The sequence below is a fragment of the Microtus oregoni genome, unplaced genomic scaffold, assembly GCF_018167655.1.
Source record: "Microtus oregoni isolate MIOR12 unplaced genomic scaffold, Mior012 000011F_ref0000422, whole genome shotgun sequence".
NCBI classification, from domain to species: Eukaryota; Metazoa; Chordata; class Mammalia; order Rodentia; family Cricetidae; genus Microtus; species Microtus oregoni.
In genome coordinates this window covers 41,089,632-41,161,720 of record NW_024543070.1, presented here as the reverse complement: position 1 = coordinate 41,161,720, position 72,089 = coordinate 41,089,632, and the positions used below count along the sequence as shown (strand labels likewise).

The window sequence follows — 72,089 nt, the reverse complement described above, 5'->3', positions numbered from 1 at the left end:
AACAAATACTATGTGCCAATCATGTGCTATGATTCCAAGGGAAATCACACTAATAATAATAGTAATAGAGTGAATACTTGTGAGCTATAATTTATAGACAATTTACATTGGTCTATACAAATATTCTTATATATTGATACAAATTCAAATTATATTTATTATATTGAATATGTTCCTATTTCTGTTTACAATATTTGTACACATATGCAGAGTTATTTTTGCCATATTGTATGCCACTACTTAAGACATTTTGTATATACAATTTTAGGATATATTTACACTATACATCTCTACCTCTAATCAAGATACTTATACATTGTTTACATTGTAAGGTCATTGTCCTCATTTGTTGTGCAGTTGTTTAAAGATTGTCTAATATTCTAATATGAAGCCTTTGTGTTTAAGCTATATAGATATTAAGAATTATAGGTCAATAGCCACTCATGTTTGTCATACTTATAGTTAGACTAATCAGGTTCTTTAGATACATAGAGATTGTATTCCACATGAATAGGTAATCTTCAACCACTTCAAAGAACTGTAGAATATGGCATTTAAGTAACTTAGGGTTCTGTTGATGTGAGACACAATTACTCCTGACAGCACTGATCTATTCCCGAGAAAATGTTGAGCACTGAAGACACTCCACTTGGAACTTGTTTTCTTCTTGGTAAAACTGGCCTTTGAGCAAGGAAATTCCCATGCATGAACTACTGACAAAATGCACACTGTCTGGACAGGACAAGCAGGATATAAGAAAAAAAACTGCCAAAACTTGCCAAGACAGGGTAAGGTGATTATGAACATTTTCCTGCCTCTAAAAATGGTCTGCAGTTACTCTAGGTCTTAGCTAAGGTTGGTTGCTCCAACATTGCAAATGAGACTTTGTGTGACTGCCCAGGGAGCCAGTTGTCTCTGTCGTCTACTGCACATTTTGGAAGTTGCTTGATTGCACTTCCTATTTACTCAAGTAATATTATATCCCTTCTCATATCTTTGATGGGATTGAAGACTAGATAGTCATAGTTACTTTCCTCTCATGACTTAGCCAAGCTGTTTCTAATATAAGACTTAGACTCCTTAGGAAAGGATAACTATTAAAACATTTAACATATATTTCTTGCTTGATATTGTTTATGCTGGTTGTAATTCTTAAAGGCCCTTTAGATGAATTTAGAACAGGTCTTTTTATGGTCTTTGTTGCCATTCCTCTCAGATAACAAAAGTGCAAAAACTCCACACACAAAGTCAATCAACTTCACCAATTTAAATACTCTGTCCCATGTAATAGGCAAAAAAAAGAAATACCTGAATTTCACTTTGTGTTGCTATAGCCTCCTCTCTCTAGCACTGAACTGCCTTGTGCCTGAAGCTGGACATGAGAGCCAGAAGTGTGACCAGCACCTTCCCTAGCACCACTTTCTTCTCACCCTACCACTTGCTGTGGTTCTTCCCCTTCCCTAAGGCCAAAAGAGAGAGGAGATGGTGGCTCTGTTCCTAAAGACCAGAGAAGACTATGCCTCATAGGAAACAGAACCTCCCCATAGGTGCTCTCTCCTCCTGGAACGAACTTAAGACACTTTCTTTTCTTCATGGACCATGTCTCTTTGGTGACCTCTCCTCCATCATGACATCATAACATCATAACAGGTCCATTGGAGAGGCCAGTGCTTTTCCTATGGATGGTTGTTTACAGCCTCCACACCCCATCCTCTGCCTCTAAGCCTCAGCTCTCCTTCCTATGAAATAATCTTGCCTGTGTCAGAAAGCTCTTTGAGGTCTGACTTAGTTACTATTCTATTGCTGTGAAGAGACACCATGACCAAGGAAATCCATGAAAGAAGGCCTTTAATTGGGGGCATGCTTACAGTTCCAGAGGGCGAGTCCATGACCATCATGGAGAGGAGCATGACAATAGGCAGGCAGGCGTGGCACTGAGAAGTAGCTGAGAATTTACATCATATCTGCAAGATGAAGGCAGAGAAACAGACAGACAGACAGATAGACTAGGCCTGACATGGCCTTTTGAAGCCTCAAAGTCCATGCCCAGTGATACCCTTCCTCCAACAAGGCCACAAATCCTTCCCAAATAGTTCCACCAACTGAGAACCAAACATTCAAATATATGAGCCTATGCGAGCTGTTATCATCCATTACAATTCCTAGGCTTTCTCCTTCTTGTATGTGCTGCACCTGGTTCACAGAACACACATACATAGTTCTCAGTGCTTTGGTGTCCTCACATGGCCTGTATCCACTGTGGTTCAGTCCTCCAACATCAGTCTCATGGTGATTCTGACTGAGAGCACAAAGTCCCAGGGTACCTGTCCCCTTATTCCAGAGCATTGTACCAGGCTGCTCTCAACAGTTGTCCCTTGGAAATGGAGAAATAGCTTAGCAGTTGAGAGCACTGGATGCTCTTCCAGAGGACTCAAGTTAAATTCCAAGCACCCACATGACAGCTCATACCTGTTGTAGCTCCAATTCCAGGGCTTCTAAAACCCTCACACAGACATACATGGAGGCAAAATGCCAATGAACATAAAGTAAAAATTATATATATAACTGGGAATAGTCCCAAAGCAAATCAAAAGACAGATAAAAAGACAATGTTCTTCCCTGCAAACCAATATTAAGTTTTTTAAATTTTGTTTTTAAGTCCATGTATATGGTGGCTGGAGAAATGGTTCATCAATTAAGAGCACTTGCTGTTCTTGCAAGAGAACCAGAGTTTAGTTTCCAGCACCCATATGGCAGCTCACAACTATCTGTAACTGCAGTTGCAGTGGTTCTGATGTCTTCTTTTACCCTTCATGGGCACTAGACATGCCTGTAGCAGGAAAAACACTCATGCACACAATATAAAACTAAGCATTTTTTTAATCCTTGTGCAGCTGAGTATGGTGGGGGCTGAGTATGGTGGGGGCTGAGTATGGTGATGGCTGAGTATGGTGATGGCTGGGTATGGTGGGGGCTGAATATGGTGATGGCTGAGTATGGTGGGGACTGAGTATGGTGGGGGCTGAGTATGGTGATGGCTGAGTATGGTGGGGACTGAGTATGGTGGGGGCTGAGTATGGTGGGGGCTGAGTATGGTGGGGACTGAGTATGGTGGGGGCTGAGTATGGTGGGGGCTGAGTATGGTGGGGGCTGAGTATGGTGATGGCTGAGTATGGTGGGGGCTGAGTATGGTGGGGACTGAGTATGGTGGGGGCTGAGTATGGTGGGGACTGAGTATGGTAGGGACTGAGTATGGTGGGGGCTGAGTATGGTGATGGCTGAGTATGGTGACGGCTGAGTATGGTGACAGCTGAGTATGGTGACACATACTTGTAGTCCAAACTCAGGAGGCTGAGACTGGTAGACAAGTTTTCGGCCAGTCTGAGCTACATCGCAAAGACCCTGTCTCAACTCATACCCCTCAAAATATGCATGAACTCAAGCCCATTCTATCAACAGCCTTCAAGCTGGAGCTTCCCTCGCTGGGCTTTGTCCCTGATTGGTCAGGTGACTACTTGACCCCAACAGAGAGAAAAATGGAAGCGTTCTGACCTAGAGACCGTATCTGAATGTTCACACTTTTCCCCACTTGCTCCCCTCTGAACTTATTCATCTCGCTTCCCTGCTTGGCATTGCTGAGCCAGCCCATCTGAACCATTTGGTAAGTCCTCTCCCAGAGCCAAAGGTTCAGTGTCTGTCCGTCCAAATTCAGCCATCATCTTGCAAGCTCCATGCTCCTACACTAGAGTGATGATCCCTCGTCACAAGTTCCTCGGGGCTCTGCTAATAAGCAACAAACATCTTTCTCTGGAAAAACAGTGGGCTTCACCAAAGACTCTCAAAATATTTATGCACAATTCCTACTTAATCTCAAGGAGAAAAAAATCCATCTGCAATGAAAGGGTACAGTTCCTTATCCAAGCAGTCACCACTAGAGTAATCTGCTGTGTTTACTTACTTGTTTTATTGAGACAGGATCTCAGCAGTTCAGGCTGGCCAGGAACTTACTGAGGATGACCTTGAGCCTTGACCCTCTTGCCTGGTCTCCCACGTGCTAGGACCGCAGACATGCACACCTCACTTCCACTAGCAGAACAAGCTGATGTTACATTCTTTCTGAGGTGTCGTGACACAAACACAAAGCATCATTTATTACATACTCTTGCCATAACATTTAATTCATACTTTATCAAACCTTAAATTACAATAAGTACAAAAAGTATAGGAATCTGGCTAAACACACACACACACACACACACACACACACACACACACACACCACAAAATAACCATGAACTGGGCAGTGGTGGTGCACACCTTTAATTCCAGCACTCAGGAGGCAGAGATAAGTGAATCTCTTTGATTTTTGAGGCCAGCATGGTCTACAAAGCAAGTTTCAGGACAGCTAAGAATGTTATACAGAGAAAGTCTGTCTCAAAAAGCCAAATGAACAAACAATCATGGAAAAAGACACTAAAATAATCTCAAATGCACATGTCCCAAAAGACAATGAGGCTAAATAAAGGGGACATAATAACCAAAATAATACATGAAACTTCATGGCTTTTCATTTGAAAAAGTAAAAGTCATAGGAAAAACAAGAAATAAGTTATGAATTAGGTGTTAAGTAGGATGACATTAGATTTACATGATAAAGTGTTTATGTACTTAAATATATCACATACATTACCACATATGTGTAAGCATGTATGCAAAGTAAACATATTCATGTGAAATAAGTAAAGTGTTCTGTGTTAAGATATGATAATGGAGGCTGGAGAGATGGTTCAGTGTTTAAGAACTGGCAGCTCTTTCAGAGGTCCTGGGTTCAGTTCCCAGCACCCACATAGTGGCTTAGAACCATCTGTAACCTTAGTTCCGAGGGATTCAATACCCTCTTCTTGCCTCTGGAAGATCATGCATGTGCATGCCACACAGACATATATTTAGGCAAAACATTCATACACATAAAATAAGAATTTAAAGTGTGGGCATTGACATGAATGAAAAAGAAACACTTTGTTCCAATTGGTCTTTTCTATGTATCCTCAGATTTTTATAGACCCTCCCTTCCTCCTCTCAAACCTAACTTGTGAAGGATAAACCTTTTCTTCTTTTTTTTAAAAATATTTATTTATTTATTATGTATACAATATTCTGTCTGTGTATATGCCTGCAGGCCAGAAGAGGGCACCAGACCTCATTACAGATGGTTGTGAGCCACCATGTGGTTGCTGGGAATTGAACTCAGGACCTTTGGAAGAGCAGGCAATGCTCTTAACCTCTGAGCCATCTCTCCAGCCCCAAACCTTTTCTTCTTTATATCAAAATGTTATCATTGGACCGATCTTTAAGTGAAGGCATTGTGAATGCATTAATCCTCAAACTTGTAACTTTCTGAAGTGTTGAGTTGGCTGTTGTGATAAAAGTGTTCAGAAATAATATGAAAATAATAGTATTTGGATTTAAGCCTGACCTACATGCCTGGGAATTTGTAATAACCAAAACTTCAGATCCTGATTATATCCTGGTGCCTGGGAAACTTTGTTCTCACTCCTGTGGAGGTACCCAGGCATTCCTCTCACTGATTAAAATGAGAAACTTTGTTCTCACTCCTGTGGAGGTACCCAGGTATTCCTCTCACTGATTAAAATGAAGAAGAATGGTCATTTTTGGCTAGCTCCAGAATATTCTTATTTGAAAATGAAATATTAGTCTCATGGCTAAGAAAATGTAATTTGTATTAATGTGTCACTGGCATACAATGTTTAAATTATTAATCATAAATAATTGTCCATGAAGACCATGGTAATGGCAATTTTAAGAATATTATCTCATTTAGTATTACTTTTGAAAATCTAGTAAAATGTTTTAGCTTATTTGAGATAATAAATTAAAGCCCCAAGGGTCCAAGTTACCCCCAAGTCACACAGTTTATAACCAGAGTCGTTGCCATCACCTGACTTGGGTATGTTGTCGTTTCTGCCATGAATCGATGTGGAAATCGATGAATGAGAGGCAAAAGTGTAAAAGATAATGTGTATATTTTTAAAAACCTGGTCTAACTGGGAAACAAATGGAAAGTTAGTGTGTAATGCTGCATTCACAGTAGCCAGGAAAATATAGCTGTCCATCAGCAGATGAGCAGATAATAAAAATGTGGTACATCTACACAATAGAATTTTATTCAGATGTTTACAATGAAACTTCTCAGGTAAGTGAGTCAGGAAGTTAGGAAGGGGCTAAGGAGGGGTTGGACTCAAGGGAGATGGTTTAAATGACTAAAGGGGAATAATAGAATAAGAAATGTTAGGAGGGATCAGAGATGGAAGAACAGAGTAGAGGAAGGAATATAGGGAAGAATCGCACTGACGACCTTTTGAAGAGGTTACATGGAAGCCTACCAGTGCTGGAGCTTCCTAAAATATAAATGCACACAGTTATAAAAAGTTCAAATGAAGTGACCCTATAATGGGGCAACAGTGTCCCTACTAGAAACCACGGACTAAGAAAAAGCCCAGTGGCAGAAATGGGATACCTATTTTAGATTTGTACCTTAGACTCCAGAAATTTCTATGTAAACAAATAATTTGCTTAGAAAAACGTTGAGCATACATCTCAATATATTCATTCAAGGAAAACTTTCACAAAAGCAATCTCTATGCTCACATGAGCTTGGGGAAACTATAGGTCGTCCTTCTCTGGAAGAGACTTACAAATGAAACTTGGTTCATTTGAATGATCCAAGAAGTCCTCTGGAGTTTGCCAGGTGGCTGAAGAGAGAACAGCACTGTTGTTCCTGCAGCGCCTATTAATACCCCATGAATCCACTTCTGTAAACATTTCACCGCAATGCCGGTCTGAGCATCCGGAGCATTTGTCTGCCAGGGCATTGTATGAGGTACGGTTGAAGATATTGAATTATAAGATATGATCTATTCCCACAGTTGATTATATTAAAGTTGAGCCAGAACATATAAATAAAAAGAAAAATAATAATTCCAGGCACCAAGACACAGCTACCAATGAGTAGTCCACACAAAGTCCTACACGGGTGCATAGGAAGCCATGTTGTTACAAGCTCAGTGTTTGCAGAAGAATCTAGGAAGATGTAAGATGTGAATTAATCCTTGGAGGGAGTACAAAGTACAGATGACATATTTTATCATTTAAAACATGGTTTCCAGTAAAATGTGTTTCTATGTTGTTCCCTGTCCCTCAGTAATAAACCACATTACACTTTACAAAATCGACAATCATAAAAGGAACTGTTCATCAAAGAGTAGTAAAGGAAGAAAAGTGAAGTGAAAATTAAAACAAGAACAGAAGGAGCTGTAGAAGGAAGAGTTAAGCCAAGGACGCTGAAGTGGCCGCTGTTTGAGAGACACTGGCTCTACAGCCATAGACACCAGACGTAAATTTGTCACCATAAAGAAAAAAAGTGGGGCTGGGGAAATGGCTCACTTGCTGAGTGCTAGCCTTTCAGGAATGCAGCCCTTCCTCAGTTCCCAGAACCATATAAGCCTGGAACATCTACAAGCTCAGCATCCAGGAACTGGAGGCAAGAAAATCAGTTCAAGGTCAACTCTTCCTTATATAACGAATTCAAGGCCACCCTGAGCTATGTAAAACCCTGTCTCAAAACATAAAATAAGAACACAACTATAAGGGAAAAAATGAGGATGGTTCACAGAAAATGATATGAGCAAACTATATCAAATTATAGGAATTCCCAGAGATTGATAAAAATGGTAACGCTGACTCAAACTTGAACAGGGATATGATAATTTTCAAAGCATATGAAAAAAATACTCCATATTATAAGGGATACAATAAAACGTCAATAACAAATAGCCACAATGTCAAAAATGTTATTCAATTTTTGCCATCAACTTTTTTAGTTTATACACAAAATAATAGCTTCAGTATAATATACATGTATAATTTTATACTTTGTTCATATCCATATCCCATAATATTATTCTCCCTCCCCCCTCTGCTCATCTCCTTTCTCTCCCACCAAAATATTTATGTGTGTGTTATCTAGATTAAAATATTAAAGTATGTTGTAGTTGTCTGATTCTAGCTTCTTTCATGTAACATGATGACAGCCAGTCCAACATCCTGGGTCTTTTGCTATCTGCCTCTATCATTCACCTCTCTGTCTCAAGAATCTTTCACCCTTGAGTGTCACACAAGAATATCAACAGATTTAGACGGTCAGTGTGACGGACCATGACCCACAGCAAGCTTTAGCCTTCACTACTGATGCTGAAGTCTGTCAACTTTGGGTGAGATTCAGTTCACATGTTCCTCATGAATCAAGAACAATTTTGTTTCCTGATCATATATCAGAGTTCTCTGAAACTGAACCAAAGTTGTGGTTATGTTTGTTTCCTTTTTTTTTTTTCTTTTTCTTTCTTGATGTTGAGATGCAGTATTTCCTCAACCTTGACTTCCATCACTGATATTATTTCTTCAGTTTGCTCTAATCTACTGGATGTTTTCCACTTTGTCTTTTTGTCTAATTTATGAGTTTTTCATTTTCAACATGTGGTGTAGGAGGTCCTTCTGTTTGTGTGTTGCTTACATTGGTTAATTAATAAAGAAACTGCTTTGGCCTGATAGGGCAGAACTTAGGTAGGCGGAGAAGACAGAACTGAATTCTGGGAGGAGGAAGAAAGCAGAGTCAGAGAGAGAGCCGCCTTAGAGATGCCAGGTCAGACATGCTGAATCTTTCCCAGTAAGCCACAACCTCTTGATGACATACAGATTATTAGAAATGGGTTAAATCAAGATGTGAGAGTTAGCCAATAAGAGCCTAGAGATAATGGGCCAGGCAATGATTTAATTAATATAATTTCTGTGTGGTTATTTCAACTGTAAGCTAGCCAGGCAGCCAGGACAAACAAGCCACCCCTTACCCTGCAACAAACATGTGGTGATTTGAACAAGAATGGCCCCCATAGGCTTATATATTTGAATGCCTAGTCATTGGGAACTGGAACTACCTGAGAAGGATTAGGGGGTGTGGCCTTTTTGGGGGAAGTGTCAAAAGTCTGAGCCAAGCTCTGTGTCATTCCCTTCCTGCTGCCTGTGGATCTGTATGTAAAACTCTCAACTACTTCTCCAACACCATGTCTGTCTGCATGCAACCATTCCCCTCCATGATAATGGACTCAACTCTGAAACTCTAAGTCAGCCCCAATTAAATCCTTCCTTTTATAAGAGGTGCCATGATCATGGTGTCTCTTCACGACAATAGAACAGTAGCCAAGACACAATATTTCTATTGTTTTCATTAAAAATTTCAATCTCCTTGCTGACTTTCTTCTCTAGGTACTAAATTGATTTTTCTTACTTCATTCATACATTTGTTTGCATCTTCTTTGAGGACATTTATTTTTGTTTGTTTTCTTGTTTTTTTGTTTTGTTTTGTTTTGTTTGTGTGTTATTTTGAGACAGGGTTTCTCTGTATAGCCCTGGCTGTCTTGAAACTTCTCTGTAGACCAGAATGGCCTTGAACTCTCAGAGATCTACCTGCCTCTACCTTCCAAGTGCTGGGATTAAAGATGTATGTTACCACCACACCCAGCTATCATATTTTCAAGTAAACTTTTAAATTATTCTTCTTACAGTTTACCTACTTCAGTCTCTTTGGATTCAGCGTTTGAGGAATTATATTTTGGAGAAGTCATGTTACCTTGCCTTTTTTGTGTTTTTGTGTTACAGTTTGTGCATTTGTTAGTTTTAAATATCTTTCAGTTTTATCCAGGCATCTGCTCTTGAAAGTTCAGTCCCTAGTACCACTGGGAAAGGAGAAAACAGAGACTTGCGGATGGCTCGCTGGGTAAAGGCACTTGCTACCAAGCCTAATGACCTGAGTTTAAGCTCCAGGACCCAGGTGCCAAAAAGGAAAGAATCCAGAAAGAATTGAGTTGTCCTCTGCTCTGCACACAGGCCGCTCAAGGGCTGCACCTGCAAGTGTAAAGCAACCTGTTGGATCTTCAGTGTTCCCAGTCCCAGTGGCAGACGGGTGACTCCGCAGAGCCTCGCTGCTGGTCACAGGCTCAGGGCTGGAACTCTGCAGTTATCCTCAGTGCCCTCAGGCACCAACAGTCATAATTCATTTCCTGCTCTAGTCCTCAGGCCACTAAAGTTTTTCTGTGTGTTAGTGTCTGGTCCTTCCCTCTTTATGACTGCTTTATGTGACGATCTTTCACACTGGTGTTTGGCAAGTTATCTCATGGCTCCTCGATTCTTTCCTCTCAATTCTCCACCCTCGGAGTAGCTCAATCCTAAACAATTGTTCCTTCTCAAGACAGCACCCTGCCAAAACCCTCTGAGATCTATGGACGAGCAGAACAGATCTCTCAGCTGCTGGCTGGTTGTACCAGAGGGGTCACTGTCTCACCAGTGAGAACTGCAAGGCTACCCTGTGGGAAGTCGTGGAACCGTCTGACCGCCTGTTGGAGGGGGTTTCTGTTTCCCCTCTTAGAGCAGCGATTGGCACAGTCAGGGCCTTGTGCTGCTGCGTGCACTGTGTTCCCTTTGTTTCTCTTCCCTTTGCAGCTGCTTGGCCACCACTTTTGTGACTTCCAGTGCTCTCTTACTTGTTCTTTTGAAGTGAAGTCCTTGTTATTTTGGCTTGTCTCTTTCACTGAGTCACATAGAAGGAGCTTCCAGTCTGACATTTTATTCCGGATGTCTCAAACTATTATTAAAAAGGAACAAAACACTTTGATCTTCAATGTTTCTAATGCCTGAAACTATAATAACCTAAGTATTAGTTTTTATTTCAAAATTTTCCAAAATTTTAACAAAATGAATGAAGTCACAAATGATCATAGTTTTCTTCATTAATTATTAAGAAGCCCTTGTATAGTTTCAAATTATTGCCTTCTTACAGTCTCATACTATGTTCCCAAACAAGGACTATCCATATGAATTTAGATTTGGGCATTTAAGAAAGCAGATTTTAGATAGAAGTTTGCAAGTTCTCGCTTTATGGGCAATAATCCCGAAGACAATGTAGAGAATGGGTATCAGTAAAGACAAGGTCTGCAGAGCTCCTGTGTGGGAGCTACAAAGAAGTAGACAGAGCCTGCTGAGGAATGGTGCCTGACGTAGAAAGGTATCTTGTAGCGCCCGGGTCTACCCTTGTCCCTGGGGTTCATCTTGAGGACAGTTTCGGGTCAGCTAAATAAAGCATTCCTGTGCTCCCCCTGCCCCGCCTGGTGATTAGCTGTAGGGCATTTTTGACTCCATCTTTGGCATGGTAATTTCCCACCTGCCTGGGAGGAAATCCTTGTGCAGCAGCTAGGTAGATAAGGATTTCCCCAAGGTTGAATAAACGGCTGGCTTACGGCTGATCTCCTTCAAATGACCCAGGTCTCTTTGTGTGTTCTTTCAATCTCCAGGCCCTTGCCCGACTCGTGTAAGGTACAGTGGCGCGTGAAATGTACCAAAGGTGTAACACAGTATCTGAGAAAGTAGTGGCCCACAGCTGGGGAGAGAGAAAAGTAAGTTGAGACATACACTCCGCCAGCAAGACAGACCTGAAACTGACCGTTCTGTTCAGCAAGAGATGGGCACTGGGAACCGTGAGAAAATCTATTTTAGTAGAAATATTTGTGAGAGATTCTGATTAGACCAATTTGAAGGGAACCAGTAGGAGAGGTGGGCCATAATGACTATAGACAGACTTTGAGGGACATCCATCGATAGTGCACAGACGGAACGCGGTGAGAGTCTCTTTCATCTTCAGCAGATGACACAATCACAGCGTATTTGTACTCTGGCGGAATAACACAGCCGACAGAGCTGTATCAGAGATGCTGATCTCAGAAGACGCAACAATTATTAAAACAATTTCCTTGACAGAAGATAGTACCATGTGCTCACAGAGTTCATCTCAGATAAAAGCAGGACCTTAACAAAATTGGCAGGCACTTGCCTCCTATGTAAAATGAGATAGGACTACGGTAGAGTTCTAATGTGCACTCAGACCAGAAGCACCAGCATTACAGAAAATGTCATTAAAATCGGCGGGGGTGAGGTGGACGCTAAAGGCGGAGCAGGGAGGTGGGAGTAGATGAGGGTGGGACAGGGCACCAAAACTAAGGACGTATGAAAAATCTTTTGGAAATCCACTACTTTATAGGCTAATTAAAATATATGATTTTATAAAGATTTTGATTTTACGTGTATGAGTGTTTTGCCTGTGTGTATGTCTGTGTACCACATGCTTGCTTGGTGCTTGCAGAGGCCAGAAAAGAGTGTCTGGTCTCCTGAAACTGGAGTTATCTGTGGCTGTGAGTCACCATATGGAAGAACAGCCATCTTAACTGTAGAGCCATCTCTACAGCCCCTAACATATATGTGTATATATTAAATTGTAATTATATCAACATATGTATATATACTTAGATTAATATGTGTGCATATATTATATTAATATATGTGTATATATTAAAAGTCCATTTAAACATATCTGTTTGCATTTAAATTTATGTGTGTGTATATAAATATATATGTAGTTTAGAATACAGTCTATGTGAGTTATATACTGATATTTTGAGGCAGAGGCTCTCTACATAGCCATGGTTATCCTGGAATTCACCATGTTGACTAGCCTGGCTTCAAATTCACAGATCCCCTTGCCTCTGGATCCCAAATTCTGAGATTAAAATTGTGTTCCAGGGCTGGAGAGATGGCTCAGTGGTTAAGAGCATTGCCTGCTCTTCCAAAGGTCCTGAGTTCAATTCCCAGCAACCACATGGTGGCTCACAACCATCTGTAATGAGGTCTGGTGCCCTCTTCTGGCCTGCAGGCATACACGCAGACAGAATATGTATACATAATAAATAAATTTAAAAAAATAAATAAATAAAATAAAATAAAATTGTGTTCCACCACATCTACTACTAATATATATGAATGAAATTTTAATGGTAATACTTAGCATGGGAGGACGATGTTTTCATAGTGGCGAGCTTGGCGTACCTCCTTAAAAGATATTGATTAGGGATGGGGGTCCCCAAACAACCAAGATATTGTCATTGCTCTTGGTTTCCTGCCTTTGCTAGATGAGATTCCATTGTAAATACACAACACACTTCGGTCTTTGGACAGAGAAATTAAGCTAGAAATGACCTAACTGGTTCCTTGCACAGTGCTGGAGGATGCTGGGGAAGACAGCATCAAGGGACTTTCCATTGTGCAGTACCTATCATTAGGCAAGATGGTTCTCCCGGTGCAACAGTGGCATGACAGTTGTGTGGGTAACCAACAACTCTCTGGTTGGATCTGAGGCCTGCGCCACAGTAAGGGACTTATGCCTGGTCCAGAAAACCTGGGCAACAGGGCTGGGAGAGGGGCAGGCCCTGAGGCTTTGAGACCAACTGCTTGTTTTGCTGAATGAATATGTTATCAAATTATCTTCTAAATATTTGTTTGTATCCAGAGATTAGTGCCTTTCTCAGCCTTGAATAGAGAGGTTCCTTTTTACAGTATGCAGTAGTCAATGCAAAGACTCAGAACTGGTCAAAGTGCTAAGAATAAGTGGTTTTGGAGTTTTCAAACCTAAATGGGAGATTTATAACCACCCTATCCCCTTCCATGGCTCAAGTAACATTGTGGATGATAGGACAGAAAGAATATGAAAGCCAGGATGGGGGAGAGTTGTGAAGTGCTGTCTTCTGGATGATGTGACCATTGTACCCGTGCCCTCACAACAGCTATGGCCAGCTGCAAAAGATCAAGCCAGCCAACATTCTAGCATGGATGAGCAGGGTGTGTGACTCCACGCCTGGCTGAAAAGGTATGGACAACTGAGGCTGCTGGGAACAGGAGATTAGATGCACGCCCACACTGCCATCACTAATTGGACTGAGTATGTTTTTAAAACAGACATGAGGGTGAGAGGGAGAGGGCTTGGAGAAGCAGTACTTGGAGGGGTAATTTGCACTGGATATGATCAAGATTCATTGTAGATAGATAGAATATATATATATATATATCCATAGATTTAAAACATTCTTTTAAAAAATCATTAAAATACAAGTTCTCAGGCCCCATCCAAAACTACTGCCTTCCACATTTTGGAAGCAAAGCCGGGAGAGCTGCTCTGACCAGGGACACTGGCACGCTTTAGTGGGGAGAACAGCTCACATCTCCTCGGCCATGGCATCTGTCAGTCTATGCTTTCAGTAATCTGTCCTTTGAGCTTTCTGTTGTCTTCATAATGTGGCAGTACTGTGTCCACATAAACTGTTTCCTTGCTTCTGTCAGCTAAACAAAAGCCAAATATTTGTATTCTGCTTCCAAACAATGCCATTTATATATCTTTAAAAAGACTCAGAACCATTTCCAAACTAAAGTGTATTCGTGGTGGCACATTGAGGCTCAGCTGAGACAGCAAGCGTGTCTTCTGCCTGCCAGGTTTTGTAATATCAGGTACACATTTTCCTGAAAAAGATCCTTGGTGCTCAAAATGCACGGATCTCAGGTTCTGGGGTTTGTTCTGTCTTGTTTTGTTTTGCTTAGAGTCTGTTACCCCTCAAGAGCAGCGCAGACAGGGAAGACAGGTGACATTAACTCCATCCCACAGTGTCATTCTTTGTGGACTTGGGTCTCTCCAGCCACACACTTGGAGGAAACTTCATACAAACAGAGGAAGCTAGAGTCTTTCTGGGAGAACTTGCTAGCTGACTTACAGTGCTGAACACTGATGCCTGCTAAAGATAAAACCTGGGAAAAGAGCCCCGGGTCCCGCTCTCATTGTTGTTCCTGGGTCCAGTGTATGTCTGAACGGTGTACACATTTCCCGGGGTGGGGGCACCACCAGCACAGAGCTGTCTGTGGCAGGACTGTTTACAGTAGCAAGCGAGGACTGCTTTTGCCAAAACATGGTGTTTCTTATTTTAAAGATGAGAACAATTCCCTTTCTTCCCAACTCCATTGTTACTTGGTTTACTAGATTTTTCAGGCGGAAAAAGCAGTAAATTACTGAAGAAAAACATGTATACCTCACCAGGGTGTGCTGGTGTGAATTCAGATGAGGTCTCACGTACCAATCAGATGTGACAATACAGATCTCTGCTTTATAAAAAATTGGTATGAAGAAGTCAAAACAAAAATAATTAGATGCTTTCCCATTTATATCCATGCCTAGTTCTAGAATTCCCGAGTTAAGAGCATTATTCTAAGTGTCCATCTGGATGGCTCCAGGAAGCCAGTTGATTAGCAGTCAGGAAGGCCTCCGCCAGTCTATAGCACAGCTGGCAAGCCTTCCTTCCACGATGGCCCAACACTCTTCCATGAGTTACTATTACATTTTCCAACCAGTGTCTAAGAGTGATGATGCATTGGGAGAGAAAAGGGTTAGTTTTCTGCTCAATCACAAAAGAAGTAAGATTTACCTTAAAGAGAATTGATTTTCAAACCACAACTACAGAATGGCAGTATCAAAAAGAAGTGTGTGTGTGTGTGTGTGTGTGTGTGTGTGTGTGTGTGTGTTCAAGGCCTTGCCCATTCTAGGCAGGTGCTCTACAGGACTATTTCTCCAGTACTTTAGCACATCCACACGAGAAGCCTCCCAACCCCATCTATAGCAATCTGGAGCACTTCTAGTGCCTGAATCAGATTACCATTCAATTTAGACATGAACACTACCCTGGGCCTCTTCCTAAAGTCTGACTTCACTTTGGGACCCTGAATACAGACAAACTAGGGAGGGCTGTTGGATCTTCGTCCTTCTTCCCAATGTGACCACATTGAGTAAATCTCCTTTTTCTGCTTTCCATTATTGTCTCTTTTAATTGGTTTCCTGAAGACAAGTGTTCAGGCCTGATTTGGGGCACATGTTGTGACTCCCAGGTCTGATAATAGACAGGTTCCTCACTGTTTGGCCAAACTGTAAAGAAATGAGTTTTCTTTTATTAAAAAAAAAGTTAGAACAATAAACTTACATATTTATTCTCATATTCTACAATAGAATTAAAAACATAGGAAAAGAACCTTTGCTCTGTGAAACATGCTGTTAGATTAAAGGACAAGCCACCAAAATGTGGCTGAAAATCTCACATCAGTGGCCATTAAAGGGTCTATGCCCAGTACAAAGAGCTCCCAGGACTTAGCAGAACACACATGACTGAGACCACTAAGGAAACACACATTAAACCTACGAGGAGTATCACTACACACTGATTAAGATCACTAAAATTAAAAGCAAATGGGGTAAGCAAGATGGATCGGTGGGAAAAGCACTTGCCACATGAACCTGGCAACCTGAGTTTGAGACCTGGAGCCTACATGAAAACTGGCTGCAGAAAGTTGTCTGGTGACACACATGCCATTGGCACAGGAGCCAAACACATCTGTATGTGCACACACTAGTGATGATGATGATGATGATGATGATGATGATGATGATGATGAATTTTAAACATAAGAAAACCAAATACTGGATGGAATAACTAGAACTCTCATACACTGTGGAGAAAATTCAAAATGATGCAGCTGGTCTAGAAAATGATTGAACAGTTCCTGGTGGAATTAAACATGCAATTGTCATGTGTCCAAGAAATATCAGTATATGTATTTATTCTCCACAAATAAAAACTAAAACCTGCATAAATATTTTAGTAACTGTCTTTATAATAAACACACCTAGAAAAAACTCAAACTTATCATGGTAAGAAAATGAACAAAGATACACCCGTTCACTGGACACGGTTCAGAAACAGGAAGGAAGCTACGGCTGACACTAGGCTAGCCTGGACAGCCTAGGCGAGGAGAATGACTTCGGTGAGAATTCCAGACTCTGGAAAGTCTAAGACCAACTTACTGTCAAACGCAGTTCCTGGCTGAGAGCAGCCTTACTGCTGTCCTCACAGGCGGGGAGAGCTCCGCTCTCTTCTCCCGTTACTGACGCCAAGATCATCGTGAACCAAGTCAGTCCTAAGGACATCTCTCAGGCGCTACCTCCTAATATTATCGTTAGGGGATTAGGGCTTTAATATGTAGCATTCAGTCCACAACATGAAAAGACATCAATAAATACCAGATACCATACAGAATGAAAGAAATCAACTCCTGAATGCTGCTTCTTACATGCTTCAGTTTGTGGTACTGTGGGAAAGGTAAGGCAGCAGAGGCTGAGGCAGAGCGGAGTGGATGAAGATCACACAGCAGAAGGGTAGGAGGAGGCAGAGGATGGGCACTGAGCTGATAAGATCTGGTGATAAATGTCACAGGAAGTATTGCATGTAATAATTCCCTAGAGCTGCAACTATTTCCAAAGAGAAATTTTGCATTTTTAATTTTAAAAATTAAATTACAACATGTTGCCAGATTCTATTCAGAGAGCTAAAGTCAAGAAGGACCTTTATTTAAACTTAACTGTAATAATGTTGTAGCGCGCTATTTATAACTGGGCAAAGATGGCCTGCTTCAGGGAAGCCTAGCAGCACTTAACCTAAAAACAACAAAAGGAAAAAGTGACATGGAAACTATTGGCTCTGTCTCAAGTCGTGGGAGGAACTGGTAGAGACAACATGGTCTGTCTCCAGTCTGGTCTCCCGAGTGGGGTCTGAGCCCGAGTGAAGACAAAAGATAGAATGACAGAGGTCGCAGGGATGTGGGCATCAGCGACCACACTTCATTCCCACATTTGAAAGGAGCAATTTGGAGGACTGGCCTCTAGGTTCCAAAGAGCTGAGTGTCACCTGAGGCGGAGGACCCCAAAGGGAGCCAATGAAGCATGTGCTCCCTGGAGACCTGCCAACATGGTGTTTGAGCACAAACTAAACCTCCCCAGGAAGAAGGCTCACGATGAAAATTCCCAAGCCAAGTTCCCAGGGAGCTACTCAAGCGTTAATTAGAAATGACACATTTTATATAGCCCATCCGTTGTCTTCCTCTTCCTCCGCTACACATTCACACAGCCCATCCGTTGTCTTCCTCTTCTACACATTCACACAGCCCATCCGTTGTCTTCCTCTTCCTCCGCTACACATTCACACAGCCCATCCGTTGTCTTCCTCTTCCTCCGCTACACATTCATACAGCCCATCCGTTGGTCTTCTTCTGTAATAACAGAATGGAAGAAAGAAGATTTATTTCTCTCGTCAAGTAGAGAGACTTTTTAGACTGTTTTGTGCCAAAGAACTTCTTATTTAAACTTTAAAAGTGTGGGTAAATCCCTTGAAATACAGAAGTGGATGTGTAACTTCATTTAATTAGTATATAGAAAATACTAATGTACCGTGGTGGTATCCTGAAATATTTTTTACTGTGCATATGATATGTTTTTATATTTGTATTTCTGAAGTTCCTTCCTTCCTTAATTTGACGGAGCAGTGTGCACAGCAAATGCCCACCAGAGGGAGACTCAGGACTGTGTTCTCCCTTGGGGCATCTTCAGATTTAGTCGGCCTACTTCAGCCAAAACGTGTCTGCAGGGCATCTGGGCACAGCAGGCAACCCAAAACGGAGGCGGAGGAGAGATTTCCAGTCTGAAATGAGATAAAGGAAGAAGAGAGAAGGGAAGGCCCCTTCCTCCCAACTTCCTGCTTTCCCTCTAGGTCTTGCGTGACTTTCTCCTCCTTTTCCTCAAGGGTTTGTAAAGCTAAGTTGTGTGCTTTCGAAAGCAAAGACTTTAGGTTTCTTGGCAATGTCCAGGCTGAGCAAAATGTACAGGAATACTCCCACTCCACCTACCCCACTGCCAGAGGAATGTGTCATTCAACAGACAGGAAGCACTTGCCAAAGTCAAGAGAGCCCTTAGGGACTATAAATCCTTTGACAGAGCCAAAGGCGATACAGTCTCAGGCCCACAGAATTCTGTGGCGGTGACTTTAGTCTTCCTAGTAAGTCTTTGATTAATTCACTCAACAGGAGGAAGTCTTCCCTTTCACAGAGGTATCACTAGAGTCTGGAGCTCAGTGGTAGGGTATGGTTAGTACCTGTGCAGCCTTGGGCTCAGGCCCAGCACCACCCACCAAGAAGAAAGTTTCTCCAGTTGTTGGGAACTGGCTGACAGCTAAGTGAGTCCAGCATGAACAGCCCAGACTAGTCACACTCAAAACAGATTTTAGGGGCTGGAGAGATGGCTCAGAGGTTAAGAGCATTGCCTGCTCTTCCAAAGGTCCTGAGTTCAATTCCTAGCAACCACATCGTGGCTCACAACCATCTGTAATGGGGTCTGGTTCCCTCTTCTGGCCTGAAGGCATACACACAGACAGAATATTGTATACATAATAAATTAATTAATTAATATTTAAAAAAACAGATTTGTAAATAAAGCACACCATCAGCGGAGTTTGCATTTATGGTTCTAGGAAATGTATCGATCAACTATTGTGTGCAAAAGGAAGGTTCCAAGGTAGAGTTCCTGGTGTGGCGGGGAGGTAGGGAAAGTTCAATGACAGTTGAACTCCAAAGCTAGACTCGGGCTCAGAAAGCAAGAACTTCTAGGTCATGAATGTGATAAGAGGCCTGGGTATAATCTCCAGTACCAGGGATGAGAGGGGGGAAAAGAGAACCCTTTTCGATTGTATTAATGTACCAGCACAACTCCAGGATGCTCCACCCCAAGTCCCTTTAAAACGGGTCTCACATATGTGGCTGTACAGTCATTTTCCATTCATAATCCCCTGGTTTTTCACATGAAGCCCCCAAAGCACATCCTGAGAAAGAAAACAAAATTAGACTTTTACTTACCACTAGTAAACAAACACTTACCTCTTCATGGGTTGGCTATAAAATAATAGAACTAAAAACATTAACTTTACACTTTCTACGTTTATTTGTTTGTTGTTGAGGTGTGGAGTTGATATGAACGCACAGGCGGGGTGTGGAGCTCAGAAGACAGCTTCCTCCTTCGACCCAGAGGGCTCCAAGTAGCAAACTCAGGTCATCAGGCTTGGTGGGCAGCACCTTTGCAGTTCACAGCCCAGGTAAACTTTCAATTCCACTTTAATGTTGATAACTTGGTCCCCGTGGAGAAGAGGTGGGTAAAAGAGAAACTATGCCAAAGAAGTATTTTTCCTTAATACTAGTTACACAGACTGGTGAGAGCGAGCAGGGACTGGTTAAGACTTAGAGCTCACAGCCTAACAGCTAAATTATTTAATATTCACAAGTCTGTAGTGGAAGAGGACCTGGAGCCTTGGCATTCTTTTCCTTGGACTCTCATCACTTGAGAAAATCAGGAGAATTTCAGAATTACAGAATTTATCTTCTTCTTCTTCGTCTTCTTCTTCTTCTTCTCGTCCTCCTCCTTCTCCTTCTCCTCCTCCTCCTCCTCCTCCTCCTCCTCCTCCTCCTTCTCCTTCTTCTTCTTTCCTTTTAGTTTTTTTTTTCCAAGACAGTATTTCTCTGAGTAACAGCCCTAGCTATCCAGAACTTGTTTTGTAGATCAGGCTGGCCTTGAATTAACAGAGGTCCACCTACCTCTGCCTTGTGAGTGTTAGAATTAAAGGTGTGTACCACTACTCCTGGCTTTAAGCATTTTTTAAAACATCATTTTATGTGTACGTGTTTGGCTTTGTATGTGCACCACAGCTGTGCCTGGTGTCCTCATCAGATGCCCTGGAACTGGAGTCTGATGGTTGTGAGCCACCATGTGTGTGCTAGGAACTGAGCCTTAGGTCCTTCCTCTGCAAGAACAAATGCTCTTACCCGCTCAGTCATCTCTCCAGACCCATGTCAGAGATTCTCAATGAGACTCCTTTTGCCCATGAGTTTTCATGCCCGTGTTCTCACCAGCACCTAGAGCTGTGGCTGCTTCTGCTCCACACTGAGTCCCCTGGGACAGCAGTGGATGAGACTGTTGCCGCCTCAGCAAAGCTCAGTGGGCAGGGCTCTCTCTCCTGCCCGCTAGGGTTCATGGGAACAATCTGGAGTCTGTAACTGCTTCTGCTAGTAACAGTGAAACAGAAACGTAAAGAAAAATGAGCAAACATAAAATGCAAACTGGGCTGCGTGTGTTTAGGCCCTAGAAGAGGTATCTAAACAACTGCAGAGTCCGACACCTCGGCATGTGCCTTTGGCTATAAGCAGACAGCACATCGCAAGAACTCTCAGAGCCAAAGGGAAACCACAGAAGGATCAGGTTCCACCTCCTAGAAACGAATCTGTACAAGAAATCCGATGACATGTTCCTGGATTGACCGTAAGAACCGTTTTCCCAATAACATCAGCTGAGTCTCTGGACTCTATCCTGGAGACTATCCCCAAATTCATCTGGGAAATCATCGGATTAAGTCAGTTCGGCTTCACCAGAGCGTGATATGATTTGCGAGGCTATGTCATACAACCACATAATTAGTGTGGATGAAAACACTATTAATAAGAGATAAGCATCTGTCCAAGGACTCGCTATAATCAGATCTAGTGGGAATTTATCTCGATGCGTTGCCAACCGCAGATACAAAATAACTTCACATTTGAGACGGACTGCTCCATCCTCGGAAAAGCACACTGAGGCTCTGCCCAGAAGAAAAACGCTGTGTCCTCTTCCTCAAACTCGCTTTCCTTTCCTGATTAAAACCTCCACCCGCACAGAACATAATAAGCAGTGAGCTTTAAATTGTAGTTTCATTTTTACAACTTTCTAAAAATTGTGTTTTAAAAATCATTTAAAATAAGTTACTCTAAAAATAATTATACTTGGGTTTTGTAAACAATTCTTTTAGAAGTACTTTTAAAGATAAAATATAATAACATAATGAAAACATAAACCCAATATCAACTGCCCACTTTCTTGTGAAAAATAGAACCAGCCATAATGAAATTAATGATCAAATTCTTTTATAATCAACTTTTTCATGACAAAAAAAATTATCTTAGACCTTTTTAGATTTATTTTATGTGCATGAGTATTTTGCCTACATGTAAGTGTGTGTATATCATGTGATCACTGAGACTAACTCCTGGAACTAGAGCTATCATGTAGGTGCTGGAAATAGACCCCACATAGAACCAAGGTTCTCTGCAAAAGCAACAAGTGTTCTTAGCTGCTGAACCCTGTCTCCAGCCATGCAGGGCACCCCAGAAGAAACTCAGAAATTCTCTAGCTCTTTTGTATCAACTATACCATTGCATGCTACAGTTCTATAATATTGCATGCTATAGTTCTATATCAACTATATCATTGAATACTATAGTTCTATATCCACTATACCATTGAATGCTATAGTTCTATATCAAGTATACCATTGCATGCTATAGTTCTGTATCAACTATACCAATGCATGCTATAGCTCTATATAAACTATACCATTGAATGCTATATCTCTATATCAACTATACCATTGCATGCTATAGCTCTGTATCAACTGTACCATTACATGCTATAGCTCTGTATCAACTGTACCATTGCATGCTATAGCTCTGTTCAACTATGCCATTGCATGCTATAGTTCTGTATCACCTATGCCATTGCATGCTATAGCTCTGTATCAACTGTGCCATTGCATGCTATAGCTCTGTATCAACTGTGTCATTGCATGCTATAGCTCTTTATCAACTGTACCATTGCATGCTATAGCTCTGTTCAACTATGCCATTGCATGTTATAGCTCTGTATCAACTATGCCATTGCATGCTATAGTTCTGCTAATGGTGGTGCAGTGTAGTAAAACTTCCCTTACTAAAACAATGATAACACTTTGTAAGAAGCCCAGAGAAATATGCAACTCAGACAAACACACTGCTAGTGTATGGGAGCTCCAGGCTTAGAACATGGACCTGCTAATCCACTGTTTATCTGACTGGCATGTTTCTACTCTTCGCCATACCAGCCATTGCCATCTTAGCCTTAACCTGAACCTTCATTCCAAGAGAAGCTTCTGCATCTTCTGATCTGGCCTTTCTGACACAGCCCCTCAAACCCCACCAGCCTTCCTTAACTCACCCTCCCCTGGCTATTCTTCCTTCCTCTGTCTGTAAGATCAGGCTAGTGTGTGGCTTTTTTTCCTTCCCTTGACACTAAAACTATGTGTTCTCCGCATCTCAGAGCCTAATAAGTCCATCTGACCATTCACTGAGGAGAATGGGTGAAAAAAGCTCCCCCTTCCAGGTGACACATATCCCCAAGTGACCGTCTGAAGACTAGCTCTGAAATCTCCCCAGGAAGGTGTTCCTCTCTAAGGCTGTGTCCATGGCCAGTTACGCCCACTAACCATGGAACTATATGAGGAGTGGGGCGGTACTGTGAGTCAAAGCCAGGTTCCTGTGTGTCCTACACAAGTGCTCTACCACTGAGTTACAGCCCTCACTTTTGGATGTCATTTTTTCCCAAGAATAATTATGCCACTCCTGATAATCACCGTCTATCCAGGGTGACTTTTGTGATCAAGAGTAAATATTCCAGCACAAAGGGATCCCGCCTTTGGAAGAACCTCAATCAATACACAACTAAGACTCAGTTGACAGACACTAGCGAGAATAGGGTGCTGTCAGCGGTAATCACCCAGCATAGCCAACATACTGTCATTAATTAGCTAACTCTGAGACGAAGAGGAATCTATAGATCCATGTTAAGGTTTGGGGAAACGAGGCATTATACTGTTTAGGATTCTGTCCAGTTCAACACAATCAGATGCTGGAATTTCAAAAGGAAACAGAAAGGGATCCGGTACAACATGTAAGTCTAGACAACAATAAAGGAGGAGACTTAGGGTCACAAGAAGGATTTTCAACATTCATATTCCATAAAGAAAGGAAAGATAGAAGATAGGGAAGGAAATGGAGGGTAGAAGGGAGGGAGGGAGGCAGGCCACCAGAATTTTAACTGGAAAATGAATTTGCACTGTGAAAATTCCCTAGTAACAATGAAAGAAAGGTGAAATCTGCGGGGTGGTGGTGGCGCATGCCTTTAATCCCAGCACTCGGGAGGCAGAGGCAGGTGGATCTCTGTGAGTTCGAGGCCAGCCTGGTCTACAAGAGCTAGTGCCAGGACAGGCTCCAAAGCTACAGAGAAACCCTGTTTCAAAAAAAAAGAAAAGAAAGGTGAAATCTAAGAACGGTGAAAACCAGGACGAAGATAGTGACAATAGGAAATGAGAGAGTTAGAAATGTTTGACAGATGATAGCTAGAATCAACAGCCTGGGTGATAATTTTATTAAGCTAGTCTAGAGGTAGAGAAGGAGTCGTCATGCTTCTCCCTGAGACAGCAGAGGAACAGAACTATCATCAGTTGAGATACACAGAAAGAACATGCTTGAGGAAGATGATGGCTTGGGTTTTGTCTATTGAATTTAAGATACTGGTGAAATATTGAACTATATTTGTCAGAGAAACAGTTAATACACATAAATATATTAGAAGGGATTTATTATAGAAATTGGTTTCTGCAACTATGAGGCTGAGAAACCCAAGACATAAACTAGAGAACCAGGGAGGCCAATGGTATAATTCAATCTTGAATCCAAAGGGCTGAGAGTCCAGGGAACAGGGTGTGGCTCCTGGCTTAAGAATCAGAGTCTAAAGTCTTAAGAACTAGAAACGCTGAGGTTCAGGACCAGGAGGAAATGGATGTCCCAGGTCAAGGAGAGTGAATTTGTCCTCCCTCCTCCATTGTATTCTCTCTTCAGTGGATTGGATGAAGCTCATCCCTATTCATGAGTACAGATTTTTTACTAAGTCTGATTCAAATGCTAATCTATCGCAGAAACATTCCCACACACACATTAGAAATGATGCTTTGTTAGGGTATTTGGATATCCCAGTCAAGCTGACACATAAATTCACCGTTATACATACCTAGGTGGGAGGAATCAGACGTGGACTTGACCCACCTGTTCCTTCACCCAGGTCTTCAGAGAGCGTCTCTGAGTTAGCAAGAAGTCGTGAGTCTTGAAAATGCATGGACCACTTAGATGCACATGTCGAGTGGGAGTTGGGAGTAGACAGAATCAAGATAAACCATCTACATGTTTTAAATTTCCAACAAATAAATGAAATAAAAAACAATAAAACAAATAAAATTAACCATTACATTAACTGCCCATGAAGCAATTAAATGTAATAGAGCCCTGAAACTACGTAAAACTTTGCAATTAAAGACATATATCTTATAGAAAGGCCAATTTTTCTTATTTTATTTATTTATCTATTTATTTATTTATTTATTTTTGGTTTTTCAAGACAGAGTTTCTCTGTAGCTTTGGTGCCTGTCCCAGAACTAGCTCTTGTAGACCAGGCTGGCCTCAAACTCCCAGATATCCGCCTGCCTCTGCCTCCCGAGTGCTGGGATTAAAGGCGTGCGCCACCACCACCCGGCTCTTATTTTATTTTTTAATTGTTTTTATTGAGCTATATATTTTTCTTCATTCCCCTCCTTTCCTCTCGCCTCCCCTTCTAACCTCTACCACGGTCCCCATGTTCCCAATTTACTCAGGAGATCTTGTCTTTTTCTACTTCCCATGTTTATTAGATCCATGTATGTCTTTCTTGGGGTCCTCTTTGTTGTCTGGGTTCTCTGGGATTGTGAATTGTAGGCTGGTTTTTTTTGCTTTTTGTCTAAAAGACACTTATGAGTGAGTACATATGATATTTAACTTTCTGTGTCTGGATTACCTTACTCAAAATGATATTTTCTAGTTCCATCCATTTGCCTGCAAAATTCAAGATGTCATTATTTTTTTCTGCTGTGTAGTGCACCATTATGTAACTGTACCACATTTTCCTTATCCATTCTTTGGTCAACGGGCATTTGGTTGTTTCCAGGTTCTTGCTGTGACAAACAGTGCTGCTATGAACATAGTTGAGCACATGCCCTTGTGGTACGATTGAGCATCTTTGGAGTATATACCCAAAAGTGGTATTGCTGGATCTTGAGGAAGGTTGTTTCCTAATTTTCTAATAAATTGCCATACTGATATCCAAATCAGCTTTACCAGTTTGCACTCCCACCAGCAATGCAGGAGTGTACCCTTTACCCCACATCCTCTCCTGTATAAGTTGTCATCAGTATTTTTGATCTTGGCCATTTTTCCAGGTGTAAGATGGAATCTCAGAGTTGTTTTGATTTTCATTTCTCTGATGACTAAGGATGTTGAACATTTCCTTAAGTGTCTTTCAGCCATTTTAGATTCCTCTGTTGGGAGTTCTCTGTTTAGGTCTGTAGTCCATTTTTTATTGGATTATTTGTTCCTCCGATGACAATTTCTTGAGTTCTTTGTATATTTTGGAGATCAGCCCTCTGTCTGATGTGGGGTTGATAAAGATCTTTTCCCATCTGTAGGCTGCCGTTTTGTCCTTTGCTTTACAGAGGCTTCTGAGTTTCAGGAGATCGTATTTATTTAATTGTTTCTCTCAGTGTCTGTGCTACTGGGATTATATTTAGGAAGTGGTCTCCTGTGCCAATGTGTTCAAGTGTATTTCCTACTTTCTCTTCTTTGAGGTTCAGTGTGGTTGGTTTTATGTTGAGATGTTTGATCCATTTGGACTTGAGTTTTGTGCATGGTGATAGATATGGATCTATTCTTTCTTATATGATATAGATCTATGTAGAAGAATAAATATGGATCTATTCTTTCTTTTACATGTTGATATCCAGTTATGCCAGCACCATTTGTTAAATATGTTTTATTTTCCATTTTATATATTTTGCTTCTTTGTCAAAAATCAGGTGTTTATAGGTGTGGGTCTTCTATTTGGTTCCATTGGTCTTCCTGTCTGTTCTTATGCCAATACCAGGCTGTTTTCAGTGCTGTAGCTCTGTAGTAGAGTTTGAAGTTAGGGATTGTGATGGCTCCAGAAGTTCCCTTATTGTACAGGATTGTTTTGGCTATCATGGTTTGCGGGGATAAGTCCCGCCCCTTAGGGGGCGTGTTTGCCTCAGGCTAATGTTTGCCTATAAATTTGGGGAGCATGCTCCCAGCCGCTGCTTCGCTTTCCTGGTCTCCGCAGGAAAGGTGGTTCTGTAAGTCTATTTCTCCATTAAAGCTGTATATAATTTTTAAAAAAATTCTCAAATATATATACAAAGTTGAATATTTTTCTTTTGAGGTCTGTGAAGAATTTTGGTAGGATTTTGATGGGCATTGCATTGAATCTGTAAATTGCTTTTGGTAAGATCACCATTTTTACTATGTTAATTTTACCTACCCAAGAGCATGGGAGATCTTTCCATTTTCTAGTGTCTTCTTCAAAGAAAAGCCAATATAATACTCACAATTTATAGATTCAAATTCTTTGGCAGTGACAAACAGTTCTCTAATTGGACTTAAGACCCTGTGAGCAAGAGGAAGACCATGCCTGGTCCTGGAAACCCAGCTGACTCCTCGGTGCTATGAAATCATTGCAATTGCAGGAGAGCCTACAACCACTAATTTACTAAACCAGCACAATCCCTAACAAAAATCTACAGGAAAAAAAATCTACAGACATCCATTCTTCACCCCTCATCAAGGAAATTTCTCTTTGCAACAGAAACGACTGCAGAAAACCACAAGAATCAGAATGCAGTTGTTGAGCCCATTCCCAACGGGTATGTCTGCAAAGCACTCCTACACCCGAGGCTCAGGGAACATTCAAGAACAGGGGTCAGCAAGACTCTAAGAGCCAGAGATTCAGGGAGTTTGCTGGGAGATTGTGTCTCTTAGTAACACTAGACACTATTCCCTTAAAGTCTCACCATCATGACTGCCTAAGCAGGAGCAGAACAGAGAAGACACCAATGAGCATGCCAAACTGGACAGGGAAAAGCCATGAGACCTCAACCCTACACATAGAGCTGCAGGCAACTAAGGAGTGCTGACATAGGAGAGGGGTCCATCCTCAGGGAGGAGCATACTAATTAGTCTCCAGTGCCAAATGATCAAAGACATACATGAAGGAACATTGTGTGGACTCAACACTTGCATTTAGGAATATATATTGTATATACAAACACATACACGCATGTAATAGCAATTGATGACAGAAGAGGCATGAATTTGAAGGAAACCAGGAGAGGGCATAAGGGAGATTTTGGAGGGAGGAAAGGGAACAGAGAAATCTTGTAATTAAGATACAATCTAAAAAGTAAACCAAAGTATTTGCCAAAAAAAAAAAAAAATCTCCCAGTACAAATCTAGAATACATTCTCTATTTGAAACAATGCCCTTCCCTGACAATAAATAAATAAATGTGTCTCTCCAGTCACTTGGTGTGAATGGAGTCAATTTTATGACCTTTGTCCTGAAGTCCAGTCACCCAAAAGGGGATATTCCAGTATCTAAGCCTCCGGGTCACAGTCTCAGAAGAATGAGAATCCTGACTAGATCTTCAGGATTGTGACTGGGCTGAAGGTCCCGTCCTCTCCTAAAGAGCTGCGTGTGTGTCAGCACCTCGTGCCTGACCTACAGCCCAGAAAGGCAAGCCAGCAGCTGGAAGAAACCGGCCTCCAGAGAAGCAGGAGACAACGTCTAGTCATGATGATGTCCTCAGTTCTGTGTGTTCAGCACACCCGCCCCTCTCCAGATAAATCCACCATCGAATCCTTCCTGGGCTCCAAGCTGCTCCAACTCCAGTCAGGTCATAGCCGCTCACTAATGCAGGATTTAGGACATGGATAGCGCATATGACTACTATCATGCCCAGGCAAGCAGCAGGCAGTAAAATCCAAGTTCCTGTGTGCACTGTAACACACTGCAGACCACAAGACTCTCGGAGATGCAGCCAGAGGAGAGCCTGCATCCTTCTGTGTGGCTAAGAATATTGTAAAAATGGATCAAGAGGCAGGTTCAAATTCACACAAACTCAGTCTACTACAGTGGTAAGTTAATCAGTTGGTTTCTTTGATCTTCATTTATAAAGATGAAATAAATGAGCCCTACTCACTGCATCCATGTTGTCTAACTAGTGAACTAACACATGGGAGAACATTCAAAAGCAACACCCACCCCAAAAGGTAGGCACTGCCACGGAAATGTGTTCTCTCCCTTGTTGCATAAGCCTCCTTACGGTCTTGGGAGTGGGAAACAAATCTCAAATGTTATCGCACCCATGCTAATTTCCATCTGAATAAACAGTCACTTCTGTGTTATTGTTGTTACTGAACACTTATTGAAAGCGAGACAGGGTCTGGGTGCCCTGGAAAATACAGCTCTAGAGACGTCTCTGGGAAAGGCAGGAAGCCTAAAGCAATGGTTGGCATCGTACTTGGGAACAAGAAACCAAAGGTGTGGTCCCTAAGTCTCTTTCAGAATCCACAGAGAACTGTGTCCATATAGTTGAGCCTGCTCCATGGCTCCCTTCCCACCTTCCACGGGGCATTCTGAAAACCGCTAAGACAATTCAGTGTGCACACCTCAGAGGCCAGAGTTACAATGGCTTAGAATTTAGCTTATAATTCTTGGCTCTGTTTATTACAAATACTGCCCCATTTTGAAGACAGGACCCTTGTCTTTTCCTTTGGGGCATTTTTAATGACATCATATGGATGTTAGTTTTCTCCTTGCTGCAGGTGTACCGTGGATAAACAAGAGGAGATTCTTTTGTTCTGAAAATATATGTGTAAATCACATTTCATCAAAAATTATATCCAGAATGCATCAGGGGACCTCAGTGTTTCTACAATCTTCGTGGGAAGTCAACTGTAAGACAGCACTGGATAAATTAGAAGGCAGGCGACAGAAATCTAGATTGAAGCCCCAGTCCAATACTTCCTACTTCTTTGGCTCTTGGCAAATCACTCAGCTTCTTCCTACTAGCTTTCCCACCTGTAAAATGAGGATGCTATGGGACTTTATTCAATCAGCTTTTAGGAATTTCGTGAATCTGTAAAATAAGCAGACTATGAGGTTTTCTTTAACTAGCCTTTATGGATTTGTGTGTGTGTGTCCATGTGTGTGTGTGTGTCCGTGTGTGTATGTGTGTGTGTGTGTTTGCGTGAGTGTGTCTGTGCATGCATGTGAGTGTGTGTGTGTGTGTGTGTGTGTGTGTGTGTGAACACTCAATGACATGTTTTAGAGATAAGAAAGTTTAGATCCATGTTCGCTAGGATTTCCACCTCTGCTCATAAAAACTCACTTAAAGAATTAGGAATAATGCAGAGGATGAACGAAAGCAGGGCTGTAAGATGAAACTATAATAGCAGCTATTCCACATAGTAGTCAAACAGTATTTCTTGTGTGAACAACAAGAAAATATTCTACCTGTGCTACCCGAGACAGCACTAGCCCTGTGTGTGTGGCACTCATCTAGTCTAAGAAATGCTCCAAGCAACCTCATGCACAAATGACCTACTTTCATCATTAGAGACACAGCATGTCACCTGTGTGCCTTCATTTATCTTTCTGATGATTCTTTAATATCTCAAGGCAAGAGTTCTCAAAACACCAGAATCAGCATTATATCTGGGTCTATGCCACAAACGTGGTCTCCTGGATTCAGCCCAGATCTGACTTTCTAAGAGGAGACAGAATGATTTTCATTTTAGAAAGCATGTTTGTAAGCCACTATTTCACCTCTATATTGTGATTCTAAAATTTGACGGTAAATTTTGAGTTTCCAGGAACAAGAAAGACAGTAATATTTCTGTTTAAAAATTGTTTATAAGTGACTGGGGATTTAAAATGCTAAATGTAATGAATAAATAAATTCCAGAGAGCCCTAGAAATGTATCATAATATAAACAGTTATTATTTAAGCCATGACAGGTAGCATGGACTTCATGTTTGCATCAAGTCCCATCACAGTAGAGTGGAGATGCCAGTGTTGTGTGAACACACCAGGTTTACATCTTTCCTTGGGCAATGCCAGGCTCAGGACACCCCAAACTTATAAGTGGCTACCAGACAACCTGTCCAGTCTGGCTCTGATGGAGATGCTGCGCTAGATAAAAGCAAACCTGTGGTCTGGAAGGACATGCTGTTCCCAAGATTTTCACTGTAAACCATCCTTGAAAAGGTAATTCAGAAGTGAGCGCGCCCCATGCCTGGTTACAACCACGCCAGGGAATCAGAATTGGCGCCGACAGTGACTTGGTAGGGCCTTACAACGCCTATCTTAGCATTGTCAGGAAAGTGGCACCATCTCTTCCTCTGTGTCGAGGAAAGGGTCAGAAATGAGACACACAGCGGATGTTGAACAACACTGATTCCCTTTCCCGGGCTTCCTGGGCAGCTCCTCCTCCACAGCCTTGGTACTCATTTCTCTTTGACATAATCTCTTATTTTCTGTTTTCATTTGTTTTTAAAATGGTATTGCCACAAGAGTGAATCACAAAGAAATCTGGTCCAGACGGTTCTACCTGTAACTTCCCCCAAAGGTCTGAAGAACATTTTTCAATGTTTCAGCTGGAGTTTGGCTTTGTGTCTGTGAGCATATTGCACACTAGGTGGCGCTAAAGGCATGATCTGAGCAGTCAAGCAAATAGATGTTTTTATCCATGTAAACGAAAGGGGAACTGAAATGTTATTAACTATACTTCTTAAAAATGAAAAGAAAAAATATTTCTCAGATTAAGGATTATCATGCACCTTTTCCTTCTCAAACTATTTATAATGAACTACTTTTCAAATGACATAATTCAACTCCAATTTTACAGAGTTTCTAATATTTTTATTTTCAAGGAAAGATTACCTAGCCTATAATCCTACTTAAAAGTTAAGGGAGGAGAATCTCAAGTTCAAGGCCTGTCTGAGCAAACTAGTGTCAAAACAAAAACGTAACAAGTAGTCTCGGGCAATAGACAGCAGTCCATGTGCTTTGTCGAGCAAACTTTTTTTTTCAGACCCAGGCATGCTCAGGCAAAAACACAAGACCACAGCCAGCTAGGGAGGTGGGGGGGGGTGGGGGGGGGCAGGAGAAATCCTTCCACTAATTAAGAACAACAAATAACTAAATCACCAAACCAGAGGCTCCTTTATCGATTCCTCTTAAATGATCAGAAATTTAACTTGGAGAAAAGGAAAAGCTTGGTCTGAGTAAGTTGTTCACAGACTAGAAATACAGAGAGCAGCCTGTGAGCCGGCGCCAGCACAAAACAAAGGAAGGGAGCTTCTGGGATCAGACGCCTCGACTTGCAGAACACAAGAAGAATCGTTCCAATTGGAAAATGTTAAAGGCTTCTCTCACCTTTTAGCAACTCTTGATTTATAAAACCAAGCACACAGCAGTAGCTTTTATTGTTTTTGTCTTCATGGGTACTGGCATCTCAGGCAGTATCCTTGTCACACCACAGAGTAAAGTCAAAGTCACGGCCATCCTGATTCTTGGTCACACCCACACCCAGTGGAATCCCCACACCAGCTCCCCGGTTCTCCATTACAGAGCTAATGGCATTGTCTTTGTGAGTGACTATACCTGGAACCTTGGCACCTCAATGAGTTTTTTTGGTGTTCTTATAAGTTTGATTGTATTTAAATAGACATCCACTTTATCTGCTACCTTCAAAAGACTAATTGTCATCTGTGAAGAAAGAAATTCAAAATTAAACAGAAATGGAAAAGATAGTTATAAGTTACTGACATTGTTCATTCTAATACCAAAAACAAAAACAAAGTGCCATTCATGAAACAGTGACAACAGTGTTTTATGAACAAAGGACTGTGATTAATCCAACTGTTTACTCAAATAAGTAAGCAGTAAGTTCAAGTTCACAGAACTCATTCACATTAGCGTGACACTAAACCTTACCAGGAGCCCTGTTAGCAATTCAGTTGGGTCCTGCATGACAACCTAAGTTCAGACCAGGATGTCTGGTCCTCCTACTTTGATGGAAATGTGCATGAGAAAGGGTCATATGGCATCCTGACAAAGCCACAGGTAGCCTCCTGCCGAGAAATTAAGACACATAGAATAACCATCAAAAGTCATGTCCGGGGAGGGGTCAGGGAGGAGCTTCCAAGCAAAAAGAGCTGGGCAAAGGTCAGGAGTCCCAAGGCGTGATTAGAATTAGCAGAGCAGGAAGAAGGCACTTCCTAGAGGGGAGCCTTGGCGGACCCTGACAAGCACAATTCCAAACCTGGGGGCCAAAATTAAAACTCTAGAGCTGTAAGGAGATGTGTCTCTGAGGAAGCGAGGAAGTCACAAGCCACATGCAAACATTTTCTGGCTCCGTCAGAACGCTGACGGGCATGCCTTTGCGCTAGAAGCATAGCATCATAAACGAAGTTGCATGTCTTTGATTTGTCATCGGAGCGCGCTCATCTGTCTCTTCAGCACCCCTAGCTCTGGTGGAACTGGGCCAAGCATCATTGTCAATGTCAGGGAAGAGCATGGACTCTGGATGCGAATCTCATATCCTGGATATGAGTGTTTTCTAATGATATTTTCTTAGTTCGTCGTAACTCTGTGTTTAAATTCGTGTATATTTAAGAAGCTCACTTAGTTGATATGATTGTTTCCTAATGATATTTTCTTAGTTCGTCGTAACTCTGTGTTTAAATTCATTTATATATTTAAGAAGCTCACTTAGTTGGCAGTTTTGGTTAATTTAGGATCGAGTTCGTTTACATTTCCTGTTCACAATGTGAAAGTGGAGAGACTTCTGTCTCCGTTGCTCTGTCCTCTTGCCAGCGGGGATAACTGATTCACTTCTGGAGACTCTGAAACGCTACCGATGCTGGCCATGACGCCTTGGAGTACAACACAAATGCATTAGCAAGCGCGCTGGAAGCATACCTTAAAAACCAGTAGGGACTTTCCATCTTGTGAGCAAATTCATCATAGGCTTTAGCCCTGTCGGTAAAATGGAGGCCATTCAAAGGCAAAGTCTATGTTCTCAGTGTCTTCGTAACTCCCCAAATTAGCATAATATTCAGTTGACAGTTGTTCCCTGACGAACAATCACCTGTTGGATATTTATCCATTTTACATGTTTTTCAAAGAAAGAATAAAGCAAAGTAATGGAAGTCACATGAGCAGCACAGCCATTAACCAATGATTGAACTACAGGTTTAGTATAGAGAATATTGATGGATTCCTTCTTAAGTAAGATAAGAAAATTAGCAAGATTTCAATTCCCACTACATCTCCATTCATTCTATCCTTTCTATACTGCTAGGTTTTATAACATTTACATTAGTTTCTACAACAAGAATTCCTACAATTTTTGAACCTTAGATCATTATCTAAATGAACTCATAATCAGTGTGTTCCTTCATCATATCTTCATCATATCCATGCTTAATTTCTGTATTTTAATTTATTCTTGAGCTATAAGACAGGGTTTCGTCTTATAGTTGTTTCTCCATTGAGGATTCATATGTGCTGTTGACTGAATTCTTAAGTATGTGGGGATAATTTTGTTATATCCATATATATATATATAGCACACACACATACACATATACATATATACATGTGTGTGTATGTGTATGTGTGTGTGGTTGGTGCTTTGACTGATATGACATTCTACAAAATAGATATTGTATATTTTCTAGTTGATCAGTGTATTTTCTATGCTATTTGTTCGGCAGTCTGCTTTAGAGATCCCAATTGTCTTTCAAGCAATCGCCTCCACATTATGCTTCATATCTAACTATTGTAATATATTCTTGCATTGGTTCTTAGACCATGCTTCACATCAGTAATTCTGATTTAGGGCATCTAATTACTCTACATAAAAATTAGTTCTATAATGCTGTTGAACGTCTATCTCTTTAGCTCTGTGACTTCTCATTGCATTTGATATTTGCTATTTGTTATTATTATAGCTATATATGTTACTACTAATGTCTTCTACATTCAAAATACTTATGGAGAATTTTTTCTATTCTTTTTTATTTTATTTTTTTCTAGACTGGGTTCTTCCTTGGTCTTTGTTATCATCTTTCTCTTTCTTATTACTATTGGCTTATTTGCTATTTTATGCTTAATTTGTCACTGCATTGTCTCTTCAGGTTAATTAAATTGACAGTTCTGTTCAGATCGTCTGCCTGTGCCAAAGAGAGTGAACTCTTTTTTTCCCCTGTGTAACAAATCTGAAATTTATTTCATGAGTTTTAATTTTTTGAAATTAAAATTTAATTACATAACATACCCCCTCCCTTTCCTTCCCCCAGCTCCTTCCATGTATCTTCCCGTTTTCTCTGGCCTTTTTTTGAGAGAGAGAGAGAGAGAGAGAGAGAGAGAGAGTCCCAAAATATATAACTACAATCTGCTCAATCCATATAATGTTACTTATATGTAGATGCTTTCAAGGTTGAGATACCCAACTGAGGAGCTCTTCCCTGAGGAAGACTATTTCTCCTGCTCTCAGAATTCCTTAGTTGTCTGTAGTCCTTTGTTTGGATGGGGATCTTGTGAGATTTCCCCCTTCCATGTTAGCATGTCTATTGGTGTTGTCCTTGTTCAGGTCAGCCATGTTGTTGAGACTTCATGGATGTGCAGCTTCCTGGCCATTTCTAGGAGTCACAATCTCACAGAAGACTTCCTGTTCCTCTGGCTCTTACAGTCTGTCCATCCCCTCTTCTGTAATGTTCTCTAAGCCTTGGGTATGGCTTAGAGATGTAGATGCAGTAGATGTATCACTTGGGGATGGACACTACTAGATAACTTGTTCATTGGAGGCAGAGATGTCTCATTCATTTGCCCAGAGCCGAATAAACACATAGAAACTATGTTAAATTACAACACCGATGTCTCAGGCATATTTCTAGCTAGCTCTTACATCTTAAATTAACCCATTTCTATTATTTTATATTTTACCACAAAGCTCATGGTTTGTTACCTCTTGCTCCTTGGGCAGCTACATAGTGTCTGCCTTGGCCTATTAGCTCAGGCTTCTTATTAACTAACTCTTACAATTAACCTATTAACTCTAAAATTAACCTATTGCTGTTCATCTGTGTATCTCTACAAGGCTGTAGCCTACTGGTAAGATTCTGGCTTCCACCTCCTTCGGCAGCTACGTGATGTCTCCCTGACTCTCTGTCTACTTTCTCTCTATATCCCTTCCAGCTAGCTTAGCTAATTTCTGCCCTGCCAAGACCAAACCAATAAAAGCAACACATATTTAGAAGGACTTCCCATGTCAGTTCACTGTGTTTTGATTGGTAGTGGTCTTATGTACTCATCTTCATCTGTTGCAGAGAAGTCTCTTTGATGAAGGGAGAGATACACTTATCTATGGGTGAATATTTGTAATACAGTTAGAAATTACACTGTCTCAGTAGATTGATGGTAGCAGGCTCTCCAAAACCCATGGCCTCACTAGCTCTGAGCAATTGGCCAGGTTTTCAGTATTAGCCATGGTTTGCCTCTTGCTGAGAGGATCCCATGTCTAATTAGAGTGCTATTGGTTACCACCAAGTTCTCCATTTTACAAAATTTATCTCTAAAAGTATTGTGCATCTTACAATTTAATTGACAACATTTATTTTTACTTTGGGGATTATAGCATAGAAATATTTATAAGGTATCTATTACAAATCCAAGAAAGAAGGACCAGCACAGAGGCGCAGCGGCGGCGGCGCCAGACGCACAGAGGCGCAGCGGCGGCAGCACGGCGGCAGCGCCAGACGCGGCGCAGCGGCGGCCAGACCCAAGCGGCTGGGACAGGTGTGCAATAAGGAGAGCAGATCGCCCTACTACAATTGAATCAAAGAGGTAGGCCTTTGGTTGGCCAGGTCACTGGCACAAGGGGAGCCTGGTCCTGGCCTGAAGATCCTTCGGAGGGGTGAGAGGGTTCTTGGCCTGCAGCAGGAACCACGAAAGAGAGTGAGGGCATTTTGTAAGCGGAGCCCTTGGCCAGCAGGGAAACCTGATCCGGTTTCTAAAGGATCCATTGGATAGGATCAATAGGAGGAGATGGGCAGGCGCCAAGGAAAGAACTCACCCAACAATCCGAAAAACAACATGAAAACATCAGAACCCAATGATCTTACAACAGAAGTATTTGAACAATCTAACACAGAAGAAGTGGAAAAAATCGACTTTATGAAGATAATAGAGTCCCTTAAACAACATGTAAAAAATGCCGTTATAGAAATGGATGAGAAGTATAACAAAAAGTTTGAAGAAATGAGTAAATACGTACATGATACCCTGGGAAACCAAGAAAAAACCATCAAACAGGTAATGGAAACAGTTCAAGAATTGAAAACTGAAATGAAGGCAAAGAAGAAAATACAAACTGAGGACCAGCTGGATATGGAAAATCTAGGCCAACGAGCAGAGTCTACAGAAACAAGCATAATCAATAGAATACAAGAGCTAGAAGAAAGACTCTCAGATGCTGAGGACACCATAGAGAAAATAAACGAACAGATCAAAGAAAACAGCAAAGCCAACAAATTCTCAACACAAAACATTCAGGAACTATGGGACACAATAAAAAAAAAACCAAACCTAAGAATAATAGGAATAGAAGAAGGAGAAGAGTCACAGCTCAAAGGCTCAGAAAATATTTTCAACAAAATTATGGAAGAAAACTTTCCCAACTTAAAGAAAGATATTCATTTAAATATTCAAGAAGCATACAGAACACCAAACAGACTGGATCAAAGAAAAACATCTCCTCGCCACATAATAATCAAAACACAAAATATACAGGTTAAAGAAAGAATATTAAGAGCTGCAAAAGAAAAAGGGCAAGTAACTTATAAAGGTAAACCGATCAGACTTACACCTGACTTCTCGATGGAAACTATGAAAGCCAGAAGGTCCTGGATAGAGGTTCTGCAGAAGCTAAGAGACCATGGATGCAAACGCAAACTACTATACCCAGCCAAGCTATCGTTCACTATCAACAGAGAAAACAAGACATTCCAGGATAAGAACAAATTTAAACAATATGTAGCCACAAATCCAGCCCTACAGAAAGTAATAGAAGGAAAATCACAACCCAAGGAATCCAACACTGCCAACACTGCCTACAATAACCCAGGCATCTAATGACCCTTCACGAGCACATCTCAAAGAAAGGAGACACACAATCTCTACTACCAAAAGCAATAAGAATAACCGGAGTAAACAACCACTGGTCATTAATATCACTTAATATTAATGGGGTCAATTCACCTGTAAAAAGGCACAGGCTAAAAGATTGGATACGAAAACAGGATCCAACATTCTGCTGTTTGCAAGAAACACATCTCAACCACAAAGACAGGCACCTACTCAGAGTAAAGGGTTGGGAAAAGGTGTTTCAAGCAAATGGTCCTAAGAAAAAAGCAGGTGTGGCCATACTAATTTCTAACAAAACTGACTTCAAACTAAAATCAATCAGAAGAGACCGAGACGGTCACTTTATACTCATAACAGGAACAATTCATCAGGAGGACGTCTCAATCCTGAATATGTACGCCCCCAATATAAAAGCACCTACTTATGTAAAAGAAATATTACTAGAACTCAAGGCAGACATCAAACCACACACACTAGTAGTAGGAGACTTCAACACACCTCTCTCTCCAAGGGACAGGTCAATCAGACAGAAACCTAATAGAGAATTAAGAGAATTATTGGAGGTAATGAAGCAAATGGACTTAACAGACATCTATAGAACATTCCACCCAAATAGGAAAGAATATACCTTCTTCTCTGCAGCTCATGGAACCTTCTCAAAAATTGACCACATACTCGGAAACAAAGGAAACCTCCACAGATACAAAAAAATATCAGTGTCCACCTGTGTCCTATCAGATCATCACGGATTAAAGTTAGAAGGCAACAACCATGCTGCCCCCAAAAAACCGACAAACTCATGGAAACTGAACAGTCAACTACTGAACCACACCTGGGTCAAGGAAGAAATCAAGAAAGAAATTAAAGTCTTCCTTGAATTTAATGAAAATAAAGGGACAACATACTCAAACCTATGGGACACAATGAAAGCAGTGCTAAGAGGAAAGTTCATAGCACTAAGTGCCCACTTAAAGAAAACGGAGAATGCATACATTGGGGACTTAAAAACACACCTGAAAGCTCTAGAAAAAAAAGAAGCAGACGCGCCCAGGAGAAGTAGAAGACTGGAAATAATAAAACTGAGGGCTGAAATCAACAAAATAGAAACACAGAAAACAGTCCAAAGAATCAATGAAACAAAAAGCTGGTTCTTGGAGAAAATCAACAAGATCGACAAACCCCTATCCAAACTAATTAAACGACAGAGAGAGAACACGCAAATAAATAAGATCAGAAATGAAAAGGGGGACATAACCACAGACACAGAGGAAATTCAGAGAATCATTAGATCTTACTACAAAAGCCTGTATGCCACAAAACTGGAAAATACAAAAGAAATGGACATTTTTTTAAATAAGTATCATATACCAAAGCTAAACCAAGACCAGGTGAATGATCTAAATAGACCGGTTTCTCGCGAAGAATTAGAAATGGTTATCAAAAATCTCCCTTCGAAAAAAAGCCCAGGACCAGATGGTTTCAATGCAGAATTCTACCAGAACTTCCAAGAAGAATTAATACCTATACTCCTTAAGGTATTTCACAATATAGAATCAGAAGAGTCATTGCCAAATTCCTTTTATGAAGCTACAGTTACCCTGATACCAAAACCACAAAAAGACCCAACCAAGAAAGAGAATTACAGACCGATCTCACTCATGAACATCAACGCAAAAATCTTCAATAAAATACTGGCAAACCGAATCCAAGAACACATAAGAAAAATTATCCATTATGATCAAGTAGGCTTCATCCCAGAGATGCAGGGCTGGTTCAACATACGCAAATCTATCAATGTAATCCACCATATAAATAAACTGAAAGAAAAAAACCATATGATCATTTCACTAGATGCGGAAAAAGCATTCGACAAAATTCAACACCCCTTTATGATAAAGGTCGTGGAGAGAATAGGGATACAAGGGTCCTACCTAAATATAATAAAAGCTATTTACAGCAAGCCAACAGCTAACATTAAATTAAACGGAGAAAAACTCAAAGCCATCCCACTAAAATCAGGAACACGACAAGGATGTCCACTCTCTCCATACCTCTTCAATATAGTGCTTGAAATTCTAGCAATAGCAATAAGACAACATAAGGAGATCAAGGGGATTCGTATTGGAAAGGAAGAAGTTAAGCTTTCGTTATTTGCAGATGATATGATAGTGTACATAAGCGACCCCAAAAATTCTACCAAAGAACTCCTACAGCTGATAAACAGCTTTAGTAACGTGGCAGGATACAAGATCAACTCCAAAAAATCAGTTGCCTTCCTATACACCAAGGATAAGGAAGCAGAGAGGGAAATCAGAGAAGCATCACCTTTCACGATAGCCACAAATAGCATAAAATACCTTGGGGTAACCCTGACCAAGGAAGTGAAAGATCTACTTGACAAGAACTATAAGTCTTTGAAGAAAGAAATTGAAGAAGACACCAGAAAATGGAAAGACCTCCCTTGCTCTTGGATTGGGAGGACCAACATAGTAAAAATGGCAATTCTACCAAAAGCAATCTATAGATTCAATGCAATCCCCATCAAAATCCCATCAAAATTCTTCACAGATCTGGAGAGGACAATAATCAACTTTATATGGAAAAACAAAAAACCCAGGATAGCCAAAACAATCTTATACAATAAAGGTTTGTCTGGAGGCATTACCATCCCTGACTTCAAACTCTATTACAGAGCTACAGTATTGAAAACAGCTTGGTATTGGCATAAAAACAGAGAAGTCGACCAATGGAATCGAATAGAAGACCCTGACATTAACCCACAAACCTATGAACACCTGATCTTCGATAAAGGAGCTAAAAGTATACAATGGAAAAAAGAGAGCATCTTCAACAAATTGTGCTGGCAAAACTGGATGTCAATCTGTAGAAGAATGAAAATAGATCCATATCTATCACCATGCACAAAACTCAAATCCAAATGGATTAAAGACCTCAATATCAGTCCGAACACACTGAACCTGATAGAAGAGAAAGTGGGAAGTACTCTACAGCACATGGGCACAGGAGACCACTTCCTATGTATAACCCCAGCAGCACAGACACTAAGGGCATCATTGAATAAATGGGACTTCCTGAGGCTGAGAAGCTTCTGTAAAGCAAAGGACACTGTCACTAAGACAAAAAGACAACCCACTGACTGGGAGAAGATCTTCACCAACCCTGCAACTGACAAAGGTTTGATCTCCAAAATATATAAAGAACTCAAGAAACTAGACCGTAAAAGGCTAATCAACCCAATTATAAAATGGGGCACTGATCTGAACAGAGAATTCTCAACAGAAGAACTTCAAATGGCCAAAAGACACTTAAGGTCATGCTCAACTTCCTTAGCGATCAGGGAAATGCAAATCAAGACAACTTTAAGATACCACCTTACACCTGTCAGAATGGCTAAAATAAAAAACACCAATGATAGCCTTTGCTGGAGAGGTTGTGGAGAAAGGGGTACACTCACCCATTGCTGGTGGGAATGCAAACTTGTGCAACCACTCTGGAAAGCAGTGTTTCGGTTTCTCAGGAAATTCGGGATCAACCTACCCCTGGATCCAGCAATACCACTCTTGGGAATATACCCAAGAGAGGCCCTATCATACAACAAAAGTATATGCTCAACTATGTTCATGGCAGCATTGTTTGTAATAGCCAGAACCTGGAAACAACCTAGATGCCCTTCAACGGAAGAATGGATGAAGAAAGTATGGAATATATACATATTAGAGTATTACTCAGCAGTAAAAAACAAGGACTTCTTGAATTTTGCATACAAATGGATGGAAATAGAAAACACTATCCTGAGTGAGGTAAGCCAGACCCAAAAAGAGGAACATGGGATGTACTCACTCATATTTGGTTTCTAGCCATAAATAAAGGACATTGAGCCTATAATTCATGTTCCTAGAGAAGCTAAATAAGGTGAATCCAAAGACAAACACATAGGCATCCTCAGGAATATTAACCTTCATCAGGCGATGAAAGGAGACAGAGACAGAGACCCACACGGGAGCACCGGACAGAAATCTCAAGGTCCAAATCAGGAGCAGAAGGAGACGGAGCACGAGCAAGGAACTCAGGACCACGAGGGGTGCACCCACACACTAAGACAATGGGGATGTTCTATTGGGATCTCACCAAGGCCAGCTGGCCTAGGTCTGAAAAAGCATGGGATAAATCCGGACTAGCTGAACATAGCGGACAATGAGGAATACTGAGAATTCAAGAACAATTGCAGTGGGTTTTTGATCCTACTGCACGTACTGGCTTTGTGGGAGCCTAGGCAGTTTGAATGCTCACCTTACGAGACCTGGATAGAGGTGGGCAGTCCTTGGGCTTCCCACAGGTCAGGGAACCCTGATTGCTCTTCGAGCAGATGGGGGGGGGGGACTTGATCGGGGGAGGGGGGGGAAATGGGAAGCGGTTGTGGGGACGAGGCAGAAATCCTTAATAAATAAATAAATTAAAAAAAAAAAGAAAGAAGGACCGTTTTGAAGTTGGAAGTTTGAGGAAAGTAGAAAATTGGATCTATTTGATGTTTCAATGTCTCGCAAAACTCAAAGTTTCATGTTCTTCCCTGAGTTGTAACAGATAAGCAAACCTGGTCTAGCCTGCTCCTTCCTCACAGAGTTCCCACTCTCTCTCCCTCCAGCCGTGTTGAGAGACTCAACCTTTCAGCTGCCTCTCCTCAGGGGTACATCTTCTAACCATCCCCTTTCCATAACCTAAGAGACTGTTCTAAAACATGCAGCTTCACCACAGTAACTGTCCTTCCTCTCCTTCAAAGCCAGACTTCCTAAAGTCCAGATCTGCTCAGCCCTGACTCACGTATAAATTACTCCAGTGTGTTTCCAACCCTAACACTCCTGTGTCACCAATGGTGGCTACACGCAATGAACTCCAGTCTGACTTGAGCTTTTAGCAGCTGCTCTGGCTAAGCACTCCTTCCTCTGAACTCTAACCTGCGCTCCATTACAACACACCCTCGGGCTTTACCTTTCTGGTTGCTTCTGAGTATTTCTGTGGAGTTTCATCCTCTGCCTGCTAGAGTTCTTGTTCTATCCTTGTTCTAGGATAGGGATTTCTTTTCTGTTACAACAAACATTGGGTGTTTTAATATATGAACTTTAGTGTTCAAGTATGTCCATAGAAAATTCATTTCTCAGCATATAGGTCTGTCATATGTACCATTAGATACCTCAATATGTGGCTTTCTGCAGCCAAATAAAACTTGTTAGGTTCAAAAATAAACTCTTTTCTTCCACTTTTCCTCTTCCATTCTTTGTTTCCCTAAATTCCGTGACCCAGTCCTTCAAGTCGGAAACTTGGGTCTAATCTTTGACTGTTTTCTCTCTGCCATCGTACCTGACACCTTGCCTACTGACTAGAACATCCTCTAAGCTACTCTCTGTCACCATTGCCTGCTTCAAGTTACCAGTTTCTTCCACTTCTCTGCAGTTTTCTCCCAGTGTGTTTTCTCAGTGGTTTCATTACTATTCACATCTGATCGCACTACATCTCAGTAATTGGCCCCTGCCTGTGGGACAGCCACCAAGCACCTGAAGCTGGCGTGAATGACTCTTGATGATTCCGGTCTCTCTGTACATCTCCACTTTCATCCCATGCCTTATCCTTCCTACTCCAGTCCAGATGAACTATTCACAGGTCACCAAAAATAGCTAGATTCTTGGGACTGGCAAGATGGCTCCATGGGTAAAGGTGTTCATTGCCACGCCCATCAACCTGAGAGCCCTAACAGTGAACGAGAGTGAACTCTCATGGGTTATCTTCTGACATACATGTGTGTGCAAAGATGCGGGGTGAATAAATAAGTAGAATAGGTTCCCTTTTGTGTTTACCTGTTACTTAATCGACCTTGTTGCAGCCATGCTTTTTCTTTTGCTTGGATTTCTGAGTTCCCAGGCTCCATGTAGCCATCTCACCCCTCAGCACCCTTGGTAGAAGCCTCCAGCTAAGTTCTCTACTCCATTCCAAGGAGTTGTGGGACTGTTTCTCACCGGTGTCGTACTGTTTTTACACTAAAGATCTGGTATAAAGCTTCAAATCAGATATCATGATACCCACAGAACTACTCTTCAGGCTCACTACCATTTTGACTTGTCAGTGTCTTTATGTTCCCATATGAATTTTAAGGTGGGTTTCTATGTCTGTGAAGATGAACACTGAAATTTGAACTGGGATTGCATTAAATGTGTAGATTGCTTTTGGTAGGATGCCCATCTTCACAGTATTAATTCTCCTGGTGACTTAGCATGGGAAGCGCCATCTTCTAGTGTTTTCCTCTTACGTCTTCTTCAGTGCTTTCAATTTTTCCATGGAGAGGTCTTCTGCTCTCTTGCTTAGGTTTATTCCAAGGTATAATTTAGACTATTGTGCCTGTGATTGTCTCCCTGAGTGTTTTTCCCTCTGAGTGTTTGTTATTGGTATACAGGAAGGCTCCTCAATTTTGCTGTTAGTTTTGTAAACTGCCACTTTTCTTGGTGTTTATAATTAAGAGTTTTCTGATGAAGTTTTCTGAGCCCCATGAATAGATTCATATCATTAGCAAATAAGGATATTTTAACTTCTTTATTTATTATTTCTATCATTTTTTCCTTGTCTAATTGCTCTAGGGATTAAAGTAGAATATTGACTAAAGATGGATAAAGTAGACACTTTGTCTTGTTCTTGATATTGTTGGAAATGTATTTAATTTTCACCATTTAGCAAGTGTTGGCTACAGATATGTCATAAACAGCCTTGGTTGTGTTGAGATGCATTCCCTCTATTCCTAGTTTCCCCAGAGATTTTTTTTATCATGGAAAGATGGTATCTTGGTAAGGATTTCTTTTGCTGCAATAAAATACTATGACCAAAAACAACTTGGGAAGAAGTGTTTATTTCATCTTTTAGGTTACAGTCCATGATCTAGGGAAATCAGGACAGAAACCTGAAGGCAGAAACTGATGAAGAAGCCATGGAGAAACCTCTGCTACTTGCTTGTTCCTCATGGCTTGCTTAGCCTGATTTCTTATACAACTCAGAAGCAGAGCCAAAGGTGGCAAGGTAGTGAGCTGGGTTTAGCCATACCTGAATTGCTAGTCAATCTGATGAAGACATTTTCTCAGTTGAGGTTCCTCTTCCCAAATAGCTCTAGCTTGTGTCAAGTTGACAAAAAAAAATAGTATAGATAGATTTTGTCAAAAGTTTTCTACCTCTACCGAGTCATGTGATTTCTGTCCTCTAGTACATTTACGTGATCCATGACACTCACCACGTTGTGCATCTCAATCATCTCTCCATCTCTGGAGTCAAGCCAACTTGATGGTGGTGGATAATCTTTTGAATGTGTTTGTGAATTAGGTGTTTAAATATTTTATTAAATCTACATTCACTGCTCAACTATGTTCATAGTAGCTTTGTTTGTCATAACCAGAACCTGGAAACAACCTAAATGCCCCTCAATCGAAGAATGAATTTAAAAAAAATGTGGTACATTTACACAATGGAGAAAAAAAAATAACAACAGCTTGAATTTTGCAGGAAAATGGATGGAACTAGAAAACATTATTTTGAGTGAGGTAACTCAGACACAGAAAGACAATTATCACATGTACTCACTCACAGGTAGTTTTTAAACATAAAGCAAAGAAAGCCAGCCTACAAACCACAATCCCAGAGAACTTAGACAACAATGCAGACACTAAGATTTACATAGATATAATCTACATGGGAAGTAGAAAGTATAAAAAGACAAGATCTCCTGAGTAAATTGGGAGTATGGGGACCTTGGGGAAGGATTGAAGTTGGGAGGGAAGAAGCAGGGAGGAGGTCAGAGAAAAATGTAGAGCTCAATAAATATCATGAAAAAAAAAACTACATTCACAATCATATTAAACTATAATTTTCTTTCTTATTGTTCTTGTATCTTTATCTGGCTTGGTATTAGATAATAATGACTTTGTCTATGAAAGCCTGGTAGTGCTCTTTCCTCTTCTGTTTTGTGGAATAATTTGAGAAGTATTGATGTTAGTTCTCTAAGGTCTGGTAGAATGCAACAATGAATCAATCTGGGCCTGCACTTCTTTCAGTTGAACTGTTTGTATTGCTATATTGCTAAATATAAATATAACTGTTTGTTATAACTAAATTTAAATTGCTTATCTTGGTTGAATTTTGATAGTTCATGTACATCTAAAATATATTTCTTTTAGGTTTTCTAAGTTAGTGGAATACACATTTTTAAGATATGTGCAAATTTTAATAATTTCATTAGTATCTGTTGTAATGCCCCCCTTTTATTTTGGTCTTCATTCTCTTTTGGTTATTTGGCAAGAATTTGTCAATTTTGTTTAGGTTTTCAATGAACCATCTGTTTCACTAATTCTTTATATTGATTCATTAATTTGTGCCCTGGTCTTGACTATCTCATTTCATCTATTGCTTGTGGCTTTGACTAGTTGTCATTTGACTAAGGCCTAAGATGCACCAATAAGTTATTTGAAAGCTTTCTGAATTTTCAATGTAGACATCTGTAACTCAAAATATCCTTCTAAGGATTATTTTCACTATATATGTTAAGAAACAGGGTGTGCCCATGCCTCATGTGTACATACATTCATACATTGTTCCTGAGTTAGTATGAAGTTGCCTTCTTTACTTCTAATTTTGGTTTAAAGTCTGTTTTGAAAGCTATCAGGACAGCAACACCTGCTTGCTTCCTAACACTCTTCCACACACAGTTGTGTCTGTCTCTGATGGCAAGACAAACTTCTTGAGGACAACAAACCTGTGGATCCTGCCTCTTCATACAATCTGCTACTCTATAACTTGAGATTAGCAAGTTTAGATCACTCGTGTTCAGATTTAGTATTGGAAAGTGTATATTAATTCCTGTCACGTTGATTTTGTACTGTTTAGTATTTTTCTAGTTATCATTTGCTTAACTGGTGACATATTGTGTTTTACTCTTTCCTGTAGCCCTGTGGATTTCCTCGCCTTTCACTTGAGCATCAAGGATTTGTTGACATTTCTTCCATAGAGCTTGCTTAGTGGTCATACTGGCTTCAGCCTGTCTTTATTGTGGAAACTTTTTCTTTCACAGCCACAACAGACTGTTTTGTGGATATGGTCCAGGATGGCACTCTGGAGGCAGAGGCAGGAGGATCTCTGTGAGTTCAAGGCCAGCCTGGTCCACAAAGTGAGTTTTAGGACAGCCAGGGCTACACAGAGAAATCCTGTCTCAGAAAACCCAAAATAATAATTATAGGTGGGACAACCAGACAAGAAATAGAGGCGGGGCAATGGGAACAGGAGAATTCTGGGAAGAAGTAAGCTCTCCCACCAGTCCTGTCCAGACACTGAAGAAGCAGGATGTGACCTGCCCTGCCAAAAAAGGTACCGAGCCACGTGGCTAACATACACTAGAATAATGGGCCAAGCAGTGTTTTAATGAATACAGTTTCTGTGTGATTATTTTGGGGCTAAGCAAGCCGGGCGGCCAGGGTGAAAAGCAGGCCTTTATGTTACAGGACAGCGCCCAACAGTGCACACGTAGACAACTGCATCCACATAAAACCTGAGAGAGCTTGGGAAAAAAATTCTAGACAAAAAAAAAATAGAGTAAATCATGGCTTCTTGGTAGCAGCAATTTCTCAGATCTGCTCTGTTTGCTACAGGCAAATGCAGCTCATTAGGAGAGACTTCCTGACTCAGCTTTAGCTGCAAAACCCTGCATCTCTTTAAGGGATCCTGCCAAGAAACACTTAAATGGTGTTGATAAAAGCTGAATGCATGCTTTTTGGTTTTCAGCAATAGCAGGAAAAAAGCTGAGCCATTTTTAAATGCCAGCTTTCTGGGCCATCCTGCTAGTGCAAACTCTGACTCTTTGAGGCAGGAGGTTTGGCTACAGAGAGAGTATTTAAGTGTTGTTTGTGGACACACTGTTGCAGTTTGCTTGCTGGCAAGGACCTTGAAATGCCATAGAGTTGTGGCAATAAAAATGGCTCCAGCTGGTACCTCCACCATGATACTTGAATCACAGAAAGCTAAGGAATGGGATAGATTCAGCTGTCAAAGCCACAGCTTTAATCCTATCCATATTACTTAGTAAATTAAAGACTCATGTAGTCAGAAAAAGAGGGAGAGAGAAACACAATAAAGAGAGATTCAAAGATGAAAAAGCCTCTAAATGGTTTACCGTGTGTTTAAAAATATATGCAAGCTTGGGAGAGTAAAGAAAAAGGTTAAAGTCCTGAAAATAAAAAAGAGAGTAGTTGGGGTTGGCCTTTAATCCTAATGCCTGGGAGGCAGACAGATCTCCAGATCTCTGTGAGTTCAAGGTGTGATAGCACACACCTTTAATCCCACCACTTGGGAGGCAGAGATAGGCAAATCTCTGTGAGTTCAAGGACAGCTGGTCTACAGAGTGAGTTCCAAAATGAAGATACACAGAGAACCTGTCTCAAAAAGTCAAAAAGTAAAAATAAAAGAAATAGAGGTTAAAATAAATCCATGTAAAGATAAAAAATACACAGAGAATATTGATACTGTATGTTATTGTGCTCTCTTTGAATTGTTTTAATGCTGAGGAAGGAACAACAGCTACTAAAAGGTATTTGCTTATAAATGCTGCTGAATTAATCCAAGATAGGTATTTTGAAAATACCTTAACATCAAAATTGAAGTAAAAAGGTATGCTACTTTGGAGAAGAGATTTTGCTTTTTTTCCACAGGAAATGAGAGGCTATGAATTCATTCTGAGGTAAGAAAAATCAGGTTTGATCAAGGAAGACCACCTGAGAAATCTCTGGTAGGAACAGATGTCTTGGATGTCTGAGTTCTACATTCAGAACAGATTCAAGACTGCTGCCTGAGATGATCAAGCCTCACAGGATACTCCAGTCAGGACTTGATCAAAATTCAAAATTTTCTTTAGATCCCCATAAGATTATCAGTGCCCCCAAACAGCAGGAAGTAGCCTGGAATACTATGCCCACATTCCCAAAAAATGGACTATGTATATTTTCCTTTGTTTAAAAGGTGGGGGGGGTGGTACAGAACAATTCTGTATTCTATCAATTATGTTTTAAATAAATGCTAATTGGCCAGTAGTCAGGCAGGAAGTATAGGTGGGACAACCAGTCAAGAAATAGAGGTGGGGCAATGGGAACAGGAGAATTCTGGGAAGAAGTAAGCTCTCCCCCCTAGTCTTGTCCAGACATTGAAGAAGCAGGATGTGACCTACCTTGCCAAGAAAGGTACCAAGCCATGTGGCTAACATACACTAGAATAATGGGCCAAGCAGTGTTATAATGAATACAATTTCTGTGTGATTATTTCGGGGCTAAGCTAGCCGGGTAGCCAAGGCAAAAAGCAGGCCCTCGTGTTACAAATAATCATAATAATAACGTCTTTAAAAGATTGTATAGTGACAGAAATAGAAAGATTTAGTGCTTTTGTAACAAACATGCTCAAATTCCTCTTCAAAGTTTAATAAAATGCTTTTTTTAAGGCTGTAATTCCCTATGATATAACACATATAGTAACAATTCAAGATATAGAGAGATAATTTGAGGTGTACTTTATTTTATATTTTGTACTAACAAAACTACTGGATTAAACTAGAATTGTTATTGATATTTATTTCTTTTTGTTTGTTTGTTGGTTTTTCAAGACAGGGTTTCTCTGTGGCTTTGGAGCCTGTCCTGGAACTAGCCCTGTAGACCAGGCTGGTCTCGAACTCACAGAGATCCGCCTGCCTCTGCCTCCCAAGTGCTGGGATTAAAGGCATGCGCCACCATCGCCCGGCTAATATTTATTTCTTAACAACCAACTAAGTTTATGCCACACGTGTGCATGTGCCCTAGAAAGCCAGAATATGACTTTGGATCTTCTGAAACTGAAATTACAGACAGATGTGCCACCCAATGTGGGTTCTGGGAATTGAACTCAGGTCAGCAGTACAAGCCAGCCCCATATCAGCTCATGTTATTAACATGGTTGGTCTTCCCTTTTACAGGTAAGCTGCACATATTACAAAGTAAACTGAAGCACAGAAGGAGAAGGTAGAAAAAGCCAGAGAAGAAAGTCTTTGGTTTGGGTTTCATTTATAGCTTTTGAGGCATGTTTCCACTCTGTAGCTCAGGCTACCCTGGCTAGTTGCCCTGGCTAGTCCTAGACTCATGGTTTTACTCCTTGCCTCAGCCTCCTGAATGCTGGGATGACAGGCATGAGCTACCACACCCAGCATAGGTATGATTTCTTATATCATGTTTAAACACTTCCCAAATTGTAAGGGGATCTAAGTAAATTTTTCGAGATGAAAACCTTTTCAATCTAGATTGCTCATCATCAAACTAAGGTATGTAGGGCAGATGCATTAATTGTAAATGCCACCAAATGTTAATAACAAGTTATAATGACAACAATATTTGGCACAGTGGCAAAAAAAAGAGATTTGCAGGGATATTCTAAATATATCTTTAAGTTTGTTTTTGAGGCCCAGCCACTGAGACACACCAATCTTTGTTCAGGATTGTGTAGATGCTTCATAAGGCTGAATGTTCTGATCTTTTAGCAAAGACTGACCTATTGCAGCTCTTGGAAGCATGAGGCTATGTTGTTTGTTTTGTTTTGTGAACAAAAGGAGTGCTAAATACAGCCAGTTAAAAAGTAGTTAAAGAAAAATAATTGAGCAGATTTATTAACCCTTGTCCTCCCCAGAGGCTATCATTTCTTTTGAATCCTTGTGTATCACCACAGATCAGCAAGATAGAGAACTGAATATTAAATCCAGTCAATCAGCAAGGCCACGTATGTGAATGTGTGAGTGGGAAGTAGGGAGAGAATGGACATCGCTCTGCTTTTCTCCTCATTCCATTACCTGGGCCACAGCTCCACATTGTTAGCATCAGCTCAGGAGTCCTCCCTCCTCCCCAGGGCAAGTGCCAAGTCACAGCTCTGTATGGTGAGCATCAGCTCACAGAGTCCTCCCTCCTCCCTGGGGAAGTGCCAAGCCACAGCTCTGCATTGTGAGCATCAGCTCGGGAGTCCTCCCTCCTTCCCAGGGCAAGTTACAAGCCACAGCTCTACATTGTTAGCATTGGCTCACAGGAGTCCTCCCTCCTCCCCAGGGGACGTGCCAAGCAAGAAACGATTTGTCTCAAATGCTGCCAAGACTGAGCATCTGAAGGCAGGCTCGTATTGCATATCCACAAGGAAGCAGGCTTGGGGCAAGGGCCAGCACCCAAGGAAAGTCCAGGAAGGCTTTCTGACAGTCCCAGTTGGGGATTTTCTCAAAAAGGTTTGTAAGATGCCAAGTTAATCTTGAGGTTTCTTGCTTCACTTCCTTTTATGTCTTTCCTTAAGCAGGTCTTGTCTAAACCTGTCCTCAGGATGTCTTTCTGCCTCCTAGAAACTCCCACCTCTGGGGAGCCTTGGCATCTCTTCCTTCCCTGAAGGCCCTTGAACTACTTGCTGCTGATTTCCACATTTCTCTAGTTGAAAATCTCCCTCCAGGCAGGAATGCAAGCTATGCCCCTCTCCCTTCTGAGTCAGATGGAGATATCGGCCATTTCTCGGCCAAGTAATCTTTTCTGTATCCCCTTTGTTCCAAAAGAACAAACTCCCTGATGAAATGAGGCCCAACTGCCTTGACAATGAACTGCCTAGCAAAGGCCAAGCGAGAGGCTCAGTTGGTGAAAAGCCAGTTTGCAGCCCATTTTGATTTAAAACCAAACCCTGTAAAAGCAGCCAGTCTGTCAAACTGTACCCTTTCTCCGAGTGACTGTCCAGGTGCTGCTGACTACCGAAGCCTGACTTTGCCTCTCAGGCTGCTATAGTAAAATACTGTAGACTAGGTGCCTCAGACAAAAGACTTTCAAGAATTTTCCAATTCTTCACGTTGTAGTTCTGAAATTACTGAACAGTTTCTTTGAGCCACCCCTGTCCCCACAGTGTGCAGAAATGGGAGGAAGCCAGCCACATCCCCAGTACACTGCACTGGGCACCGTCGCTGCTTCCCAAGAGTGGACATCATTCACCACTTCTCTATACCACACTGTGAGTTCATCCTTTGTTCAGTTTCAAACACTGCGTCCCTCACTTGGGCCGAGTGAGGCCTTCCCAGGCTGGCCTTTGATGTGCACGCGTCCGTGAGTGCAGATAGTGACGCACTTCCTTGCTGATCTTTTCCCAGTTTTCTGTCTGTGCCCGAGCAGGCGTGCCCACCTTTCTCACATACCTCACAAAGCTCTCCTGACCTCCAGTGACTGTCCAATCGCAAAGCAACTTCTCCATGGTCAGCTCCCCAGAACGTCCTTCCTCCTGCCAGACATCACCTCCACTTCCAGGCAATGTTCTGTTGGCTGAATGAGAATTTTATTCCTCTTGACACAGCTCCAAATAACAAATAATGATCATTTACCACATGAGACTCTCATCCTTTCCTATCCAGCCTACAAACTCAACTGACTTGGGATTTTGGTTTTTGGGTTGTTTTGTTTTGTTTTGTTTTTGTTTTATACCTGAATGTCACATATGGGTCACCATGTGCATGCCGGTACCTGAGGTCAGAAGAGAGCATCAGAAACACCTGCTAGTTACAGACAATGTGAGCTGATCAATGTGGGCGCTGGAAACCGAGCTTGAGACTCAGGAGCTAAATCCAGGGTCTCTGGAAGAGCGCCACTGTTTACCTTTGTCCTTTGTGTAACGCCAGTCTTAAGTTTCGTTATGTTTGTTTCATGCTTTTCTTCTGGCTCGGAGTCATATAGCCCAGGATGGCCCAGAAATAAAACTGTGTTGCCCAGGCTTGCCTTGACCTTACAATTCTCCTCTCAGGCTCCACAGCGCTCCTGTATATTGACTCCTACCCTCTCCCTGGGCTCCATTACTTTCTTCCTTTTTGGAAGAAAAAAAATTTTGAAAAGGTGATGGCAGCCTCACTCTATCACATGTGTTTAAGTAAAGGCGCCTCTTACATTCCAGATGCTGCTGGAGTTGCTGAGGACACACCAGAAAACAAAACAGATGAGCCCTGTTCTCATGGAGAACAGCGGCGGTGAGCAACTTTAAACGTCTCTGATTTCCAGTAGTGATAATTGCCATGAGGCAAAAGAAAACAGGAGAGGCAGCTGACAGAGACACGGTGCTCAGATGTGACTCTGAGCAGCTGTTGTTTGGAGCTACGACTCCAGGTGACATCACTCAGAGAAGAGAACAAATAAAGGAAAAGTGGAGGACTCCGTTCCCGGGTGGGGTTTTTTGTTTGTTTATTTGTTTTAAATTTAATTTTGTTTCTGAGGATTTCTTACATGAGTGCTGTGTTTGCATAAACTCCCTTCCAAGTCTTCCCAGGCCCCTCGGATTTTCTCTCCAATTCATAACTTCTTCCTTACACACACACTTAAAATACGTGTCACACTCTTAAGGCAGAACAAGTCAGTTCAGCTGGATGTTCCCCCAGCTACCTTCAACTAAACATCTGTATCTTTTCTCCAAGTGACTTCGTGCAGGCTCATGACTTAGTTGACATTTTGTCTCACAACTAGCAAGCCTGTACCCCAGTCACAACCTGTTTTTGGAATTCCAAACTAATGGTGTCTAATAAATTTCTCAATCTTAAAATCTCTAGCATGAAATCTGTGAGACCCTGCACCTGGTCCCGCATGCTTTGTTTTTATTCCTTTAGCAATGGGTAACGTGTTCTAGACTCTGCCTAATTCCACTGCACAGTAGGTCTCTCTTCTCAGTAGCTCCTCCCTAAAGTGCCCCTAAACTCAACAAAACCAAATGAAAAGAAAACCCTGGTGTCAAAGCTCCACCAATGATACTACCACCCACTTAACGCCTGTCTAAAGGAAGAAGCTAAGGTCATACTGCCTTTTCCTTATCCGCCAACTCCTCTTCCTCCAACAGAAGAGTGGAGAGTCTACTTCTCTCGCATCCTCATGTCCAGTTTCATTAGTGCTTTAGTAATCTCAGTCCCTCGCCACACTGTTGGATCCCCCAGCAGTCCCTTTGATGCCGGTCTATGTTTATTTAATTTATTTATATAATCCATCGTTTTATCACTTCTAAACTTCTCTCTGGGAAAATGCAGATTACTTAGCTTATTTCAAAAGTTGTTTTTAGCTCAGAGTCAAGGGAATGGAATGGGGGATAGAGATTCGAGAAAATAATTTTGAACCTTGTTCTCATGAGGAAGAAAGTCAATAAGCAAGTTTAGATTACACAATTTCAAACAGTAATAATCGGCCTGGCAGGAAGTCTCGGCAAGTAAAGGTGCTTGCTACCTAGCCTGGCGACCTGAGATCCCAGGAACCTGCATGGTGGAAGGAGAGCTCTAACCCACCCACCCTCTCTTCCTCCTTCCCTTCCTCCCTGTCTCCTCGCTCCTCTCTCTCCTGTCCCTCAAGTGCGCACCAGGCATGCACATTACACATACGAAAATTTTAACAAAAGGGGGGCGGCTCAAGGGTTAAGAGTACTGGGTGTTCTTGCAGCCCAAGTTCAATTCCCTGTGCCCACATGGCACAGATGCCAGTAACTCCAGTTCAGGGGATCCAATATCCTCCTCTGGCCTGTAGGGGAACAGCATGCTCACGGGGCACAAACACACACGCAGGCAAAGCACCCATACACATGAAGATAAATAATCAAGAAATAGTAATGATTGCCATGAAGAAAAACAAAACAAAAGAGGTGACTGAAGGGGAGGAAATATGGCAAGGTGGCCATGGTTGTCAATTACCTGAATATTTGAAAATAGTAAATGTTCCTCAGGCTAAGAAATAATACATTTTGAATAACAGATATACCAATTGATCGAATCTTCTCATTATGCGTCATATAGTGTGTGTGTATTGGAATGTCGTTAGCATACCCCCAAAAATGCACAATAACTATATGTAAATTTTAAAAGCTATATTAAGATACACATATCTGTCAAATTCACACTCGCTGATTAATGCTTCAGTGTTGGTCTTCTGTTTATTTGTTTGCTTGTTTGGTTTTTGAGACAGGATCTCCCATGACGTAGTTCTGGCTGTCCTGAAAACCACTCTGCTCACAGAGATCCTCATTTTCTGTCTTCCAAGTGTTGGAATTAAGGTGTGCACCACCACGCCTGGCAGAATGCTATGTTCGCTACGTCGGTTACCCTTTGACCAAACACTCTGTTAGCTGGCCCACTGCTCTCTATTCCAGTCATTCTGAATGGCTGGCAGTTTTCTCTACCTCAGCTTGTTTTGTTCTTGTGGGATTTCAAATATATCCTTTATTTGAAGTCTGTGCACTCCATCTACTCCCTTCTTTGAAACTTTACCCCAGCATCTGCTTCGGATAACTTTCTCTGACCTTCCGTCCACTTGAGATAGCCTCCTTGTGACTCCAAGAGCATCTCATGCATGTTCCACTTATAATCATTTATGACACTGACCTCACTTGTCGCCAGACCCTTTCCAGGTTCCTCCCCCATTTCTCTGCCTCACGCAGCAAAGTAACCGGTGTCTTCAACATGGCTATAAACGGGGCCAGTCCCTTATTTCCGCTTTCCCCACATTACAGGCGGAGCATCGCTCACCTTTTTCTTGACACACCTTTTCATGGTTTCTGGATCTTGAGTCTTCTCTTACTGTCCCATCATCTTTGCTGACTGTCTTTAGCCTGCCTTCTAAATTCCAAGCTGTGTGTACTCACTTTCCAAACGTCTAATCAATGTCGTAGTTGTAAAAGCTCCCTGTAGGAATAACAGTTGAGGCTTGGAATACAGATTGGTTGGTAGGGCACTTGCCTATCATGCATGAAGTCTTGGGTTCTAGGCAATAAACCTGTAAACCAGGAGTGGAGACAGGAGGATCAGAAATTCAAGGTAATCCCTGGAATCCTGGTTAGCTTTAACTGTCACCCTGACCTGCTACAGCCAAGAGTTGCCCGAGAAGGAAATCTCCATTGAGGGGTGGCCTAGATCTGATTGGCATGTCCGTGGAGGGCTGTCTTAATTGTTAATGGATAAAAGAAGCCCATCCCACTGTGGTTGCCACCATTTCCTGTGGTCCTGAGATGCGTAAGCTATCTAGTTGCGGATGACCTTGTACAAGCCATCAGCCGCATGGTTCCTTCTACACCATGTGAGTGAGTGCCCTGGTTAAAAGTAATGTTTTCTGGGAGAGCAAGCAGGTCTGCCTTCAGCTTCATGCTTGAACTTTCTGCAATGATGGACAGTAACCATAAGCTGAAACAAACGGTTTTCTCTCCTCAGTTGCTTTTGGTCAAGGTTTTATTACAGCAAAAGAGAGGAAACTTAGAACACTTGGTCATATAGCAAGTCCCGGGCCAACCTGGGCTATGATAATCTCTGCCCCAAGGAATAAGAAAGGGGGGTGGGAGCAGGAAGCGAAGTAGACCACCAAATATATATCTCTAGCCCAAACATCAGATCTGAACTCCAGAGTAGTCCACCACCTAGTCAGTCATACACTAGGGTGTCTGATAGCTTCCTCAATACCATCAGCGACTCTTCCCACTCTGATAATGGCAGTTTCTTCTTACTGATGCTCAAGTCAAAAGCTTAGAACTGTCTTTTCCTCACAGCCCATACTTAATCTATCAGCAAAATGTTTAAGATATGTTTCCAAAGACACCCAGAATCCTACATTCCGTACCACTTTGTCACGCCCTTCCTCTGTCACCTAGATTATTGTAATTATCTTTCCAAGTCTCTCCGCTTGTTTCCTTTCAAACAGGAGGCCTTAAAAACAAGTTGCATCCTGTTTCTTCTCTATTCTGGATCTTCAAATTATTGCCATGCAAGAGATATTACCATGGTTACAAAGTCATACATGATCTAACTCCCCTTCTGCTTCCCTGTACAACTTCTCCTCACAGCCCTCTGCTCCGGCCAGGTCAGCCACACTTGCTGTGCTGTGTCCACCGTGTCCTCTAGAACAGCCTTCCCTGCAGCTATCCACGCCTTGATTCCTGCACGTCCTCTATGCCTCTAGCACTGTCTCAGAGAAGCTTTATCTATCTTCCTGCACAGCTGTCGCTTACTTCTATAACTTTTAGTTCTGTAAAACTTATTTTCTGTCGTATTCCCTTGCAGTGTAAATTTACCAGGATGAGGGCTTTATTGAACTCTCTGAATTAGAATAGTGCAAATATTTCATGAACAGTCAGTAATACATTGTTATATGTATCACGTTATCTGTTTCCTTGTGCATCTCCCTTAATTAGAATCTCTGCTCTTTTAAAGCCAAGTGGTGGTGGTGCACACCTTGAATCCCAGCACTTAGGAGCAAGAGGCAGGTGGATTTCTGTGAGTTTGAGGCCAGCCTGGTCTACAGAGTGAGTTCCATGACAACTAGAGCTACACAGAGAAACCCTATCTTGAAAAACCAAATAAAGTAAAGATTATATCTTAATGAATCTCCTAGCAGAATGTCTAGGGAGTGATCAATACATCTATGGTGCCAGTAATCCTCAGGAAAGACACTGAACAGCAACAGAATGAAAAGAACAACACTTCCAATCTTCAGGATGCAGGAGATTCAGGACAGCCAATCAGATCCTTGCATCTCCTTGACCAGATTCTCGGTTTCAAACATAGGCCTCCATCAGAGCCTTGGCTCAGGGGAGGCCTAGGGTGACTGACACCTTCGTGATACTACATGCCATCTGACACAAAAGACACTACAGAGATAGAAGGAAAAGAAAAAGGCAACGGGGACTCTTGATCAGCACTCCTGAATAGCTTCCTTTCTACACTTCTTAGTTATCTGAGTCAACATATTTCCTTTTCATCTAAGCTGTTTTGAATCTGGGTTTTTATCACTTGCTTCAGAAAGACAACAACTTTAAAAAACTAGACCCTCTAATTCTAATGTCAGACATTCCAATTATAACAGACCATAGATCCTGCATTTTAACAGGATACTCAAAGGTATTTGTAGGGGCTGGAGAGATGGCTCAGAGGTTAAGAACATTGCCTGCTCTTCCAAAGGTCCTGAGTTCAATTCCCAGCAACCACATGGTGGCTCACAACCATCTGTAATGGGGTCTGGTGCCCTCTTCTGACCTGCAGGCATACACACAGAATATTGTATACATAATAAATAATAAATAAATATTTAAAAAAGGGGGGGGGCTGGAGAGATGGCTCAGAGGTTAAGAGCATTGCCTGCTCTTCCAAAGGTCCTGAGTTCAATTCCCAGCAACCACATGGTGGCTCACAACCATCAGTAATGAGGTCTGGTGCCCTCTTCTGGCCTGCAGACATACACACCGACAGAATATTGTATGCATAATAAATAAATAAATAAATAAATAAATAAATAAATAAATAAAAAAGGTATTTGTAGCACAAATAAAGACCCAGAGACAGATATTGGGGTCCAACACGAAGATCAGAAAAGCAAAGCAACCAAGCCACTAGAGAGTTCTTACCTCTATGAAATCTTCAGATTGAAAGAGAGGGACTTCTTGCCTCATCCCATCTTATATTCCTCTCTAGTGCTGGGATTAAAGGTGTGCACCAGTTACCACTACCTGGCCTGTATGACTGACTAGTGTCATTGTTCTACATTCTGTTCTGTAGGCAAGCTTTATTTATTAAAATACAAATGAAATATCACCACATTTCCTTTTTTGTCTAAAATAAAAAAGAAGACTATAACTAATATAAGAAAAGTTATATACAATAAGTACAATAGCTATGTACAATATATATGTACAATGTAGCAATAAATACATCAACAATGTCTTTGTATTTGACAAATTCAGAGAAATTATTCCATATCTACCCTATCTTGGTGAGTTAAAAGTCTTATACCTAATTTACTTTCTATAATAACTTGTTTTCTGCATCTGGTAAACAAGGAAAACTATAACTATCTAGTCTACAACTCCATCAGAGACTCAAAAAGGAAATAATATTAATTGAGTAAGCAGGAAGTATGAGCAAGCAACTTCCAAAAACTGAGAAATGACAGAAACAGCTGACTACCTGGAGAGTCACCCAAAGTTCCTTTACAATGTTGGGACATTCATCTTCGGCCTACAGGCCTAGCATATCTGACAGACTTTTCTGTGGCACAGGATATTCTGAAGGGCTGTCCCTCCTTGTCTTGATAGTGTTTGGCAGTCACTTTCCTTTGTGTCCTGCTTGTCTAATTAGGACAGCATACTGTCAGCAGTTGAAGCAAAGGCATTTTCTTTTCTTTTCAAAACAAGACCCTGAATCTAATCTCCTTTGTTTAGTTTTTTTCCTGACTATTATCCAGAACAACTTGAAACCAACACACTAAACAAAGACAAACATCCATAATCCATTTTGGGGGAAAGGGGGTATAGTTTTCTAGGCTACTTCCTACTAATAATCTAAAGGGGACCCAAAGAAAATTTGGGATTATGGTCAAGTCCTGACTGACGTATTCTATGAGGCTTGATCATCTCAATGATCAATGAGTTCTGCATGTTGAACTCAGAGGAAACTGCAACAGAGGTGCTCTGAAACATTGAATAATCTGGGTCATCCATTCCCATTGGAGATTTTTTTCAGGGGGTCTTCCTTGATCATTAAAACAAAAAAATCCACAGCCTCTCATTTCCTGTGGAAACAAAAACAAAAAACAAAAACAAAAAACCTCTTTCCAAAGAAACATATATTTGACTTAAATTTTGAAGTCAAGGCATTTTCAAAATATATAGGTTGGATTAATCCAGCAGCATTTATAATCAAATGTCTCTTAGCAGGTGTTGCTCCTGCTTCAGCAGTCAAACAATTCAAAGACAACACAATGGCATACAATATCCAGACTCTACATATATTTTCTATCTTTATATGGCTTTTTTTTCCATTCTATTTCTTTCTTTTTAATTTTTGTTTTTTTGACACAGAGTTTTTCTATGTAACAGCCCTGGCTGTCCTGAAACTCACTCTGTAGATCAGGCTGGTCTCAAACTCACAGAGATGCACATGCCTCTGCCTCCCAAGTACTGGGATTAAAGGCATGTGCCACCACACCTGATTACTCTATTTCTTTTTTTAAAGAACTTTCTCTATCCTTTCTCTTTTCTCTCCAAAGCCTATGCATATTTTTAAATACAGTGTAAACCATTAAGTTTTTTTTCATCTGAATCTGTCTTTACTGCATATTTCTATCTTTCTCTGGCCATATGAGTCTTTAATCTGCTAAGCGATATGGCTAAGATTAAAGCTGAGGTTCTGGTGGCTGGGTCCACCCTACTCCTTAGCTTTTTTGAAAGTCTAGCTTCATGGCGGAGGTACTGGCAGAAACCACATTAATTGCCCCAGCTCTGTGGAGTTTCTAGGTCCATGCCACCACCAAGAAGCCTGATGTCAGCTGCTCATAAACACCATTTAAGTGTTTGGTGGCAGAGCCTCCTAAAAGAGCAACAAGATTTTTGTTGCTAATTCTGAGTCTCAAAGCCTCTCTTAAAGGAGCTGTGCCTCTGCTAGCCGCTAGCAAACTGAGCCTACTGGAGAAAAGATGATTATGAAGAAGTGGCACTTGACTCTGTTCTTGTCTGTCTAGAATCTTTTTTTAAGCTTTCTCAGGCTTTATGTAGAAATTTTTGTCAAACGTTTGGGTGCCATTTATAGACAGAGCTTTCTGTCCTGCCCTGTCCCGCAGTCGTTCAGTCCCAAAGAAACACAAAGAGGCTATATTAAATATAAATTGTTTGGCCTGTTAACTCAGGCCTATTATTAAGTAGCTCTTACAACTTAAATTAACCCATAATTCTTGTCTATGTTTAGCCATGTGGGTTGGTTCCTTTTCTCAGTAAGACATTCTCACTTTGCTTCCTCTATGTCTGGCTAGTGACTGAGTCTCTTATCTTTCCACCTCCCAGAATTCACTTAGTCTGGTTGCCCTGCCAATACTTCCTAACTAGCCACTGCCCAATCAACATTTTATTCAACCAATATGAGTGACAATTCTTTAAAGTGGGCCAGAGCATTATCCCACAGCATCTGTTCTGGATAATAGTCAGGAAAAAAAACCACAAAAAGGAGGTTAGATTCAGAGTTCTTGTTTTGAAAAGAAAAACAAGGGGACAAAGACAGCAGACAAAGGATATGTCATTACTGAATAGAGCTAGTCTGCAACCAGTGCTCCAGCCTGAGCTGCTGGGAAAAGGAGAGTAGCCAGTTGTGGGGCTGCCCACAAGCTGCAAACACAATGGTCACACTCAGTAAACTGAGGAACAGCTGGCCCTCAGCAGGAAAGTGTGCTATGGCAGCCTGAGTTCTTGAAGGTCCTGTGCTTGGAGGTCCTGCCCATCTACAAAATCACCTGACTCTGGATGACAGCAGGGTATCTGAGACCAGTTTTGTCATTAATCTAGTATTTGTGGTGCTTTAGAAAACAGAAAACTTGAATAAGACTCATTGCAATAATTATTTGCCTGTAAACCTGTTTGAGAAGAAAATACACTGTGTGACACACTGCAGTTTGCAAGGCCACTACAATAACCAAATATGTGATAGAGAGGTGCTGGAGAGAGGGGACCTAGAGAAGGACAACAGCACCAGGGCTGGGAGTCAGGATGCAGTGGATGGAGGAATATGTGGAGGTCTACGGTCCATGCTGCCTCCAGAAACCATGTGCGTGCCAGTGGTCTGTGCTCCCACTGGAGGCCAAGCAGGTGTACGTGTTGTGTTACCACTGAAGGTCATGTGGATGCCTGTGGTCTGTGCTGTTGCCTGAAGTCATAGTTTGGAGAGAGTTGAGAGAGGAGGCTTGAGGAGGATCTTCCACCAGAACACGGATGGTTCAATTTTCTTTAAGGGTTGGTCACTGGGAGTTTGATCATGCTCTATTGAATCCAACACAAATTGGACTTGGTATATTCTTGTTCTTCTCTTCCTCCTTCTCCCTCCTCCTCCTCTTCTCTTTGGAGTAGGGAATAAAGGTTTGGGACAGAGCTGGGAGGACTGGGAAGAAAGTATGATCAGAGTGTGTTGTATAAGATTCCCAAGTAATTAATAGAAATATTATTTTAGGAAAAAATCTTTACAGAAAGAAAACCAGTACAAAAAATTTCCTAGGACTAGAGATTTAGCTTAGTCGTAGAGTGTGTGGCTAGAACACACTGGGTCCTAGGTTCAAAACTAATTCTCTGAAACCTCTTTTCTCTTTAACATGGTAAGAATTTTGTCTCTGTCACAACAAGGATGCTTGTTCTCAGTAATACTTCTCAATGAGTCCAGCCAGACAATTGGTCAACATGTAACCGCCTATTGCTTGGCCTTGAGTCTGTGTATACTAAGGATCTGACAGAACTCTGGAAAAATTCTTTTGTCTACTTCATTGAACTCACTGCAAACAATGACTGGTACACCCCCCGCTTTTGCCAGGACACCTATCACCCACTATCAGCTTTAAGCCAGAGACATGATGAAAATTCTCAGGTTATAGGTCAGGTAGAGAAAAAAAAGACTCTCTTGCTACAACAAAGTTTGCTTCTGATGTGGCACCAGATGGCCAACAGTGTCCCAACAGGAGTCCTCTCCCCACCCCTTCCAGGCACAGAAGCCCACGTGCTGATTACTAGTGCCCTAAGGACACTGCTTGCTCACCGACAACGCCTTTGCTGAAATGTGGCCTCCGCCCCATCCGTCTGCTGCTGGGGTGGAGGCTGTTGCAATTCACCTTTCCCCTCTGACAGTTTATTTCAATGGCTCCCACACACAGCTAAGGCTCTGAGTCATTGTCTGTCTGTTTTTCCATTGCATAACCTCAGAGGTGGCCTTTCCAGAGCTTGACGAAAGGTGGCTCTTTCCTGCACCTCACTTGGCTCCCCTTGGAGCACTACTGGAAGATATCCTTCCACAGCACTGAGCCTGCACCTTTTAAAGCCAACAGCCTCTTTTTGTTGATTTTGAGTTTTGTGGCCTCATGTGGCATTAGGTTTGTGTCGTCCTCCTAGGTGGCAGAAGTACAGGAGAGATCTCTTTTATCCAAACCCTTACTTCACTGAAGACCCACCCCTGCCCTGCATCACAGGTTCTACCTGAGTCCAGTCAACTCACACCTACAACAGTTTCATCAAACTGTAGAGACAGAAGGATTGACTAAGAAACTTCATTATTTTCCTTTATAAGAAAACAAATTCAGAAAGGTAAATTATTTTCTAAGATACAAATGGCTATTAATAAGCAGATCTGAAACTAAAATCCAAGTTCAGTGTCTTTTCTTTTTCCCACCCCAACTTTTCTTCCAAACTTTTACCTTTATTGATCACACAGAGGCTTTCTTTGGTTCAGAAGAAGGCCTTATCTTGAAGGAGTAAAAGATTACGATAGAGCAGGACCTAGAATCCTCCTTGGGCTTCCATGCACTGACACAATGGTGAACACACCACATACGTCCATATCCACTCTCACACACATACACACATGCATATAATATATATTCACACCACACACATATACACACACCACATATACACTCACATACACACAGCCACCGCACATAGACAAACTTACATACAAACATATACACTCAAAAAAACATATACATGCACACCACATACACACAAACATCACACAGATATACCCAGACAGCACACACAAACACACACACACCACCACATTACATAGACGACACATACATACATGTGCCACATACACACATACACACATATACACCATACAGGGTATACATAGATACACACCACACACATGCACACATACATGTATACAAATACCACATATACACATATATATACCACACACATATATTTCACATACATACATAATACCACACACATAACACATACACACAATATCACACACACATACACAAGAACAAAAAGTGTTTGATCAAAGGACCAGGATATAAGACTGGACTGGATCAGAAAGAAAAAACCTCAAAGATTAAAGATATTTGTATTTACAACATTACAAGAAGCCCAGAGGATGAGAAAGCTCACTGCTGAGCTGCTCTTGTGATAACCAACACTGGTGCAGGAAGTCCTTCTGCATTTATGTTGCTTTTATTGGTTAATGAATACAGAAACTACTTTGGCCTATGATAGGGCAGAATAAAACTAGGCAGGAAAACTAAACTGAATGCTGGGAGAAAGTAGGCAGAGTCAGTGAGACGCCGTGCAGCTACCAGAGGAGACAGATGCTCCAGAACCTTGCCAGTAAATCACAAGCCTCATGGTAAAATGGGTTAATTAAGATATAAAAGCTAGCTAGGAATACACTAGAGTTGTTGGCCAAACAGTATTGTAATTAATATAGTTTCTGAGTGATTATTTTGGGTCTGGGCAGCTGGGAACCAACAAACAGACTCCGACTATATAACACTAAGCAAAGCAGAAATACCTGAGTCACCCTGACAGGAAAAAAATGCAGGCAAAGGGAAGTGGGTAAGACCAACAGCAGGTTGAGGTAAGAACATGCCTAAGGGGGCAAAAGTCAAGGACCAAGCCTCTTGCTCTTTGGGTCATCTCAGATCAGTACAGTCATATCCTAGGCTCCATCTTAGAAAGAAGTATGCTAGAATTATATTCCACAAAATAACCAAGAGGATTAATAAGTTCCACAAAATGGCCAAGAGAACTTTCCCCCCAAGGTTTTTAAGGAGCATACTGACATAATGAGCAAAGTAGTGGTCCTCTGAAGGCTGGAACTCATCAAGAGAGGCCATCCCAGAGCTGAGTTCATGAAGATTCATGCATTATATGATCACCAATAAATAAGAGCCAGGCTTCTTAACTTCCAGGAGTCAGGAGACCACAATTACCATAAAGGAATTGGAGAAATGGTTAATAGGGCATACTTTTCCTAGGAGCAAAATAAAAAGGAAGTAAACACGGGTACTGCTTCCCACCTTATAAAAGAAAAAAGTAAGGAGAGAAAGACAAAACAGCGGAGAAGCAGCAGATTTTTTTAGATCCGGAATCCACTGATTAAACACTACATCGAATAATACTGCAACAATACTGTAATCACTCCCAGGAGACCAACTACAGCATTTAGTAGTTAGGGTAACAGATTAGGCTATTGGCCTACAGGGAAAGAGTTACAATAGCAGAAAAAGTGAGCGAAATATTTTAAACTGCCCCTCATAACCAGTGTGGCGAATCAAAAACAATATTGCATCTTGGGTATATTAATGTGAATGCGCCATCTTTACCCATCTCAGGGAGAAAGTGGTGGTTCCCAGGCACTAACAATGGCACTACAAAAGCCTTCCTATAACAAGCTCGATGAAGAAGTGTCCTTTCACAGTGTTATGCCAGGCATAAATACATCACAGTTCCCTTTCCTAAGCTCCCTCCCAGAAGAAGAAGCCTGGAACCGTGGGTAAATTACGAGACACAACAACTGGGAACAACAGCCATAACAATATTCACCCAAGACCCCTTGTAGTGGAAATCATTATTGATACAGCCTCAGGTTCTGTCCACTGCACCTAGCACTCCACTTGTGAGGCCAGACTTGCCAAAGGCTGCTCCACTGTAGGGCCCATGGGTTTACCCCTCCTCCCGGGGTTCATCTTGAGGACAGTTTCTGGCCAGACATCTTGTTGTAGTTTCCGGCTAAACATCCTGTTTGTTCCTGTGCTCCCTCTGCCCCTCTGGTGGTTAGCTATAGGGCCATTCTTTACTCCATTTTGGGCTTGGTAATTTCCCGCCTGCCGGGGGGAATTCCACTGTGCAGCAGCTAGGTATATAAGGTTTTTCCTAAGCTTGAATAAACGGCATTCAGCATTCTCTCTTCACGAATGACCCATGTCTTTTGTGTGTTCCTTTAATCTCCAGGCCCTTGCCCGGTTCACAAACAGTACAGTAGCACAAACTGTACCATAGAGAGTAACACGGGCTTTACGCTCCACAGCAGAGGTACCAACAGTCCCCGTTGAGGGACTGTGTAGCATTCCTCAAGACTTAGAGTCAAAGACCTCTTGTCCATCATCTTTTCCTAGGACTCTCTGCTGTTCAAAACTCCTTCCTAGCCATCCTTCTATCCCTCTCTTTGCAATCTGAGGCTCTCCCTATCTTCCTCTGTTCCTTCCTTTAGTAAACTAGTTCTCGGTTGACTAGAACTAATATATCCTGAAAATCTGAAAGATTACGGAAGAGAACGGGCGTTTCCGCTCGCAATCGGGTGCTCACGAGAGGTCAGGGACTTACTAGCTCTTGTTTTCGCTACAGCAATGGTAACTTACAGGAAGTTACATGTGAAAACAACTGAGAAACTAAACCTGGAGTAGAAGCAGCTTTGCATCTTACAGTTTGTATAAACAGAGCCAGGACACAGCTGATGCAGAGTTAGCCCAAGAGCGAATGAGCAAGCACACACCATCTCCTGTAATGGTACCTGCCACTCTGGCAGGATCTGCGCAAAGCTGGCCCCACTTGTGTTCCTGACTTGTCTGGAAACGTTAGAGATTGTCATTTCTGCATCAGCATGATGCCAAGCAGTGCCTCTAACTGTGGTTTCCATTCACTGCTATTGACTTGGCTGTTGGCGTGCAACCTTACCTACAGACTATAAACAGTTCTCCAGTTCTGGTGGAATAAACCAGTGCTAGCAGCAACAGTTTAGTGGACTCTAACCAGTCAGTTTCAACCAGATTTGTGGGTGACTTAACCTAAAATAAAGGCAATGTTTTACTGGCTTTTCATACATCCAGGATTCTAGGAGTGGTCCAAGTTAATTTCAATCCGCGAAGGGTGTGGTTTTCTGGAAATCACCCAGCACTGAGGAATTCTAGAGTTATTTCTGGTCTTGATGATTAATATATAAACCACTTAATGTCTCAGACCCTTTCTTTGATTCCTTCTCTTTGAGAAAGTTGTGATGTTTTATGTAACTGTATGAAATGCTTTGAAATCCTTGGATGAGAAATGGAAGAAAATTCTATCAGCATTTGGGGGGGGGTGATTCAAGAAATAATTTTTCTGGGCAGCCTAGGCTGTCCTGGAACTCGCTCTGTAGACCAGGCTGGCCTCAAACTCACAGCAATCCACCAGTCTCTGCCTACTTGTGCTGGAATTAAAGGTATGCACCACCACCACCCAGTTTTCTGTCAGCATTTTTAATGTGAGGCTAATGAACTGACCATTTTCTTCTTCATTTTTGTTGTTCTTAATTATTTTTGTTTCATTCTTTTGTTGAGACAGGACCTCACTGTATAGTCTAGGCTGGTTTCAAACTTTATCCTTTTCCCTCAGTCTCCTGAATGCTGAGATTACAAGCTGTGTAACCATGCCAAGCTATGGTCAAATTTTGAGGTTTCATTTGTACATTTTCTTTTTGTAATTAATCTTACTTTATACTGAAGTAACTCTTTTTAAAGTCTTAATTTTACTTTATTTATTTACTTACTTGCTTATTTTTGTGGGGAAGGGGCTTGAACCCAAGACCTCATATGTGCCAGGCAAAAGCTCTACCACTGAATTATAACCCCATCCCCTGAATGTACCCTTTATTGGAACACTTTGTTTCTCAAGGGTGTAGACTGTGCTTAGTATATCTTTAGAAGTAATTTGTAGCACAGTAACAGATATCTAATAAATGCATATCAACTTTCAGGAAGCAGTGTCAAATGAATAAGAATCCAAAGGCAAGGTTCTAATTCTGGCTCTGAGTCTAGCATATTATGTAATACCTCACAAATTATTTTGATATAATTTTCTCTTCCAATATTGAGGATTCTGATGTTTATCAACTTTCAAGAAACACATAACCTTTTCAAAAAAATTCCATTATAATCTGTGGCATTATGGCTTTTTATTGCCCTAATAATTTAACATAATGTCTTAGGATTTCTTTTGCTATGAAGAGACACCATGACCAGGGCAACTCTTATAATGGAGAATACTTAACTGGGGTGGTTCACTTACATTTTCAGAGGTTTAGTCCACTATCATCATGGTGCGACATGGCAGCAGGCAGATGCTATGCTAGAGAAAGAGATAAGAGTTCTACATCCTGACTCACAATCAACAGGAAGTGGGCTGGGACACTGGGCATGGCTTAAGCATAAATGAGACCTCAAAGCCAGCCTTCACAGTGACACATTCCTCCAACAAAGACACACCTCTTAATAATGCCACTCCCTTTGGGGGCCTTTTCTTTCAAACCACCACATTCTACTCTCTGGCCCTCAGACACTATGGTTAATGTGGAGTAAGAAGAAGCTAGGCTCTAAAACTGAATTTGGGGGTTTGGGAGTAACTCATGTCACCTTTGTAGGATTCAATTTTGTTATCTGTAAAATCAATTTATTCAGTAAGAGTGATTCTAAAAACTCCTCCTGGTGACAGTGGTGGTACATACTTGAAGCCCAGTACTCTGGATGCAGTAAGAGGAAGATCCCACATTGAGGCCAGCCTGGACTACTGTGGTGATTTGAAAGAAAATGCCCCCCAAAGGGAGTGGCACTATTAGGAGATGTGGCTTTGTTGGAGGAACTGTGTCACTGTGGGAGTGGGCTCTGAGGTCTCCTTGTCTCAAACTGTGCTCAGTGTGTTAATAGTTCACTTCCTGTTGCCTGTGAATGCTTCTCCAGACCATGCCTTTCTGTACGTGGCCATGTCCCACCGGGATCATAATGGACTGAACCTCTGTAACTCTAAGCCAGCCCCAATTAAATGATTTCCCTTATAACAGTTGTCATGGTCATGGTGTCTCTTCACAGCAATAGAAACCCTAACTAAAACAGAAGTTGGTACCAGGGAATGGGGTATTGTTTTGATAGGTTGGACCATGTTTTTGTTTGGAGGCATATGGACTTTGGGACTAGGATTAGAAAAGCAGTTGAATGCAGGAACATGCGAGACAGTAGTCCTAACAGTGGTTTGACCTGTGGGACCTGGCTCAAGAGGTTTCAGAGGTGAAGAATGTTAGTATGTGACCTAGAGACTAGTCTTGGGATATTTTGGTGAAGAATGTGGTTGCTTGTCCAAAAAGTTTACTTGAGACTAAAATGAGGAAATTTGGATTAATTCCATTGGCAGACGAAATCTCAGAACAGCCTAATATAGACTCTGTTTATGTGGTCATCAGCATTAACCCTGATGAAGATTTATAATGAAAAGGAGAAAAATGAGCAAGAAAAAATACAAGATGTAGAATAATTTGAGGAGAAACGGGTACCAGGAAATGGGATGGAGCTAAGTCCTGTGTTCAAGGACACAAACATATTAAGAAACGGAATAAATGGAGTGGTGACCTCAGGCCAAGATCCCACCCAGGTAAACTTCCAAATTGTGAAAGGAGTCAAAGAAAAATTTAGAGCAGAGCTGGCTGTGATGGTGCACACCTTTAATCCCAGCACTCTGGGGACAGAGGTAAGTCTGAGGCCAGCCTGGTCTACAGATCTAGTTCCAGGACAGCCAAAGTTAGGCAGTGAAGGAAACCAGGAAAAACAGAAAGCTGATTGTGGTAGGTTGAAAGTAACTGACCCCCATGATCCCACAGGGAGTTACATTATTAGGAAGTGTGATCTCATTAAAGGAGCTATGGCCTTGTTGGAAGAAGTGTGTCACTGTGGGGGTGGGTTTTGTGTAATGGATTAATTAAAAATGTTGCTAGATCCCTGAGTAGCTGCAGTGGCAGAAATGCTGCAGGTCCCCAGTGGCAACAGGCAGCCGGCCATGTGGTGGCAGGCAGGAGGCAACAGGTCCCGGGAGCACTCAGTCCCATGCAGGGACGGTGCACGAGACCACGCCACACGTCTCTGAAGACAGCTGGTCCCGGGCAGCGAGCCATGTGGCAGCGGCCAGCCTGGTCTACAAAGTAAGTTCCAGAACAACCAAGGCTGTTATATACAGAATCTCTTTCTTGAAAAACAAAACGAACAACCAAAAATATTACTTTTATACTTCTGGGAAGAATGTCTTTAGAATTTTATTGGGGATTGTTTCCAGCCTGCAGATTGATTGTTATGGTATAGCAATTTTCATAATATCAAATCTTCCCATTTTAAGCATGATGTCTTAGAGTTTCTATTGCTGTAAAGAGACACCATGACCACAGCAACTCTTATAAAAGAAAACATATAATTGGGGTGGCTTACATTTTCAGAGGTATGGTCCATCATCACCGTGGTGTGATATGATAGCATGCAGGCAGACATGAGGCCAGAGAAGGAGCTGAGAGCTCTACATCTTGACTTGCAGGCAACAGGAATGGTCTTTCTCATTAGCCAGTATCTTGAGCATATAGGAGACCCCAAAGCCTGCCTTCACAGTGACACACTTCCTCTAACAAGGCCACACCTACTCTTTGGGTACAACTTTGGAAATTTTTTTAAGGGGAAAATTCCTAAAAGTGTAATTGCTGGAAACAAATCATGTATGGCCAAACTGCTCTGGAAAGAACAGTTAGCCACGTACATCCCCCCCAAACAGTGTCTGAGGTAAGAAGACTAGGTGGTGCTCATCCTGCTACATCAGACATTCTACACACTGAGAATTGGGGAGGCTTAGTGTCTTATCCCAAATAAATCTAGACTAGTGCTGCTATTCCAGATACAACACTTCAGTTAGGTCCAGTTTGCTCTCCCATCAGACACACACAGCCAATCCTAGGGAGCAGAAGTGTTGGCAGTGTATGGAAAGAAAAAACAAGGACATGCAGACCCAGGGAGAAAAGGCATTCTGGCTAGCAGAGTGTTCCCATGAAGGAGCCTATCAATTAGGGAGAAGCCCATCGCTATTTTATTGGTGGTAATGGCTTTGTCAATAAGTTACTGGATTTAAAGTTCCCTTCAGAATCTAAGGCTCAAAGACACCCAGTTTGGAAAACTAAGAATAGGGGTTTTATCTTCCCACAAGTATTTACCTCCAGAGACTCTGGTTTATGTCAGAACAATATTTTGCGATTTCTCTATTTCCATAATTGTGTATCTCCCAAAGTTAATTTTTATAATCTATAACTACTTTTCAGTTCTTTAGATAACTACTATTTGAGTAACTAGCCAGAGAGGTACCCATTTTTCACACCTTGAGACTAAGAAGGCTATTGTCATTAGCTTCTACAGCAGATATTTATTGATCCCTACTATCAGGCTCAAAAGAAAATAGGCAAATGGCTAACTGTGGTACCTATTAGCACATGTAGCCTTCAGGTTCTCTCAGCATCACAAGTACATTACGGAATCCATGCTGGCATCCTGGCCCTTCTCAACTCTTACTCCATCCACTACCTTAAACCTCTTCATCTTATTGGCTTCCCTGCCCCTAGTTTCTCATTCCTATATAACCCTACCATTTTGGTCATGCATTCTCTTAGTCCCTTCCCTTGGGCTCTTCAACTTTGCTCTTTTCTCTTGGTCTTCCTCTCCCACACACACCCCTCTCTCTCATGACTCAGTTCACCTGGCTCTAGACTCTTCCAGATGCCTCTGGTTTTACTCTCCCTCATAATTTACCATAAAAGCTTTCCTTCAAACATACCTTGGAGTGATCATGTCTTCATTTTATATAGCTGGTGCTAAATACCAACTTTATATACCAACTATGTGCCAGGCCACTGTCAAATGCTGACAATCTGACAGTAAATAAAACAGACAATTCTTGCTCTTATGGAATTATATATTGCACTTAAAAACATAGGCTATACAAATAGCATAAAATATCTCAGAGTAACTCTAACCGAACAAGTGGAAGACTTGTATGACAAGAACTTTAAATCTTCGAAGAAAGAAATTGAAAAAGACACCAAAAAGTGGAAAGATCTCCTGGCTCTTGGGTAGGTAGAATTAACATAGTAAAAATGGCAATCTTACAAAAAGCAATCTACAGATTCAGTGCAATACCCATCAAAATCCTAGCAAAATTCTTCACAGACCTCGAAAGAAGAGTACTCAGCTTCATATGGAAAAGCAAAAAAACCCAGGATAGCCAAAATAATCTTGTACAATAAAAGAACTTCTGGAAGCATCACAATCCCTGACTTCAAACTCTACTACAAAGCTACAGTACTGAAAACAGCCTGGTATTGGCATAAAAACAGACTGGTGGACAAATGGAACTGAATAGAAGATCCGGATATTATTCCATACTCCTTTGAACACCTGATTTTTGATAAAGAAGCAAAAATATCAAATGGGAAAAAAGAAAGCATATTTAACAAAGTGCTATCACTTTGTTATCAACATGTAGAAGTGATATCAACATGTAGAAGAATTAAAATAGACCCATATCTATTACCATGCACAAAACTCAGGTCCAA

General features: G+C 41.4%; 1 long non-coding RNA gene across 1 annotated transcript; it reads right to left on the bottom strand.

The window, feature by feature from the left end:
- Window positions 1-18,046: 18,046 nt before the first annotated feature.
- LOC121453260 lies at window positions 18,047-52,142 on the bottom strand. Its single transcript, XR_005974986.1, has 3 exons — window positions 52,107-52,142; window positions 19,622-19,691; window positions 18,047-18,090 (listed from the first exon to the last, which is right to left on the bottom strand). It is a non-coding gene; the product is annotated as an uncharacterized LOC121453260 (long non-coding RNA).
- Window positions 52,143-72,089: the final 19,947 nt, after the last annotated feature.